The sequence below is a fragment of the Notothenia rossii genome (assembly GCF_949606895.1).
Source record: "Notothenia rossii genome assembly, chromosome: 8".
Lineage (NCBI taxonomy): Eukaryota > Metazoa > Chordata > Actinopteri > Perciformes > Nototheniidae > Notothenia > Notothenia rossii.
In genome coordinates this window covers 4,988,467-5,060,555 of record NC_136906.1, presented here as the reverse complement: position 1 = coordinate 5,060,555, position 72,089 = coordinate 4,988,467, and the positions used below count along the sequence as shown (strand labels likewise).

The following is a 72,089-nucleotide window of genomic DNA, read 5'->3' as shown; positions in this document are numbered from 1 at the left end:
AGAATCTTTGAATCTAATGCTGATCACATTTCAAGTTAATCACCGTGGATTTCTTTGTATTTCCCAGAGAAGGAGCGGCTCCTCTCCCAGTTTGCGGGCTATGGGTCCCGGGACCTCCTGGCCCCTCGTCCCTCCTCTCTGGTGGGGGCCCCTCGTCCCTCTCTGCTGGGCTCAGAGGCCCCTAAGAGGAAGGAGGAAGATGAGGAAGAGGAGGAGGTGCTGAGGAGGAAACTGAAATACTTCTTCATGAGCCCGTGTGACAAATATTACGCCAAGGGACGCAAGCCGTTCAAACTGGGCCTTCAGCTGCTGAAGATCATCATCGTCACCGTGCAGGTCAACACAGACTTAGAACTGATTATTAGTGTTATTACGGGACATCTATTTATTATTATTTCACCCCCTGAGACTTTTTGATCATAGTTTGATCAAAAGCTACACTTTCATTCAAATCTCATATCAGTCATATCACTCGGTCTGCCTATTTCCATCTACGCAACATCAACCGCCTCCGCCCGTCCCTTAACCTTAAGAGCACCGCCATTCTTGTTCACACCCTGGTCACTTCCCGCATCGACTACTGCAACTCCCTTCTCTTCGGTCTCTTTGGCCGTCCGCATCACCACCAGAACCCCCTCCATTAACCACATCACTCCTGTTCTTCAGCAGCTTCACTGGCTCCCCGTCAAATCCCGTATCGTTTTTAAGATTCTGCTCCTCACCTTTAAGGCCATCCATAACCTCCCTCCTCTGCACCTCTCCAACCTCCTGCACATTAACACACCCATCTGCACTCTCAGGTCTTCTACTTCCCTCCACCTCACTGCACCCCCCTTCCATTTAACCACCATGGGGTCTAGAGCCTTCAGCCGCTCTGCACCCCGCCTCTGGAACTCCTCCACCTTAAATCCGCAACACTGACTCTCTCCCCATTTTCAAATCACGTCTCAAAACATATCTCTTCACACTCGCATTACATTTCTTTTAGCTGACGCTCTTATCCAAAGCGACTTACAATAAGTGCATTCGACTAAGAAGATACAAACTTGAAGAAAACAGAATCATATAAGTACATCAGGTTTCATAGAGCCAAACATTTCAATTGCTACTCAACTGGCTTTAGATAAGCCAGCCCTTTATTAGTATATACTGTAAGTGCTTTGTTAGTAATTCTATCGCTCGAAGTGGAGTCTAAAGAGATGAGTTTTCAGTCTGCGCCGGAAGATGTGTAAGCTTTCTGCTGTCCTGATTTCAATGGGGAGCTCATTCCACCATTTTGGAGCCGGGATAGCAAACCCACGTGGCTAAAGACTGATCAGAGCGAGTTTGTGTACAGAGAGAAGAGGAGGGGACCAAGAACAGAGCCCTGAGGGACCCCTGTAGTTAATTGACAAGGGTCGGACTCTGACCTCCAAGTTACCCTGTAGATGCGGTCTTCGAGGTATGAGGTGAGGAGGGAAAGTGCAGAGCCTGAAACTCCAAGTTCTCGGAGAGTGCGAAGGAGGATCTGATGATTCACCTAGTTTATAACATCGGACGGGTTGAGAGTGGGTTTCTTTAGGAGAGGGTTTACTCTTACCTCCTTGAGACTGTTTTGGAAAGTGACCAGAAGTTAGAGGGCATATCCACCCTGATCATTATCCATCACACATCCTCTGTTTTATTTATTTCATTTTTGATATACTGCATTGTCTTGTTTATGTCTCTTATGCTGGTGTTATGTATTGGGTATTTTTTGTGTGTGTGTTTGTACGGCGACCTTGAGAACCTTGAAAGGCGCCTATATAAAATAAATGAATTATTATTATTATTAGTTTGTAATTGTTTCTACATACGTTTTGACCAAAAACGGTGTGATTGGATATCAACAACAAATCTTGTACCTGAACCGTATATATTTACATGGAATAGAAAAACAAAAGGTTTCATCTGTAATTCTGTAGTTGCCTGTTGTTAAAGCTCCTTTTCTTCTCAGCTGGTGCTGTTTGGGCTCAGTAACCAGATGGTGGTGACGTTTAAAGAAGAGAACACGGCGGCGTTCAAACACCTTTTCCTGCAGGGATTTCAGGACGGAGCTGCTCAGAGCGTGCACACACAGAAGGAGCTCTACAGCCGCATTCACTACGCTGTCCAGCAGGTACTCTCATGATTACACAAATACCAATTTATTACACAGTCATTATGTATCAGTCAGTGGTGGAATGTAATGAAACGCCTCCATTGGATTCCTTTGTTTACTTCCGAGAGATAGTGACATCATAAGGTAACACATGCGCAGCTATTGGCTAGTTCTCCATCACATTGTACGTGATATACATGGGACATCTCTAAGCGGTTAACCAATCACAACAGAGCAGGCCAGCTAACCAATCAGAGCAGACTGGCCTTGTTAGGCTATAAAGGAACTACAGCACGGTCACATGACTTCACGTCGCCATCGCTAAGCTAAAGGCGGCTAATGTTGGGCTATAAAGGAACTACAGCACGGTCACAAGAATTGGTGTCACCCCCGCTAAGCTAAAGGCGGCTAATGTTGGGCTATAAAGGAACTACAGCACGGTCACATGACTTCACGTCGCCATCGCTAAACTAAAGGCGGCTAATGTTGGGCTATAAAGGAACTACAGCACGGTCACATGACTTCACGTCGCCACCGCTAAGCTAAAGGCGGCTAATGTTGGGCGTGATGACGTTTAGTCGTCTCATTTAGACACTTGTTAGCAACCGCTGTTTTTAAATTCACCAGTGGGGTATAGAACAAAACGTTAACATCTCTTCAACTTGCACAGACCTTTTTATCGGGCAGCTAACACATTTAAAACACATTTAAAAATACATTGACATAAAGATAAGAGAACAGGACGTGCTGAAATGCCGAATCATTTCCAGGTTTTAGTTCCTGCAGCACTGCCTCATGTTGACTTGTACTCCTCTCCTCTCTCTGCAGTACATGGATCTCCCTCAGATCTCTCTTGGTCAGTATGCCTATGTTCTGGGTGCCGGTGAAAATGGAAGTGCGCTGTCCCTCTGCCAGAGGTTCTACAGGAAGGGAACCATCGACCCCTCCAACGACACCTTCAACATCGATCCGCATGTGGACACCGGTAGGAGGAACTTGATCCTTCTCTCCTTAGTGTTCATTGTATCCACTGAGTGGTGCAGGGATGAGTCATACATTCTGAAAGTGATTCAGCATTTTAGCTTTTCCTTGTTCCCTTGTGTAGTGTTCAATGGTTTTTTGAATGTCTTTTTGTTTGTTAGCCTGAAATAAGTTCTGTGGGTAACATAAGCCAAAGAAATGGTTGTTCTACGACATAAAATATGTCAGTAAATACCCCACTCGTGAATTTAGAAAAGGTGGTTGCTAACAATTGTCTAAATGAGACAATTAAACGTCATCAAGCCCAACATTAGCCACCTTTAGCTTAGCAGTGGTGACGTGAAGTCATGTGACCGTGCTGTAGTTCCCTTATAGCCCAACATTAGCCACCTTTAGCTTAGCGGTGGTGACGTGAAGTCATGTGACCGTGCTGTAGTTCCCTTATAGCCCAACATTAGCCACCTTTAGCTTAGCAGTGGTGACGTGAAGTCATGTGACCGTGCTGTAGTTCCCTTATAGCCCAACATTAGCCACCTTTAGCTTAGCAGTGGTGACGTGAAGTCATGTGACCATGCTGTAGTTCCTTCATAGCCCAACATTAGCCTCCTTTAGCTTAGCGGTGGTGACGTGAAGTCATGTGACCGTGCTGTAGTTCCCTTATAGCCCAACATTAGCCACCTTTAGCTTAGCGGTGGTGACGTGAAGTCATGTGACCGTGCTGTAGTTCCCTTATAGCCCAACATTAGCCACCTTTAGCTTAGCAGTGGTGACGTGAAGTCATGTGACCGTGCTGTAGTTCCCTTATAGCCCAACATAAGCGGTGGTGACGTGAAATCTTGTGACTGTGCTGTAGTTCCTTTACAGCTTTTACTTCAAATATCATGAAGTGTTAATATGTGGAGATTATCCTGCTGAACAAAACACGTAAGTATCATAAACGTTTGCCACAGAGATTATTTTCTGCTATATTCCAAAATCCAATGAAAAAAACCCATTGGCTTTTAATGGAGGGAACCAGGCACATGCTAACTTCAGGGTCAGACTTAAAAATGCGTCATCCCAGCACCACTGTATAAAACAAGTTATTTTTTACTCCAACCAGTATATTCTCGCCCCTTAAGCACATGATGTCAGTGAGTCATTGGTGCTGCTCCACATATGTCAATTGGTCATTCCTACCAAACAATTGCAAAACAACATATTTTCTTTCCATTGACTCTACCACCCAGTTTCCATGCCATGGGAGTGGAGTTATTTGCAAACACCTGCTGATTTGGCACAGATGACTTTTGGCAATGCATGATAGATCTTGTGGAAAAAATAATAATATTAGATAATGATGTCCAAGGGGTCAGTTCTGCGTTTGAATGCTGAGAGGAAGTGTAGAAAAGTGGTTTGTGCTTCACGTGATGAGGACAAATTCCCCTTTAACTTCCTCTGATGCTATTTTCTGATCATTTTTTCCCCCAGAATGCATTGGACTGAATCCACTGACCTACAGTTCTGCTCCAGGAAACAGTGACTACAAGAATTTCACTCTCAAGTTTTACAAGTGAGATAATATTAAGCTTTTTTTTTTACATTAAAATCAAAGAAAGCTGTGTTTAACTGTTGTCATGTTTGTCTCCCTTCAGGCTGATCAATGTCACGATTGATTTCCAGCTGAAGGCCATCAACATTCAGACCATAATAAACAATGAAATCCCCGACTGCTACACCTTTGCTATCATGGTAAACTACCCATCTTTCTGTATTTAAATAAACGATTAAAACATCTACAGTAAAGTCAAAGTTTTGAGTTCCAACTGTTACTTAATTAAAAGTAAAAAAGTGTCATCAGCAAACTTTTAAAAGTACATATTTCGCAGAATGGCCCTTTTTAAAATAGTTGTTTTACTACAACATGTTATAATGTTCAGTTTTTAATTGCTAAATAATATAAATAAGAGGTTTCTTTATGTTGTAATTTGCATACTTTGTGTACAATTGAGTAGATTAGTAGTGCATATACTGTATCATACAAACAGATGTTATATATGTGAGTAGTAAATAGTAACTACAAGTGTATGTACTTTTATGTAGTGGAGTAAACAGTACAATAATTATTTCTGAGATGTATCGGTCTAGAGTTATAATTACTAGTGAAACATGTTTATACTCAACTAAAGTACAAGTACCTCAATGATACGTAAGTACAGGATAGTACTTGAGTAAATGTACTTAGTTACTGTCCACCCATCCTGCAGCTCAGATAGAAATCAGGTCTAATAATTATGTGTGAATTTGCACGTTGTTTGTTTAAATGAACAGACCTTTGAAACAGGAGTTGAACTGATGAAACGTGTTGTTGTTTACTCTCATCAGATCGTCATGGACAACAAGGCTCACAGCGGCAAAGTGAAGATCCATCTGCAGAACCAGGCGTCCATCCAGGAGTGCAGAGACCCCAACGTGTCCGGGCACGGTGAGAGAACTGTCACATGACTCTCTCAGACACACACTTATCTGGTTCTTAATTGACCCGTTTTCTTTATTGTGCGTCTGATCATTTGTCTACAGCGGAGAGTTATGCTCTGGAGTTTTTCGACGTGTGTGTGGCGTTTGTGTGTCTGATGTCTCTGCTGCTGTGCGGACGCTCCGTCCTCAGAGGCGTCCTGCTGCAACACGTAAGACACCAGAACGATTGATGTGTTTATGTTCAGAAGATTCTGCTTTAAACAAACCCCATTCTTACTTTAACTTCTAATGTTTGTATACATTTTATTTTGTATTTTTTATTGAACATGTTTTTATCCTAAAATATAGAAACTGTCACAGACACACTTTCCCCCAGGATAACACATGTACTCTGATTCAGATTGATATGATCCTCTTTCTTACTTCAGTCAGACTGTGCTCGATATAATTGGTTGATTGCACTCGTCCTCCTTCCTCCTCTTCCTCTCCAGGAGTACGTGCAGTTCTTCAAACACAGACTGATCCGCAGGGTGAGCCTTGGAGACCGGATGGAGTTCATCAACGGCTGGTACCTCCTCCTCATCCTCAGCGACACCTTCACCATCATCGGCAGCTTCATCAAGATCAGCATCGAGTCCAAGGTAACGTCCTCTCATTATTATCTCTAATCGTTCAGCTCTGCAGTACAGTGCTCAGTTTCTAAAGCTGTCCCTGTTTCTGCAGAACTCATCCTCGTACGACATGTGTGGGATCCTGCTGGGAACCTCCACCCTGCTGGTGTGGGTCGGAGTCATCCGCTACTTCAGCTTCTTCCAGAAATACAACGTAGGTTAAAGACTTGCTTCAATGCTTTACACCAGGGGTGGGGAACCTTTTTCCTCTCAAGGGCCTTTTCAATTTTTTCAACATCCTCCGAGGGCCGTACAAATGATTGACCTCTGCTTAAAAATACTAAAATCACAGCCCATTCATTTCTTCTTTCTTTCATGCTGTGCAAAGAAACAGCAACCTCTTAATCCAGATATCTCACCATGACTCGCGCATGCATGCACGAGCACGTTGTGGCATGACCACCACAACAGAAAGATAGTAGACACAAGATGTGTGCAAATATATTTAGTTTCCTATCCATGTGGACATCATTTAAGTGGGGGGGAGACCTAATCTCCTCTAGGGGGGTCCGGGGGCATGACAGATTTTTTTTTTACATGTTGATTTTAAAAGCATCAATCTGGTGCACTTAGAGAGCAACATTAGGAGATCCATGGACACATCTCTCAACACCCAGATGAAACAACTGTAAGCATATTATTTTTCTTTATGGATATTTTACAAATCACTTCCCTTTCAAACTGTATTCTTGTTTATTAATAACAACTTTATGTTACTGTCATATAGTATTTTATACCTGTTTACTTTATTCTCTTATTTTTTTATAATAACTATAATGATCATATAAAGATGTGCCTTTACCTCACTGGTTGTAGAAAAAGCTTCTTATATTCGTTAGCATAGCTAGCTAACCAGATGCTAATAAATACAAAGTTATTGACTGTATGATCAGTATGACAGATGAACAGATCGTCACTGGGCTTTCAACTAAAGACACAGCCACGAAAAAGCCGCAGCATGTGTGCGGCTCGTTATGGGTTCTGACATTTTTGGAAGTGCCGGAGCCGCGTTCTGGTGCTCTCACGCGAATTACCTCGAGGGCCGTACCAAATGGTATCGCGGGCCGTCCCCACCCCTGCTTTAGATAGTCCTAAAACCATGAAGTGAGTCAGCATTTTAGCACTTTTCTGTTCCCTCATCTCGAAAGTCAGTTTTTAAATGTGTTTTTGGTAGGATGCATGATATAAGGTCTTTAACGACATCAACTAGGTCAACAAATACCCACCTGGAGAACGTCTGAAGCTTACATGTTTCTTAAAAACAGAGGTTGTCTAAATTAGACGACTAAACTGCATCATAATGGTAAAGTAATACGTTGTGTTATTTATATAGCGCTTAGCCCGGTGCTCAAAGCGCTTTACAAGCAGGTAAAGAAAAAATAACAACAAAAGTTAAAAAGTGGATTAGGAGTTGAAGGCAAGAGTGAAAAGGTGAGTTTTGAGGGATTGTTTGAATGACGTGCTGAACATTAGCCGCCTTTAGCTTAGCAGTGGTGAGGTGAAGGCATGTGTAGTTCCTTTATAGTGTACTTTAGCTTTTTACTTAACTAAAATCATAAAAGTGGTTTTAATATGTGGAGATTATCCTGCTGGACAAAGCGTGTAAGTATCATTAATGTGTGTTTGCCACGGATCTTATTTTCTACAATATTCCAAAATTCAATGGAAAAATCCCATGGATTTTTCTCAAGGGAACCAGTGAGATGCTGCCTTCCAGGTCAGCCTACAGTGCAAATAAAATGTCATCCCTGCTCGACTCTGGCTAAATATATTTCATTCTCTTTCTTTTTTTGTCACAGATCCTGATTGTGACTCTGAGAGCTGCGTTTCCTAACGTCATCCGCTTCTGTTGCTGCGTAGCGGCCATTTATATGGGCTACTGCTTCTGTGGGTGGGTTGTGCTGGGGCCCTATCATGCCAAGGTACACACACACACACACACACACACACACACACACACACACACACACACACACACACACACACACACACACACACACACACACACACACACACACACACACACACACACACACACACACACACACACACACACACACACACACAGAATGAGCAAGCATGAGTCATTCAGACACTCAGGAAGTCACCATGGCTCAATTCCCATAAACTGCCTCCAGCATGTCATTGTTATAGCTCTGTAAGATTAGTGAGCCAAGGAAAGTGACATTTATTCAATCTGAGTCATAATAACATGTGATGGATTTAGCTTGCAACGTGTTGTTCTGGGAGAAAGGGAGCAATCCAGCAACAAGTAGAAAGAATAACACTTGCAATAATTGAAACAATACACACAAACAGTTGTTTTTTAAATACAAAAGCCATCTCAATACTGCATTAATAACGTGTGTTCCTGTGTGTAGTTCCGCTCCCTGTCCATGGTGTCACAGTGCCTCTTCTCTCTGATCAACGGAGACGACATGTTTGTGACGTTTGCTGCGATGGAGCAGAGCAGCCCTCTGGTGTGGATCTTCAGCCAGGTCTACCTCTACACCTTCATCTCGCTCTTCATCTACATGGTGCTGTCGCTGTTCATCGCCCTCATCACCGGAGCCTACGACACCATCATGGTACGATTTCTGTCAGTCATTCTCTCGTCTTCGTGCATTTAAGGCCAGGCCTGTGGGGAAATAAATTAGACTCATACAGAATACATGATGGTAAATCTGAGGTAAAGTAGGAGTATCAGGACAGGAGTGAAATTGAAACAGGGAGAAAGATTTATTTTACATTTTTGTACTTCAAGAATTCAGTTTATATCTAGAGAATGAAATACAACATTTTCATAATAGTGTTGAGTTCATTGAAAAAGAAATATTGAGAATAAAGTGAAAATGTTGTGAAAATAAAGGAGGAAAAACCTTTTTAGGAAGTCAAAAGATTAAGGATAAAGTCAAAATGTGGAGATCAGAGTTGAAAAACATTTTGGCAATAAAGTTTGTCGAGATACAATTCAGGGAATAAAGTGAAAATGTTGAGAAACAAGTCGATTTATTGTTAATAAACTTGAACGAATAAAATCGACATTACCCAAATAAATCAAACAGTCAAAAATATTGTGGATGAAGTTAAAAAATTAAGAATAAAGTCAAAAAATTGCCAAAAAGAATAAAATAACAATATGGTTAAGAATAGCATTTCTAGAATAAACACAAACAATTCAGAGAATACAAAAAGATAGATAGATGTATACTTTATTGATCCCAATTTGGGAAATTAGTTTGTTACTGAAGCAGCAGTGTGTTCAGACAAATACTTAAAAAGTGGAATAGAGAGAAAAAAATCATAAAATGAAAAATATTATATCAAATCAAAATAAAATATGATGTCCAAAACACTACAGGAGCATACTGTATCTACATAGGATAGTATATCATGTGTAGATTAGAAACTTACAGCAGAAATCTTGGGAATGAAGTCAAACCGTCAGGAAAAAAGTAATAATGTAAAAAATGAAAGTTTTTGATTGATTGATTTTATTTCGAACAAGTAAAATTACAAAAAACTAAACAAATGTTGCAGTGCATATTCATGTAAAACAAATCAAAACATAGAAATGACAAAACAAAAAATGACATTTACAACCACAACAACAGCATTATCAACATAAACAGTGGCACATCTAATGTTCGAAAAGGAGTGAGAAGAAGTATAACTTATTTAATCCCACCCCCTTGTCCCTAAATGATTTATTTATAATTTGTAATCTGCAATAATTATCATTTTTATGCATTATTATTGATATTATTAGTATTATTAATCGGCTTTATCTGTTGATTGACATATACACATATACATACACATACATACACTGATATACATATTATGCACACATACATATACACACCTACATACTCACACATATACACATACACATAGTCTCAACAGTTGCTAACTTTTGAGAATAAGTCTAGCTAACTAGCATTAGCGTAACAAGTTGGACTCGAAATAGAAAACAAACAACACATCATCCTCCTCATGTATTTCCCTTATGCTGCAGTCCTCTCTATGACTTATTAGTAAAACAGTTATACTCTCCTGTATGAATACCTCGATGGGTCAGTATGTAGAACATTTGAAATATTGAACCTTCCTCTCGTCTCCTCCTTAGGCTCAGACGAAGGAGCAGGTCCGAGTCAGCGCTCTGCACCAGTTCATCTCCGAGTGCAACGACACACCGAGCTCCGGAAAGTTCAGAGGGCCAGAAGGATCCTCGTGCTCCTTCCTCTGCTGCTGTGAGTGGTGAGGAGGAGGAGGAGGAGGAGGAGGAGGAGGAGGAGGAGGAGGAGGAGGAGGAGGAGGAGGAGGAGGAGGTGTGTGTGTGTGTGTGTGTGTGTGTGTGTGTGTGTGTGTGTATATGTGTGTGTGTAAAGCACTATGTTTCCTGTGACAGCTTCAAACACCCAGCAGGGACTCTGAATGCGTCGATAGAGAGAAGCGACTGACCTTGAACACTCTGTCCTTTGCTTTCTGAAATTGTTGCATTTCGATTTGTCCGGGAACGCCTGAACGCACCGCACACAGGCCCAATTACCTGCTCAGGCTTTTGTATTGTATGAATAATTTATGGTCTCTTTGTGAAATGTCAGTTTGTCAAAGCTTTGATGACTACAAGAATAATGCCAGTAAACATATTCATCGCTGTAGAGTGGACGCACATTTCCACCGGAACACACACAGCGGTTTATCATCATTTCAGTGTCCACACGCCTTTTAGAATATGTAAATATGTGTCTGAATCTTCATAGGGATTATTAACCGCTGTGACTTTAGCTTCTCCAACCATTTCACTTTCAAGGTTGTTCCTCCGCTCATCTTTTTTCTTATTTTTCGCTCTGTTCTCATCCTCCCCTGGCTGGAGGAGGAAGATGATGGTTTCGCGAGGAAGGACCATTCATCATCAATATGTATCAAGTGTTATTGCTGTTAAGAGCCAGGTGCCTAATGCACTGAGAGACTCTGCAGTGCTCTGTGCAAGGCAGCTGTCTTGTCAATTTTAACCAATGAGCTAGAAGTTTAAAGGGAAGCTTAATTCACAAAAATACCTTTTCTATATCAATAGCTCGCAGTGAAAACGTTCTCACATGGCTCCGCAATGAGCGAAGAATCCAAAATACAGAGACATTTCTTAGTTTAATGAAGAAAATGCGTTTAAAACAGTAAAATTATATCAAAACATTCATTTAAAACTCTCACACAATTTGTGGAGTTTAATCCCAGTCCGATGTATCTATTCGTATGCTAATTACTTACCAAATATATACATCTTGTCTAAAATATTACTATTTAAAACACTTTTTAATGAGCAGTGTCACACTTGCTAAGTTGCGCTACGCCTCCCTCTAAAGCAATGCTTCTCAAAGTGTGGTCCGCAGACCACTGGTGGTCCGTGAGCGCCCCCTAGTGGTCCGTGAATATATTGGTAACATTTGAAATAAATTAATTAATTTGAGTTTTCCGCACTCTCGCGGGAATATCTTCGCAATGGAGCTAGCATAAGTTTCACTTTCGATTGCATGATATAGCCCAGCGCAACACCTTCGTCACACATGTTACCAGTTGTTTGTACCATTTTCAGGCGATTTGTAATCTGTTCTAGAAAAACGATGTGATTTTGGATATTTGTGGAGTTAGGTGGTCCGCGAGTGTTTTTTTTATTGGTTAAGTGGTCCTTGGTATGAAAAAGTTTGAGAAACACTAAAGGTTTTAGTCGAAATGAATTTGCTTGTGAAGTAGTCAGCATACAACGTTGACTGTTTTGATAGTTTTGCTGTTAAATCTGCATCCATTTAGATCAATTAAGAGTTTTGGGGATCCTTTGCTCATCTTGGAGGAATTTGAGAAAAAGCTGAATGTTCTTAGGTTTCAAGGTAACACTAGGTAATTCAATGATGAACAATGATCATTTTGTAGGTGAAATATTCCCTTAAGTCAATTTTAACTAAGTATGTATGTGTTTAGGCTTTGTAGGGTAATATGTTAGGAGTTATATAATATATAATGTGTCAGACTTCACTGACCTTGATGCCTGTTTGAAAGCTTAATAGCTCTGTTATATTATCTGTAAATGAAAAAGGGTATTTCTGCAAACCAGCAATTCTTCATTTCACCTTTTTTGAACTTATTATATTCAAAATATCCTATATTAGAAGCGGACTGATTTTTTTTCAGGCTCATTAATGGCGCTGTCTAATGGAAAAGGGACGTTCACTGCACAAAATGTTTCAGGACTAAAGGGTGTATTAAATTATTGTTATGCTAACTTATATGAATGACTTTTGTTTACTATCACAACACGTGTTTACGCTTTATGAATGTTTATTTACTCTTCATTATTTGCACCGTATTTAGACTGATTCACTTGATTTCAATGCGTCGTTACGGTTTTATGTTAACAGTGTTTTTATTTAAAGCTGCTTTCTTACATTTTTTATACTGTCTTGATTATTTTGTATTGATATTATTTGAGTATTCATTTCTGTATAGGAGTACACGTTTTAATGGTCATTTTTATGAATTCTGTTCTGTAGAGCTGCTGCCATCTGAATGAAAACATTTCAAGTCAAATAAACTGGAAAGACTTCAAAATGGTGTATTTATTCTTTATCACAGCAGACACATTGTATGCCCGTTTTAAAAGTCAGATGCTCACTAAAATGTCATGTCACAGTGGTATAGAGATAACGCGCGGCATTCAAGTGCTCTTCAGATTGTCCTCTTTTCTGAATTGAGAAGTCGATCCTGATACTTCTGTGTGTTGGTGAGTAATATGGGAACAACCACAGACTTTATAGGAAAAAACGTGGACGCTACAAACAACACGCTTTTTTTTGCTTCGACAGTTTAAACACATGTTGATAGCTGCTTCCAGTATTTTGGTTGACTTGATACAAGTCTGTTAAAACAGAAAGAAGGTTCTTATCCGAGAGGTTGTCCCAGATGTGTTGCTTTCTCACAAAGGTCTGTCGACGTGGACGACTACTACCTGTTCTGTATCTGATAGCATATTAAAAATGACGTGAGCAAAAAATGCACATTCAATTCAGGAATATTTCAAATGTCCTTACCATCAACAAAACATCAGCTTGCGTAGTTGATCTATAAACTACAGTTTAACATGACTCCATGTCACTTCCGCTAAGCTAAAGGCGGCTAATGTTGGGTCTGAAGACGTTTAGTCGTCTCATTTAAACACTTGTTGGCAACCTCTGTTTTTAAATTCACCAGTGGGTTATTTACTGGCGTATGTTATATCGTAGAAGAAAATTGTAATCTCTTAAACTTGTGTTGACCACAGAGCCTTTTTTCATGCTAACAACCAAAAACATATTAAATAAACCTTTGCCTTCAAGCAAGAGAACATAAAGCGCTAAAATGCTGACTCACGTTCAGGTTTTAGGATTCATTCCTGCACCACTAACGGTACGTCCACACGGCAGCATTGCGTACTTCAACGGAGACGCTTCCCATTCGTCACGCTTTGCCGAACTGCATTGTGGTTCCGTCGCTTTGCCTCCGTTAGTCGCTTCAAAAGTTGAGAAAAGTTCAACTTTTCAAGCGTTGACGGAAGCACCAGCCAATCAAATCATATACCAGTACAAGCTCTAGCCAATCAAACCACGTGCTTGTGTGTCCGGGGCGGGAGATTAATGTGATTGGTTGTTGGTCGAGCGTCAGACATGCCCGCCGGCTAGCTTCAACGCACGCCGCCGTGTGTAGGGAAGTGTCACGGTACGTCCACACGGCAGCGTCGCGTTGAAGCTTGCCGTTGGGCTTGTCTGGCGCGCACGCGGTTTGATTGGCTATTGTACAGGCATATGATTCGATTGGCTGAGGCTACGCTTTGCTCCCACAATGCAGTTCGGTGAAGCGTGACGTCACCCCATTCAAAGTGAATGGGCAGAAACGTTGAAGCTTCAACGCACGCCGCCGTGTGTAGGGGCCGTAGAGCATGAGCCCTTAGTGTGTTGTTAGTCTGTCACCACTAGAGGGAGAAAGCAGCCTCTGTCTGCAGACACCAACCAATCACAGGAAATCAAACCCTGAGCCAAGACTAATACAAGGAAATGCTGCTGTAGAAGCTAAAACCTAATGAGGAGAGAAGTGGCGAGACAATAAGAGAGGGAGCGGTTTGCTGCCTTCATTAAAGATGAATAACGCTGACTAAGTTAAGTGCTTAACCTTCTAGTCTACTATTACCAGAAACTGCTTTTCAAGGTTAACGAGTTAGACAGAGAAAAATATGCAAATGGTCGAAAATGAGAGGTAATTAGAGGGGAGGATGAAGGCAGATGTGCACACTCACTCCTCTCAGTGCGGAGGAGTCCAATCCGGAGCACGGCTGTCCAATATCCTCTGTACCTGCATGAATTATTTACTCCGGGATGCTGCCAGGGGCGAAGCACTCAGAGTCAGACTGACAGGAAGTGGGTAGCCCTTCAGGGTAAAGCTGATTAAAAAGTCCTTTAGAGAAAACCTCCAGTCAGGCAGTTTCCAGTTAACTGCAGTCCCATGCAAATCCTATATGAAGTAGTATAACTGCAGTATTACCACCCGCACAATTAATTGAAGGCATCTGTAATTATTATTTAGTAATGTGATCATATACAGTAGGCCTTTACGTTTCTAAAACTGGTCATTCTGCATAATCAGTCTGTTATGTTTACTTTTGATACTTTACGTGTATTTGAATGCTCATAATGTATGGTGGGTGCAAACGTGCTACAACGACCCAAAACATTTCCATTCGGAAAACGATGCAAATGAAGAAACATTGGTTAAAAATGTGACATGAAATTCTTAGGGGAAATAAAAGTGTTACAGTACATGGACTTCCTGTTTGTTTAAAAAAAAGAGGCGGACCCAACTGTTTTTTTTGTTGCTTATGTTTTGATGAGCTCCTTTTCCTCCTCAGCCTCAGGCACTAAGAATAATGTTACCACGAAACAAGCTGCGTTCAATAACTGCCTCCACACCATTTGGGTACATAACCAGAAAAGATATACAGCAGGTGTTTTATCTGCCTTTTCATTCAGATCATCATATTCCCTGCAGAACAAACATGCATGAGATACCGACAATGGTTCTTTATTTATGAGATTCACTTGTATGTTAAACCGTTCTTCTTCACGTGTTTCCTGCTGGGACTGCTGCTGCAGCTTTCTGCATGTTAACGAAGTGCTGTACTGGCATGTTCTGCTCCTCAGGGAGTCCATAGGCGCTTTCACACCGCAGTACTTTTCCCAAAAAGGTTCATGAGAACTTAGTTCTGATGAACTAAATACAGATCGCGTTCAGACCGGAATAAATCCCTGGGGGTGGATTAGGCAAATGAAGCTGACGTCACTTCTTCTTCTGCTTTGGGTTTATTGGAAGGCCGCAAACAACTTCACGGCGCTGCCACCCATAATCCCCGGCCGGAAGTCCCCGGAGTTGGGGCTGGGACTCCCAGCAGCTTCTACTGAAGCCTTCCGAGTAAATCGCCAGAACGCCGACACCTCCTCATCTCCACCGCTCCACCGCTCCCATGTTTTATTTTGTGTTGCCATAAGTTAGTCTCTCTGCGTTTCTGTGCTGGGCTAATGCTAATGCTAATAATGCTAATGCGAGGATAATAAAATGGTGGCTTCACAACACTTTTTTTGAGTTTTACGGGGTGTGGTTTGCAATCCGCCCGGCCAATCAGAAATATAGCTCTTTTCTCACAAGAGAGCCGCTTGAGAGTCCCTGCTCTCAAGCAGGGACGGAAAAGGGGGAAAAAAGGTTCTCATGAACTCATTTGAGTTCCGGCTCTTTTTGGTGTGAACGCGACATTTCAGAACTATATCGGAACTAAAGTGGGAAAAGTACTCCGGTGTGAACGCGGCTCATGCTGTGCAGAAGCATCACTGCACACAAGCCTGTATCCTCTTCCTTTTTCCATTTACTCACATACACCCTATTTATAATCTAATGGATGTATAATAGTTGTGGTTTTAGAGTGTGAAGTGTTATGCAAAGTCAAATCTTTCATGCATGTTGAGGTCAATTGTGGTTACAGGGTTTCTATAAAGAGGTGCACCCAGAATTTAGCATAAAGCTAATGGTATTTTTCCATAGGAGATTTGTGGCAAACACAAGTTTATAATGCTAACACGTTATGTTCAGCAGGATAATCTCCACATATTAACACCACTTTTATTGGTAAAGCAACATTTTCCAATAAGTAAAAGCTAACATTTGGTTATAAAGGAACTACAGCACGGTCACATGACTTCACGTCACCACCACTAAGCTAATGGCAGCTAATGTTGGATGTGATTACGTTTAGTCGTGTCATTTAGACACTTGTTAGCAACCGCTGTTTTTAAATCCACCAGTGGGGTAGCTTACGTTAACCACAGAAGGTATTTTAGGTAACCGAAACACATTTTAAAAAATCACTGATTTCAAGACGAGGGAACCAAGATGTGCTAAAATGCTGTCTCATTTCTGGGTTTTAGGACTCATTTCTGCACCACCCTCATAATGTAGCATATACCTTCAGTTTCTGATGAGATGGGTGTGTCTGGCATCTGCTTTCTTGTGTGGTTTGGCTCACTAGCAGGAGATAATTCAGCCTCTACATGCTGGAATACATGGAATGAGTGCATGCCTGTAGCTGCCACTTATTAAATAAGTAATGTGTGTGTCAAGAGGTGGCAGACCCCTGACTGGGCGCCATGTTTTTGGGGGCTTCTTGACTGTGTGCCAGCCTTTTTGTGCCATAGCTGCCCCCAGCTGGATTGTATTGGGGGGGGGGGGGGGGGGGGGGGGTACAATGAGATTAATAACAGGGTCTGTGCAGCATCCAGCCCAGCCTCTTCCTGTCTCCGCTGCCGGCTGCACACCACTGCCCGTGTGAAAAACAAACACCTTCCTCTCTTTGTTGCGGCTGGTCGGCCATGCCAATACGTCCATCACCCCCCCTCCGGAGTCCCACCCTCTTCCTGGTCTCCTTCCACATCTTTCACACACTTGAACACACACCTGCATGTGATCACACAATGTAGGGGAAGACACACAGCTTTAATTTTGACTAGATGTTTCTGATCAACTGTTTGAATTACCTTGTATAATCCTGCATATACTTATATTTAAGTATTCAGAAAGAGAGACAAGTGGCTCCAACTCACATTATTTTCATCAAACAATCTGCTCATTATGTTAGCTATTGATCGGTGGGTCTAAAACATGTCATCCCAGTTTCTCAAAGTCCAAGTTGATGATTTGAAATGTCTTCTTTTGTTAGTTCAAAAGCAAATAAATGTACTTTAATGTGATATAAAACTAAGAAAAGCTATAGACTACCTTCCTCTCTTTGTTGTGTCTGGTCGTCCATGCCAATACGTCCATCACCCCCCCTCCGGAGTCCCACCCTCTTCCTGGTCTCCTTCCACATCTTTCACACACTTGAACACACACCTGCACACACTCAGTATCACCATGTGTTCACACAATGAAGGTAATGACACACTCAATCTGGTCTATTCAACTGTTTGCTTGATTAATCCTGCATATATTTATGGTTCAATCTATGAATCAATCAAATGTATTTATATAGTCCAATATTACAGATTACAAATTTGCCTCAGGCACAGCATGAACTTCATTCTGTATTTAGACCCACGCATCACAAAAAACAGAAGTGCATGTTGTGTGAACAGATTTAAAAAGATAATAAAATTGCAATATAGAGGAAAATGACAAAAAACATGTTATGGTTCAAAGGAAGGACGAGGGCTGCCTGCATCTAATAATAATTTCCCAAACAATTTAAACATTTTAAAATAAAATCCAAGTTTTTATTTGCCGAGCATCACAAAAACTTCCTTTTTAAATATGACAGAGAAAGATGAAGAGAGACCAACATGTTTTTATGCAATCGGGTGCTCTGCATGTTTTGGGGTTTTGTACAACACATTTCCCCTTGAAGCTCAACCAAATCTCCCATCTCCAGACAGCAGACAGCAGACAGGCAGACACACACACACACACACACACACACACACACACACACACACACACACACACACACACACACACACACACACACACACACACACACACACACACACACACACACACATATACACACACACACACACACACACACACACACACACAGATACAGAGATACACACACAGACACAGAAACACACACAGCATGCCCACCCAGACTGTCTCTGATGAAAAGCCTGCAGAAACAAAAGCTTGTAAGCCATGAAACAATGCTCCCTTCAATGTCTCACTGTGACTGAGGGAAAACACACAATTCACCCTAAAGAAGCTCACTGTCTGCTGCTCACTGCTGTCTTCATTTCTTGTTGGCGAGCTCAACCCTTTTAATCTGTTTCTCTCAATATCATCTCTGTTTACTCAGCCTGTGCCAATCTGAACGGGCAGCAGGTGCACGTGTTCAACTGCTTTCACTCTTTAAGGTCTGCCGCTGCAGGAAACATGACTTAAACTACATTAGAATAATTTATATTTACTTTATTGATCCCAAATTGGAAAATTGTTTTGGTACAGAAGCATAAAGCATTGCAAATGAGTTAAACATAGACTAATATATAAAATAACACTAACTGTGTACATATCAACATTAGAAACCTGTATATCCATAGAGTATTTATACAATTTGCTATACTATTACAAAATAGGTTCAAATACACTGTAATAGACCAACCGACTGCATATTGTAGTGTATTCATGAGTTTTGCAAGTCTGATAGACACAGAAACAAATGTGTGTATGTCTATAGAATACCTAAAATACACAAAATATATAGAATAAGTTAGAATACACTGTAACAGACCAACATACTACAGAAATAGAAACATATTGTACTGTATACATAAAATATGCAACTGCAAAAGACAGACAATTAGCAAGACGTTACATATTTTGTATGTAATAGTAACATTTTGGAATTAACTCAAAAATCAACACGTTTGAAAATGTGTACACAGATTTTAAATTCCATGATGCAACAGTCAGACTGAAGGCAGACAATGCCTGCAACTTGATGCATGTGGGGCAGCAGTAATGCACCGTTACAGAGTGTGTGTGTGTGTGTGTGTGTGTGTGTGTGTGTGTGTGTGTGTGTGTGTGTGTGTGTGTGTGTGTGGTGTGTGTGTGTGTGTGTGTGTGTGTGTGTGTGTGTGTGTGTGTGTGTGTGTGTGTGTGTGTGTGTGTGTGTGTGTGTGTGTGTGTGTGTGTGTGTGTGTGTGTGTGTGTGTGCAGTGGGGCATGGAGAAAGGAAGAAAAGGTTTTGAAGAGGAGAGAAAAGGGGTACCGGGGCCAATAGGAGGAGGGAGGGAGGACAACAGACAGCCGGGGACAACAGGGGTGAGGGAGCATGGTGACTTGCATGAGGTGACATCATCCTTGATTTGAATAATCCCCCGGGCTGGGAGGTGATTGGCTGCATTTGGAAAGCAGAGTTGCCCTGCTATTCGCTATTCACCCCTTTCAATTTCAGGGTGCCTTCAAGGACCCACAGCAGCCTCCTATTTCTGAGGATGTACTGTAAAAAGAGTTTTCTTGACTTGTGTTTTTATTATTTACAAAGGTATGTGTTGCTGTGTTTATGTCTTGTAATGTTGGTTTAGCATTGTTTGTTTTGATGTGCCAGATGTTGCCACACCAGAGAAAATAAGCAAAGCAAACACTCCACCCTGTATTCATTAACTTCCTTGTCAAAATACTGATGGTGTTGACCAACTCTATGAAAATAATGCGAATAAGAGCAGCGTTTGCCCGTTTGAAGAGACCAAATATTTTGATGTCGTTATTAATTTAGACATTTATTTAGATGTATTATTTCAATATTGTCACACCCAGGACTAACCCACTTGGCAGGGCGGATCCTGACTCTATACAACGACGTCTTTGATGTTAGACATGTCAAACAGGTATGATAACATTGAAAAACCACAGCGTTCCTTTCCTTTGGCCATGGATTCCCAATGACTAACACCCTGTCCTTCCACTGTGCACGTTATCGCATGGCATCTTTAGCATTGAGCTTATTGAGGGCCTATTATGCTTTTTATAGGTTTCCCTTTCCTGTAGTGTGTTCTATAGGTTTGTGTGCATGTAAATAGTCTGCAAAAGACTAACATATATACCAGTATGAGAAAGATAAAGACTTTTTAAAACATGGAAACATGTCACAATTTAGGCACATGACACAAATATTAACCTACACATTTGCATAATAGTGTCCCTACCCCTTCAAGATACTCCTGTCTAGAATGAATAATACTTCACTTGAGTAAATGGTTTTACATATTTCTAAACACATTTGCAATTAAAAGGTTACTGATTAGGGCTGATTCTGTACACTCTGCATGTAATGGTTCAAGCTATAAACAGGCATTACATGTATTTTCTTTATATTCGAAATACAAATGGTTTATTGATTGATAAATGGCTAATAATAATGGAAACTGATGTTTCTTTTCCAGGGCCAGTTACTCCCTTCAGTCAATAGTTGTTGCCTGGCAACTGTTCTAACCCAAGTTATCCTGTCACAAAAACCTTCCTTTAAAAGTTTTATTAAGGATCAAAAAAGATAAATCGTTGCTAATTATCAAACTTAAAAGCTGCTGGTAAGTGGATTTTGTTACCTATATTAGATAGAGAAAGTAATTATTCTAGGCTAAGCTAAATAGCTCTAGTCTAGGGTATAACATTAGCTCATTGTTTAGCTTAATGCTAGTTACCTAACCGTTAATGATATCAATTTCAAACCGGGGGATAACTTTCATGAAGAACGTGATTTGTTATTTACCAAGGATGTGTTGCTAAAACCTTATATTAAGTATGAAATAAATATAAGTATAAAGTAATGATAGGCTTGTTTTAAATATAGGTCAAACAATGATTTAATTTACTCTCAAACTGAGTCAGCCAGATATATTTGTGTGGATGATGACGTCTTAAATAAGTAAACGTTTCATTTTTCCGATGTTCCCTGCTTGCACCTGAAGGCAGCTCTCTCCTCTCCTCCGCCTGTCCATCACCGCTCTACTATCGTAAGTGTGTGTGTGTGTGTGTGTGTGTGTGTGTGTGTGTGTGTGTGTATGTGTGTGTGTGTGTGTGTGGTGTGGTGTGTGTGTGTGTGTGTGTATGTGTGTGTGTGTGTGTGTGGTGTGTGTGTGTGTGTGTGTGCGTGTGTGTGTGTGCGTGTGTGTGTGTGTGTGTGTGTGTGTGTGTGTGTGTGTGTGTGTGTGTGTGTTCATGTGTGTGTGTGATAGAGCGTCATTCTCCTCCTTTCTTCCTTTCACTGAACGCTCATCACTTGTGAGCAGCGGTGCCCTGAAACACCCCGAAGTTTCTACTACTTCTCCGGCTTAATCCAGCTCCACTCTCCGGCTAAATCCCCTTCCCTTTCTCCCGGTTTTTATTCCTCCCTTCATCCTCCACTTTCCGGAGGATTCAGCCGGGGTGTGCTGCCTGCTAACACTGGGCGTAGCTGGGTAGGATTGTGTGCTAGCTCGCCTCTGCACCGACTGGTAAGTAAAGGGCGAGATTTGTTTTAGCATTTTGAGCTAACAAAACGGCTTATTAACGGTTATTTAAAATGAACGCTCTATGTGTCGACCGTTAATGAACGTTGAGCTCTACCAACCGTTAACATGTTATAGCACTTAACAACGCATAGATAAGTGTTGTGTCTTTGTGTGGATGCATATTTATGTTAAAAATGTCTAAAACGTGTTTTTTTGATGTTTTTTGTTGCTCTGATTCCTTCCCCGGTGAAAGGGGTCGATGGGGCGGTGTCTCAACACATCAGCTCTGTTGTCTAACCACAAACCAGGGTTGGAAGGGGTACTTTATAAATGTAATCCATTACAATTCCTAGTAACTTGTAAAAAGAAAAATGTAATCTAAGAATCAAAATATAGTAATATACCTGATTACTTTCTTTTGGATTATCTCAATATGAAATGCAATGCAATTAAATCCAAGAGAAAATAAATATCTATATTTTTACTTGAGTGTATTAGGTAAGACAGAACAATGTAACCTTAGAAAAGAAGAAGATATCTAGGATCAAAAAGGATTTTATTTATAGGAAAACCTGCCTTTCATTAAGCAAAAAAACAGAAATATTCACACCTGATATACATACATACATATTAGCCTACAGAACAGTACAGTTTACAAAGAAGAAATACAATCTGATCCATTTACGACAAACTAAATATGCTCTTTATAGTTTTTTACTAACATTGTAATCCTGCTAGTAATCCCCAATTTTTAAAAATGTAATCTGATTATTTTATGTAACTGTAAGGGGATACCTTTTTTTGTATCCTCATGACGTAATCCGTTACTCCTCAAGCATGCCTAAAACCCACACAATGTTTCCTTTTATGCTTCGTTTTCATATACAGAATCCCTCGTTGTGAACCCATTTTGTCTGCTTTCCCTCCCCTCCCTAAACTTTTTGTTCTTATCTCCCCTCCTTCTCCATCCTCCATCGCGGATGCCCATTGTTCTGAGAAGTGGTGCTGAGAAATGTCTCAGTCGCCTGAGGGGGGCAAGCATGCACATTTAGGGGCTAATCATTTAGCAGATGTCCACTTAGGTTTCATGTCAATTAAACCCAATAAGTGAGGGGGCATTTGTGGCATGATTCCTTGAGACTCTCGGAGGCAAGCTAAAATATCGCAAAGATTTAAGATGGCATGTAATCAGATGCGATTAACGTCACCCCTTAAAAAATGATCATCTATTGTGAAATGAAGTCAGGCGACCCCTTCGCTGCCCCTCTTTTTCTGTGAGTGAGAAGACGGATCACACTCCCCTTTTGTAGAACAATGGCGAGGAGAAGAAACACTGCCAGCTCCCAAAGCCTGGCCAAAAGCATTTCATAAACATGCAAGCTCTGAAAATCTTCAACCACCGTTATTCTCCTCGGCTGCACACAGAAGTCTAAATGGTCTCTCGCTTTGTTGCGGCTCAATAATGTGAAATGTATTGATGTCATCCTCAGTAAAATGGCATCCCGGGGCGACTAATATGAGCACTTTTAAGACTCGTCGGCTTGGAGACACTCCAGGACTCTTAAGTCAGAGGTGGGCTAAGCCATCAACTAGTCCCCCCCCCCCCCCCGTCGGATGAGAGAATGGCTGACTCACAGTGTTAGTAGATGAGGCAGGCAAATGGAGGACAGGCAGTCGGCCTAATGCAATCAAATGAAATTACATTTAGCTGCCATTAAAAACTGCAGTCTGTTTTTATAAAGTTATTTAAGACTGATTTAAAGCGATTAATGCAGGATGTGGATTACTGCCCGAGGCCGATTATTGTGATTGGGAAAAAGCAAAAAATTACAATAATCTCCTTGTCCTTCTGCATTTACATGTTTACTTCCTTGTTGTTGTTAGTGGGTTTTTAAAAAAGGATGCATGACTTTGTCTCCTGTCATTAGCAGATCTGCTCTGTTGGAGACAGAATGACGGCTGAGTGTCTCAGACTCATCGCTATAAAAAGGAGAAGGCATTGTGTCTGGAACAGTCCTACATAAGCACAGGGAGCAGACATTCAAACATGTAGCTGCTTACTCTGAAACTGTGCTTAAGGAAGTCAATGACTGGTTGTAAAACTATAGGGAAGCATCACATTTGATTAGTTTAATAGTAATTGTTAAACAAACCAATGATATCGTAATCATTTTGCTTACAGGTTTGCTTATGCAAAAATATGTTTGTTTATATTGGATTTATGGGTACCACTTTACAATAAGACTACCCTTATAAAGGATTCATAAAGGGTTTATAATTAGGTTGTAAACACTTTATTAATCATTAAGAACCATTTATAAACCAGTTGTAACATAGCTTGCATACATCAACACAGGCTCACTATTTGGCAAGATGACTAAGCCTTATATTGGCTACTTAGCGAGAATCAACTCGGTGAACAACAGATACCAAGGATGCTGGCTGATGAAGGAGACGAAGTAAGCTAGGTAGCCAATATAAGGCTTAGCACTACAGATACATGTGGGCTCACTATTTGGCAAGCAACCGCTCACAGTTGCCCTGTGTATCTCATGTCTTATAAAAGCTTATTCATGATTTATAAAGTGTTCACAACCTAATTAATAAATGAGTTACAAACTATTCGTAAACCCTTATGACCCCGTATTGCACAATACAACTCAGACTGGCTTACCTGTACGTCAATCAAGTGGAAAATGCCATAGTAAGGATGGATGATAGGTAACTTAATAAAAAAGAAAAGAAAATTAAATGTTTTTTATTTATTTAATTCTTTTTTTTCCAATGCCATGCGATCGACCAGTCGGAGGGACGTACTGGCCACCCCTGTGTTAAGACATTGTTTTGGGCTCTGAAACTGTAAATATGAGTGTTTTTCATTATTTGTTGGAATCAAGTATAGTCAGTAATGTATTCATTCAACTGGGGCCAAAACAATTACTCAATGAACCAACTCATCGACCAAAAGAGAAATGATTGGGAAATCATTTGATGATAGACGACTCGTTTACAATGCAATAAATTGCTGTGTTTTTTTGTCATATAAGATAGAAAATAGAATATAATTAAGGTAATATATATTTTTTCTGACCTCTTTTAGGCCGAATAATTGAACTAAATGAGAAAACGTTTGGCAGAATAATTGATGGCGAAAATATGTGTGATACCGAATTGATACATCAAATTGAAATAATGAGTTGCAGTTCACACAGGAGCGTTAGAATTAGAGATAATCTTAAATAAACCATCGACTAGTTTCTTCTGTTGAGATTATTCTTTGCAACACATGCCTAAAAACTGTTTCCGACGCTTATATTTCAGGGCAATTTCAATCCTGATAACCTTCTTTGCCTCCAGCTGGCCTCTTGACCCGTGCCATCGTTTTGAGATTGGAGATGATTGTGGCGTTAATAGCCCTGTTTGTCAGCCTGGCCGTAGCCTCAGGACCGATGTTTTCTGGGTGTGTGACTCAGATTGAGACAAGGGCAAGCCTGTGCCTCTGGTCACCAGGCTTTACTCTCTCTGAACCCGTGACCCTTGCCCTGTTTGCCGTCTTTTTAAATTACCACCATCACTTCAAGCCCCGTTTCAATCCAAGGCAACAATAGCTTCTTGTCTAGGGATTATCAAAAACACCAACAGATCCATGTTTGGCTGAATTTCGTTCTGTTTTCTGGCGGATAAAGGCTTGCAGGAAACCGACAGTCGCCCTGCAGTGTATTTGCAGATAAAGCGGAGATAAACTGCGCTGTCGCCTGTGCTCACAGTCACGGTGGCACGCCTCGGTTGTCACAGTTGTCAGGGCATGAAGTTGGTGTGGTTTTGAGGCTGTATCTGCCAGCAGCTGCAGTCATCTGCTGCGTTTGGACGCTCTGAATTCCTCTGGTGGGAGGATGGATAATAGACGTGGTTCATAGACTTGTTGCTAGGCTTCAAGACTACATTTTCATGGCACTGAATGGGTTAGTGATGCCTGGTTTGAAGTCACTACATTGATGTCAATGAGTTTCTGTTTACATTGACATTGCTGACAATTCCTGCTCTTGCCCAGTGTGAGCTGTGGTTTCAGATTATGTCAGAGGCTACCGTCATCATAGAGTGGTGCAGGGATGACGTATTCCCTAAGGCTGACCTGGAAATGAACATCGCAAGGGCTTCCTCAACAAAAGAGCAATGAGATTTTTATATTGGACGAAAAATATTGTGGGAAACAAAGCAGGATAATATCCACATGTTAACACCCTGAGTCTAAATGCAAGTCAAAAGCTGGGCTTTAAAAGAACTACATCCTGGTCACATGACTTCACGCCACCATCGCTAAGCTAAAGTTGGCTAATGTTTGGCATGGGGACTTTTTGTAGTTTATTTAGTCACTTGTTAGCAATTGCCATTTTTAAGACACATACAAGCCTCAGAAATTCAGCAGGTACAAACTGACATATTTGATGCTGTAGAACAAAACATGACAAATCTTACGCTTGTGTTAACCACAAACCATATATCACGTAGAACGTTGACTGGAGACGAGGGTGCCAGAAGTGGTCAAATGCTGACACGTTTCCAGGTTTTAGGACTCATTCCTGCACCACTCTAAAGCCACGAGTGGAATGATAGGCATTTGTGCCAGACACTGGCGCTGACAGAATGATAGTATCCCCTTACCATAAGCAGCTGTAGGGGCCAAATCATTTTCCTGTCATATCAATTCTCCCAGTGACATTTAAATCTAGCTATGCCCTGCCTCAGTGCATGAATCTGCTGCCATCCTCTCAGTGAAGTGAAATGTATGCTAAAGGTTGTTGTGGATGTGGTAAATGATGATTCTCTGTCGGTTAGTTTGCAGATGATGTGGTGTTTTTGTGGCCAGATGTGGGGAGTATGGTTTGTTCTTAGACAGATGTAGTTAGGAGGTTTTGATCCTGTCAACCGCCCGACCTGTCTGCTCTCCTGCGAGGGATCAGATTCCATCTGGAACGTGCCTTGTTCCACTTCAAACAGAAACACATAATCCTTTTACGGACACGGTCGTTCCACTTGTACTGTGCATGCGAGCGTCCCGGGGCCAAAGCCTCTCGGGCACGTTTCTGCCATCACGTCCAGATGCCCCGGTTCTGCCCTCTTTCTCCATCTCTATATCTGTCCGGTGTCATTGATCCGAGCCACCAGCTGGTCCTGATCTCATTTACCCCCAAAGAGGATCTCGTTTGTGGGCAGACGGCCCATTATGGAGGCCATCCAGAAGCTCTTCAGGTTACAAATTAGCCTCAGTTTCTCTGCTGCCTCTCAGTCGGCTCCTCCTTGTCTTGCTTGCCCACACTCTGTCCCTTTTAATATCCCCCCCCCCCCCCACCTTTTTATATTGTCCTGTCTTTGTCACTGGTATCTCTCTTATCTCCCAGGGGGGAGAGCTAACCGCATCAGAGGAACCTGCCTCGCTAATGCACTTCCTCTGTCCGTCTCTCCCTGTCCATCCCATCTGTGGAGCTACTCCCCATTTTCTCCTGAGCGATCAATATCCGTACAGTGGAGCTTCCCGCTGCCCTGCTGGTCGCCCTGCAGGCGGTGGAGCTCCGCCAGGCTGAAGTCGGGCCCTCGCCGTTCTCAGTTTTTTGTTTAGTGGCCGACGGAGCCTCTTGCCCTGCCTCCCCGCGGTACATTGTCTCGTTTCTGGGACATACTGAGGCCTCTGTTAGCGCTGCTCGTTCTTCCCTTGTCTCCCTTTCCCTGTGTCTGCTGTTATAGGCCGACTGTACAAGATTAGCATCTCTCTTTGTCCAGGGTTAACAAGCTCTGTCATGTGTTAATCTGCCCGTCCCCAGGGGGGCCGAGTTTCTCCGAGCCCCGTCGCACCATGGGAAGAACAGGTCTGGGTGTTTGTGTGTTTTGGTGCGTCAGCTTGTTTGCAGTTTGTGGGATTGAGGGGGGGGGGAGGGTGGTGTGAACTCGCACAATTTACAGCCTATAAGCTGCCATCGCATCGGCATTCACTGCCAATTTGCGTTGGTCATACTCGCCCTTTTCTCCTGATTATTTTATTTTCAGTGCGTCTTGTAATCCCTTAATTGCTGCTGAGTTTTTATTGAAGACATTTTTAAATGTGTGACTCTCCGCAGAATCCTTTAGGATTAGTGCCAGCCTCTCTGGTCACATGTTTCTGTGATCCAGGTGTCTGCCTCACAATCTGCCGCTCCTTCTCACAACAGGAGACACAAAAAGACTCCTTCCTTCCTTCCTCCCAGCGGGGCCTTTCTTCTCTGGCTCAGTTTGTCTTTTGGACTACCCTGCAGCTCATTGACTAGCTGCAAATCGATTCAGAGGATTGACTCTGCTACACCTTTTTAAGGACTTAACAAAAAGCGGGGGAGGTGTGTTTGTTTGTTGTGGCGCTGCTGTATGCCAGAGGTAGGTCTGGATAACTAATGGCAAACAGTGGCCATATTTTTCTTCACAGCTTCATCCTTTTGTCTTTATTCCGGAGTGTTTTGAAAGACATGATTCTCATAAAAGTGTGGTTTGCCCACCGTTTCCCAGATAAGAGAAGATCTGAATTGATCGAAAATATTGATCCTAGTTGGCTCCAATTATCACCGCCTGCTGACGGCAATCTGAGGTTTAGCAGGGAGTGCTTTAGCCCCGGGTTTTGCCTCTCAGGCTACAGGTTGCGCTGCCTTTTATTGATGCAGGTCAATAGTGCTGTTTGGAGCCTGAAGGGAGACTTGCAGACATTACTTGGGGAAGAAAAAAGATACCACGTTGCCCATTTAGCCAGATCGTTTTTCACATTTACTCACACCTTTTGCACAGCATTGGATGGAAGCCTTAGTTCTTTCTCCCCCCTCTCTGTTGTTTCCTCCCTCCCTCTCCCCTGTTGCTCAGCCCTCCCACAGTCCGTAGGGAATGCCGTCAGAGCGGCGGCTTTGTTTGGAGTTTATTTGTGTGCAGGACAGAGGCGTCTCCTGACCTCAGGTCGGGGGTGTTTGGAGAATGTGAGGGCTGCGATTAGCATGAAGGCAGCACTTGTTGCCCCCAGCTGGATATACCTGGGTGTCATGTACCTTCTGTACCCTTAGAAACATTTACATATTTAGACTTTTGCTAAATATTTAGATTTTTCACTACTGCAGATTGCAATTCTCAATTTGTGCAGACCCAATCCAATTTCATATAGGGTATAAACATTTTTATTTTTTTGGGATTTTCTCACGTTTTTTTTGTTGTTGAAGGAATCTTTATCTCCGAAACACCAAAATACTGGTATATAAAAAATATAATACTACCTACATAATGCACATTCTCATGTGTTTGATTATAATAAGCATCGTGTCATGGTCTGCTGTGAGAGGCTTCCATGACCTCGGAGATCTGCAGCGATCCGTAATGATGTGTGCAGAGGCTGAGGAAGAGGAGTGACATGCAGAGAAACCATCCCACTGAGTAGAGTAGGGTAGAAGTGGCTTTGAAAGCTTTTCCTGTGATCCTGCGCTGCTGTTGCATAACACTGACGAGTCCCGCAGAGAACTCAGAAAGAATGGCTTTATCTGACACTTTACAGTCTCATATAAATGGCTTCAGATAACTCTTTATATCTTCTGCCTGTTCAAACAGTGTCTGTGACTAACGTTAGTCTGTAGCTGGTGATCTGCCAAGTCTCAGCCCGGAGTAAATGAAAGATTTAGCAGCTGGGCGTCTTTGCTGCAAATCTTTGATGCAGTTCTCTAAGAAATGTAGATGGATCTCTCTACCCTGTCCACTGCAGCAGTGCAGTTAGCCATCTTGTTCAACACTGTTAATTAGTAGTATTACCCTGGCCCCTAATCCCCTTCTAGTTGCTGATATTGTGTCTTATTCTTACAGTCAGGCAATTTTTCATTATTTGAAGTCCTACCTCATCAACTTGAGGTATTGATTCTTACTTTAAGCATTGAATGCGTCACTTAACAATGAAATAAAACAAGGAAGGGTGGTGATGGCGAAGTCGATAGGGACTTGGCTTGGCAACTGGAAGGTCACCAGTTCAAGTCCCGGCAAGACCAACTGCTACCGAGGTGTCCTTGAGCAAGGCACACTGCTCCCCGGGCGCCGTTCAAAATGGCAGCACACTGCTCCTAATGCAGAGAAACAATTTCCCCACGGGGATTAATGAAGTATATAAAAATAAAAAAAATAAAGAGAGGCGACAAACTCTGAAATAAGAACCGTAGGTGAAAAGTGACAGAAACTTTTTTATAAATGAAAAAACATCCTTTTTGATTGGACACAATTGTACTATTTATTTATATTTTAAAGAATATTTTGGACCGGTTTAGCAAGCGATGAAACACAATAAGGGAAAACTGTTTTTTTTCTATAAATAATGATTGCATTCAAATGTATAGATTAATTGATGCTATAGAACCGGGGATCAAGTTCCCTAAATGGAGATGTTGACTGAGAATACTGTTGTGATTTTTGAGGAGGTTGAATGGACAATGTCAGGCCCCATGCCAACATGTGGCGTCTTGAATCTGACATTCTCCTCCTTGAAAAGAGGAGGAGTGACCCACACGCACATGAACACACACACACACACACACACACACACACACACACACACACACACACACACACACACACACACACACACACACACACACACACACACACACACATGAACACACACACACACACACACACACACACACACACACACACATGAACACACACACACACACACACACACAAACATGAACACACACGAACACACACACACACACACACACACACACACACACACACACACACACACACACACATGAACACACACACACACACACACACACACACACACACACACACACACACACACACACACACACACAAACATGAACACACACGAACACACACACACACACACACACACACACACACACACACACACACACACACACACACACACATGAACACACACACACACACACACACACACACACACACACACACACACACACACACACACATTCCAGCTCTATTTTGTTATGTTTGGACACAGTCACAAGTAACACTGCATCAAATCTGAGGCCACTTGCATAAGCCCATGTGCAGCGGTGCCGTGAGCAAGAGAGCCCTACAGTATTGAAGCAGCGCTGCTTAAATGTATCAGAGCTGAGGAGTGGTGATCAAGAGAGGAAGAACTACAGGGTTACACAGGTGTCCAGATTATGGATTATATTAATAACATACATTTGGATTTATTTAAACAGAAAATGAATATCTAGGCGAAGACGTATTTCTGTAAACTGACCCTGAAGTCAGCATCGCAGGTGTTACCACAACAAAAAGCAAATGGGATTTTTACATTGGATTTAGAACATTGCAGGAAATCAGTTCTGTGGCAAACACACATTCATCATACTAACACATTCAGTTCAGTGTTGGGCGTGATGACGTTTAGTTGTCTCATTTAGACACTTCAACTTTTTTTCAAGCAGTATATTATTATATACTGTACGTATGTTCGTTCCTCCGACCCCGCCTGTGTCAGAGGGAGGAGGACGGTTTATTAGCGGTGTCAAAGTGCAAACACCACAGATCACTAGCTTGTGTTTGCTGCATGTCGAGATAAAAGCATCTCAATTACAGGGTCAGAGGCCGCCGGCTGCTCGTTAAAAATGCCTTCCAAAGCCAAGCCCTCACCTCCGCCATCCTCTCCCCTCACCTCCACCATCCTCTCCCCTCAACTCCGCCATCCTCTCCCCTCAACTCCGCCATCCTCTCCCCTCAACTCCGCCATCCTCTCCCCTCAACTCCGCCATCCTCTCCCCTCAACTCCGCCATCCTCTCCCCTCAACTCCGCCATCCTCTCCCCTCACCTCCGCCGTCCTCTCCCCTCACCTCCGCCATCCTCTCCCCTCAACTCCATCCTCTCCCCTCACCTCCGCCGTCCTCTCCCCTCACCTCCGCCATCCTCTCCCCTCACCTCCGTCCTCTCCCCTCACCTCCGCCATCCTCTCCCCTCACCTCCGCCATCCTCTCCCCTCACCTCCGTCCTCTCCCCTCACCTCCGCCGTCCTCTCCCCTCACCTCCGCCGTCCTCTCCCCTCACCTCCGTCCTCTCCCCTCACCTCCGCCATCCTCTCCCCTCACCTCCGTCCTCTCCCCTCACCTCCGCCATCCTCTCCCCTCACCTCCGCCATCCTCTCCCCTCACCTCCGTCCTCTCCCCTCACCTCCGCCATCCTCTCCCCTCACCTCCGTCCTCTCCCCTCACCTCCGCCATCCTCTCCCCTCACCTCCGTCCTCTCCCCTCACCTCCGTCCTCTCCCCTCACCTCCGCCATCCTCTCCCCTCACCTCCGTCCTCTCCCCTCACCTCCGTCCTCTCCCCTCACCTCCGCCGTCCTCTCCCCTCACCTCCGCCGTACTCTCTCCTCACCTCCACCGTCCTCTCCCCTCACCGCCGTCCTCTAACCTCACCTCCTTCCTCTCCCCTCACCTCCGCCGTCCTTTCCCCTCACCTCCGCTGTCCTCTCCCCTCACCTCCGCTGTCCTCTCCCCTCACCTCCGCCATCCTCTCCCCTCACCTCCGCCATCCTCTCCCCTCACCCCCGCCATCCTCTCCCCTCACCGCCATCCTCTCCCCTCACCGCCGTCCTCTCCCCTCACCGCCATCCTCTCCCCTCACCTCCGCCGTCCTCTCCCCTCACCGCCGTCCTCCCTCAATCCTCTTACGGAGGCCTTAGTTACGCCCTGAATGATTCCATCAAGCTCCCTTTGGTTCGTTAGCGGAGTGTGACATGGGCCACAAAAGCTCACTTTCTTTTTTGCATCTTTTCTCCCGCCACCCCACCCCCACGGCCGCTGCCTCCTTCCCCCACAATCCCTCTCTTTCAGTACTATTTAGAGTAGGCCCCGAGGATAGAAGGGAGCTCACAGAATGCACATGTGTGTACACAGTTGTTTACTCTGAAAGCACTGCAGACTTTCTACCAGCGATTCATACACGGACGGGGCCGAGCGTTTTGATACTCGGCCCTGTTGTGCGAGAACAGTCTCTTGTTTCCCATGATGTGATTAGATGTGAAGAACCACAGCCCAAGAGCAGATTTGACATTAACGTAACATTTAGCTCAATCACACGCGCTGCAGCTTCTTAATTGTAATCTTCTTAATGAACCGCAGCTACCCGCAGCACCATTCTTCTTCTTCTTAAATATTCAGAGATATGCTTACTGCATTAATGTCACCTCCTGCTGTATTCTAAACAGGCATGCTAATTGCCCCCCTGCACATACACTAGTAGATTGTACTTGATGCAAAACAACAGGGTCAAAGTAGCAGTTTTCTGTTTAAATATGCTGATGACCTGATTATTCACAGCATTTCTTTGTCTAGACAGTCAGAGAAGCTTGGATCCCTCCGCGGAGCTGGATGCCTTCCAGTTATTGACAGTATGGGCTGTTGTGGGTCAGATATACACACACAAGTGAGAACACACACATTTGGTTTGTTTCCCGGTGTGGGGATTAGGACGGGATGATGCCTGGGAGGATGATCTCACCTTGCAGAGCTGGCTTGCCCATCATAGGCTTACAGCTTGAGGCAATTAAATGTAATAATGACAACAAGAGAATCCAGAATGCTTCTCACTCAGCGCCAAGGCCAAATGCCTCTCGCAATGTAACAGAAGTGTGAGATCATTTGTGTGTCTGCCCCATGATTTGATTACGCTTTGTGTTCTTCCTTGGGCCATGCACCACCCTTCTACCAAATGACATGAACATCAGGCCAGTATTTTTCCACAAACCTGCTCGCAATGAAACAAACTGAAACATATATCTTTTACAGACTTTTCCCTTCAATGTCATACAAAGGTCTTAAAATACAAAATCCTTGTTGGTAAATAAAATGAGAGGAGATCAGAGACAAACATGAAAACTCCATGCTATTATTACAGGACTCAAAAAGGATTTCTAAGGATTTAGACTAGGCTTTATTTGTAATGTTCACAATAGCTACAGAGTAATTCTCCAACAATACAACATTTCAACTTCTTAACATGAATACAAGAAGCCGTAGAATAGTGGCCAAATGGTGCAAGTAAGTTGCAGAAATGAGAAACATATCAAATACATATAGAATGAGATGAATCACACATCCACTGCGCGCACATCCACACAGCAGATAGACACACTGAAGTCACATGAGAAGCACAACAGCAGTAAAGCAGTGGAGACAGACTGTTACGTCAGAGCAAGCCTAAGAAAGTGCACAAGAACATGGAGCAGACATAGTTGATGATCAGACCGAGTGTGTGAATGATTCATTATCATACAAAGAATGTAAACAGTGTGTGAGGAGGAGGAGGAGGAGGAGGAGGGAGGGGGGGGGAAGGAATACTTTACTTTCCTGATCCGGTGCTCTGAGCGCTGTTGTTTGTGCGGCTTCCCTTTTGTTCTCAGCTTCTGTGTCATCACCGCTGAGGCTTGCGGGGAATTTGGAGTGGGAGGCTTCTTGGAACCACACGATTTGGACACATTGCGAAGGCCAACAAACACATTGTTGCAAAGTCAATTACATTCAGACATTTAAAGTAAGAAAGACCTACGCCACTTTCAAACTACTTTGTTCTATATCCAGGCATACAGTGGTGCAGGAAGGAGTCCAACAACCAGGAAGTTGGCTTTTTGGCACATCCATGTTCCCTCTTCTCAAAGGCAATGGCTTTTTTTGAACATATCTTTGGTTGAAAGCATTAAAAAAGTTGCTTACAAGTGTCTAAAGGATTCCACTAAACGTCATCACGCCCAACATTAGCTGCCTTTAGCTTAGCGGTGGAGACGTGAAGTCATGTGACCGATGTTGTTTCTTTATAGCCTAAAGTTGCATTTATTGCCTAAAAACAGCATGATAAAACATCTTTACTGCAATATTCAAAAATCCAATGGAAAAGTCCCAATGGATTGGAGTAACCTTGCGATGCTTACTGACGAGTTTGCCTACACATATACGTCGTCGAAGCACCACTCTGTTGTTTTTATCTGAATTCTGAGGACAGCTACTGCAGCCTGTGGAAGTGGTTATTTGACTTCCGATCCTTTGTTTGCCTCAGGCCACATGAGGTCAGGACAGCTGACCGGCTGTTTGGTTTGGAGTAGCTTGACCAGCAATTCTCTTCAGATTAAACCATTTTACGTCCTTAAAGTTTCACACACTGTTCCTAAATGTTTTGAAATGGACCTAATGTAGCTGACATAGCCATCTGTCTGGAATTAGCTGCTGGGAACGTGCACAAGCCATGATGTGTCAGGTCATTAAATCCATGCTGCCCCTTGTGGGACAATGCCAGCTTGTGTGCTGTAGCCTAGGTTGTAGCGTTGGTGGGAGCTAAAATGTTGCAAGAGAGGATTCTGGGAGATAATCTGAGTGTCGGAGTGTATTTGTTTGTAAGGTGAACTGGGCTCCAGGTGACAGGCATTGACCCTAAGACTGAATTGGTCCCCCTCTCATCATCTTAGATTTTGTTATTGGAGAAAAGACTTTAGTAAGGTAAAAACAATTCAATGTCATCCACACACAGTGAAAACATACATACATATCGACGTCATTGATGGTTTTTACTACAAAAAATTAATCTGTTTCTTATAAATATCTGCAAGAGCCCAGTAAAACAATCAGGTTCATGTTACTACTTTTTTAAAATATATATATTACCCTATTTTAGGACATAAATAGGTTTAAGATTTTGTTTCATTTTGATTGCAGGCCCCTGAGACAAATAAGAATGGTTGCTTAGCAGACTTTGTAATATTAGCCAAAATTGTATCATTGTTTAAAGAATACATATCATATTTTATTGTGTTGAAACTTGTGATTTACACCACAATTAATCCCATTGTAAGTCCTTGAGGAATTCAACCCACACACAGCAGCTTTAGTAAAGGTGCCAATAACCTGTAAAACATCAAATCCCCAGCTGCAGTCGTTAATAGAGGAAATTAGAGTCCTGCCGCAAAGCACCGTGGGTCAAATGTGTGGGATTGTATGAATTTGGGGGGGGGGGTAGTAAAATGAGGATTTCTCAGCTAAATCCTATTAAGTATAATAACATGATTTTTGAGAAATTCAACTTGTGAATGTATCTGCTGTAGCCATTTGTTGGAAAACACGGTGCAGCTGCACATTGTTAGCTGACATACCATAGCAAGCAAATAGTATACAGCTTCTGAATCGAGCTAAACGGAGAGCCTCCGGAATGAAATAGTCTCAAAAGGAAGATTTGATATGATATACTGTATATCAGGGCTGCACGATATTGGAAAAACTGATATTGCGATATATATATTTTTTCCCCTGGGATATATATTGCGATACAGGAATTGAAGAAAAGACAAACCATCCTTTCTTGAACTTTAATGCTATACAATTGGTCTTTTTCAAACTATATTTAACCAGATAAAAGATTTTAGTCACGGACGTCTGGATCTGAAGTTATCAGAGCAACAAGCGGAGCTAGCTCGGTTAGCAGCGCCGAACTGCCCTGGAGAAACACATGAAACTACTTCATTCAGTGTTTTTACCTTTAATCACGGGGTCCGTTTGCTTTGGAGATCTGATTGTGATTGGTGGTTTGCTGTCACTCACTCAAGTACCCCTGACAGGAGAGCCGCGCGAGTTTTCCTTTTTTTTTAGCAAGCAGCAAAATAATTGTAACATGATGTATTTGAGTTAATTTACCTACTTAATATCGCATGTCGTAAAACATTTTATTTATTTTTGAATCGCACGTCCTGCGATGTGATAGGGTTAGGCATGCGCATATCGCGATTATCGTCACGACACGATATATCATGCAGCCCTACTGTATATCATGAATTCTAATGTTGTAAGGTAGACTCACTATAACCTATGAAATTGTGAAACTATAATGATGCTATTGTAGAAGCCACAAGTCAACTTTTTAAAAGAAAACATGTATTATTTGTGATGGATTTAGATCCACACCAAAAACGTTTTTTGAAGGGAGTTGTTGGTGTTGTTCCCTTCACCCTCCCAATCAAACGTTTTATCGTCAAGATTCATCTTAGAGTTGGATGGCTTAATTCAACAATTGGAAGGGATATTCACTTCTCAAAGCTGAGACTAGTCGCTCACTGTTGAACTCTATGATCTAACTTATATATCTCAACTCGATGTGTTCCAGCAGCTCTCTCATGCTGTTTGCAGGGAAATGACTCTCTCCAATCTAATTAGGTTTAATGAAAACCTGTAATAGCTTTAGCGGGCTGGATGTTTCAGTAGGGAGGGCCACGGTAATTAAGGATCCAATTCAAGATCATATAAAGCTGTTGAGGAAACAATTATACGATACTCAAATACTCCCAGATGGAACAATACACATTGTAGCTTAGACATTTTTAATATATCATTAAGGTGGTCCCAATTATTGAAGCACAAATGTGAAATGAAAAGGAATTTGGGAAGAAGATGCCATGGGGTATGCACCAGGATGGAAATCGTTTTTGGCAGCAAACAAACGTTGCAAAACCAGGGTCTTCAATCCCCATCTACCTGCACTTCATATGAAGAGTAGATGAAATGTGTTCCTTAGCATGCTCCTGCCCTGGTTGCTAGCCTGTTTATGCTAACCGCTGACTGATGGCCCTAATGCCGTTATGCCGGATGAGTGAGCAATAGAGCCAGAAAGAGAAGTTCAATATCACAGCTGTCTGGAGAGTCGCAGGAGGAAGAGAAATGTTCCTCTGGCTGAGGCCGTGCAATCAGGATTTATCACACTCTCACTCTCACACACTCTCACACACACACACAACACAGAAGCAGTGACATGACAGCCCAGGCCAGATGCTTTCCTGTGGGAAGAGTCTGAAATAGAGAGGAGGTGACTGGACGGTCTCATTTCCTGGTTCACTGCTTGGTCGAATTATGTCACAGTGTTGGTGATTGGATTGTAGACTGTGGAACGGTGGGAGTTTGATGTGTTAACTTTAGGGATGTAACGATACCAAAAACTCACGGTACGATAATATCGCGATAACAAGTCCACGGTACGATATTTATCGCGATATTGGAAAAAAAAGAAGGAAAAAAAAGTTGTTTTTAAAAGACTTTTTTTTTTAACATTTTATCTTGCCTTTTTTTTTTTTTCTTGATTAAATAATAAATCTGATTTGTGCAGCATTTTAGTAGGATAGTCGTATTTTAAAGTGTCAAAAATATAATAATCAGACCCTGCAATAGAATAAATCAAGTTTCACTTTAGTTTTTCAAGTAACTCAACTCTAACTCACTCACTCAGCATCATCAAGGTTATCTTTTAGGAATATGAGCATGTCCACATTTCCAGGTAGAAGCTGGGATGTTTCGGCATTTACAATATCCCCTGCTGTGGAAAAAACTCTCTTGCTTGGTACTGATGTTGCTGGGACAGAGAGATATGCTTTGGCCATGGGTGGCAGCAGTGGGTCAAACTGTGCATTGTCTCTCCACCACTTCAAAAACAATACAGTTTTCGCCAAGAAGGTGAGACTTACTGACAGGGCGAGATATAAATATACTGTTGGTACTTGTCAATGTCTCTAGGCGTGTACATGTAGCACTGTAAATACCATGTCCTTTTGTGTTATCTGTTGTTTTATGTTCTGGTTAAATAAAGTTTTTTTGGTTTTTTTTATGAATAAATCGCGGTAGATTTTGTCAGTCTCACGACGGTATTGAGACATTTATTTATCGCGATATTCGATATATCGTTACATCCCTAGTTAACATTGGTAAGATCTATGTTGTTACTCAAGTGATGACATACCTTTCCCTGAAAAGCACCTAATTGTTCCAAGGTTCTCTACTTGCATTTTAAAGATGCCCAATGATGCTTTCTGTGCAGCTTTCTGTGCATGTAAACGGTCTGCAAAGGCTGAATCCCTGCGTGCCCTCCAGAGGGAGTTTCTCTCCCACACACTCATAATCTCCATCTTACTTTCTCTTGTCCACTCTCTCCTCTGAAAGTGACTGGTTGTGGTTGGTAACATAATTAAGCTAATTGTCCACAATTTATAGCCTCACTGGCTATAAAACCCCCTGTGGCCGCTCCTCGCTGCTACCCGCCTCTCCCTCTCCGCCTCTCGGTCCCTTTGGGTGGCGGCCTGTTGCACTAACCGTGTGTGTCTGTGGATCTGCTCTTATGTGTTTTCGGGGATACACCACAGATATTTGTTCCTCTGTTTCTCCCCCTCCGGCTCTGCTCAGCTGCTCCGGCCATCTGTGCAAAGGCAAACAGAGAACAGAGGGATGAAGGAGCGGTGGTGGGGGAGGAAAAGATATCGAGGAGGGGAAATGTTTTGGAGAAAGAGAATGAAAGAAAGCTTTTTTGATTTAGTAAGGAGGACGAGTAAAAGATGACGGAAGAGGGGAAAGAAAGATGAGGTTCGGGAATTGTTTCCAGGAGGCCGGCCGCAGAAAGATGATGTCTGTCTTCTGGAAATGGGGCAGCGAGTGTGTTTATGTCAGTGGAAAGTAAGATGACTAGTGTTGTCTGGGTTTAAGCAGCAAAGATCAGCCAATAATGAGCTCATTTGACATCTAGTTAGGCCCCACCTCCTCTGTCGGCCTGTTCCCATGCTTCCTCTGGGCTGGCCTCTGAGTTTATCCCAGCACTTAGCCTCCCCCCTGCCCTTGTTTTGTAAACTTGGACAAGCCTGTTTCCTGCTACCCCCCCCCCCCCCCTTACTCCCCCCTCTGCTTCTCTTAAACTACCAAATCTGTTTCCTCTCATGCTTACCTCAACTAGCCGAGGAAATAAAACAAGACACATTTGTCTCATTGACGCAGACAATGCATGACAGCTCGTGTTACAGATGGTTGCCCTTTTATCCGGCCTCATATGCTTCACGGTCTCCTCTCCCTCATGTCTGTGACTGCTCCGTTTGTGGCCCATGAGTCAAACTGTCCTCCTATATTTGGGTTTCTTGTACTCGCCTTGACCCACTTAGTGGATACACATACAAGTCTTTTTCATCCCACCTCAACATACTGTTCTTCTTAGCCTAATAGTAAGAAGCAGGCTAGCTTTTGTCATGCATGTGCACATTCAAAAGTTGCATGATTCGACATTATTACTGTGTGTTTTCACAGTTTGCGTGCTAAAGCTTTTTGCTCTCCCTAAAGTGTACGATCTCAGATGAAAGCTAGTCTTCCACACGAGTGAGTCCAATACCATTTTGCACAGAGGAAGCTGGCAGCCAAGTGTGTCACTGAGCTTTCTACCATCACAGAGGGGCCGCTGGCCGCTGCACTGCAGTTGGCGTTGAAATGAATGAACGGCTATTTGTAGAGTGTGTTGTCTGTGCTGTCCCTCCTCCTGTGGTCCCTCAGACAGAAAACATAACATGATATCCTGCTCAGGCTTCAGGCCTCTCCTGGGTCTCTGCAGCAGTTTCATCTGCAGTATTCTGGCGCATCCTGTTCCAATTCTGTCCTACAATCCATTTGCCTGCTGATATTTGGACGCTTGCAAAGCAATGTGTCTGTGTGTCAGGGATCCTAAAAGGCATTGAATTCATACATTAAAACTCAATTGGTACTAAATTGCTGTTAAAAAGTCTTAAAGGGGGCATATTAGGCTTTTTGGGTTGTTATATAGCTTTGAGTGAATGGTTTGCAGGTCTGCAAAGGCTAGAATCCCAAAGTCCCCTCCCTTGTGCAGAAACGTTGCACTACTGGAAACAAAGCAGTGCCAGTATTCTTTCCGCAACTTTGGTTACGGTCAAATTGGTCTTGAAATGATTCCATAAAAAATTCCAAACTTGCCTAGAGCAAATAAACCCTGTGTGTGTGAGTGATGCTGAAGCTGTAAGCAGATCCCAGCCATCCCGTTATCTGATTCCCGGCGTTATCAACATTCCTGCCGCTCTGCTCGTCATGTCTGCTCACGCTGCTGACTCACTTTGTTTCATTATCTTCTCTCTGCAGACCAGACCTCGCTGTCTCCAGAAATCCTGCAGACCCGTGGCCATCCTGCGAGATTTACGTCGGCCCTGCCTTGCAGAGACGGACCACCGACAACAGAGGGGAGATGAAGCCGGATGGGGTTGCCACGGCAACGCAAGAGCCAATGGAAACACTGGAATCCAACCCGGTGAATGAGGCAGATGGACTGGAGGGCAACCAGGCCGCCAGCCCGGTGACGGAGGAGGTGTCACAGCCCACCATAGAAGAGACGGGGGACGCAAAGCCAAATCAGGCTAAGGAGACCCCCGCTAAGACTAACAACAAGACTACAGGAGAGCCCAAAGCCAAGACTACCAACAAGGCCCCGTCCAACAAGACAAAACCCGGCACCACGGCCCCAAGTAAGACCTCAACCGGGTCCAAGACCAACACAACCCAGAGCCGCCTCTCAAACGGCACGACTAAGCCCCAGACTAACGGCGTGGCGAAGAAACCCGCCCCCGCCGCAGTTAAAAAGAACACCCCCACAACAGCCGCTGTCAAAAAACCAACAGGCACGACCCCGTCCCCGGCCCTGAAGAGCAAAGTGGGTGAGAAGAAACCCACGGGGGCGTCTCCCGCCACCAACGGAGTGAAGTCGATGACCGGAACAACCGCGGCCAAGAAGCCAGCGCCCGCTCCCGCTAACGGTGTCAAAACCAGCAGCACCACCGCGGCCCCCGCTAAGAAGCCTCTAGGTTGGTTGGAAATGTCACCATAACACAAAAAGTTGTGGGGGGGATATACACATCCAGAGTTAGCGTAGTAACATGACGTGTTTTCACAGCTCTAATGAGGGGTGTTCAATGTAATGTGATGACATGGATCAGCACAGATTACACATGCCCCAGTGGCTGCTGGGTATCTGCAGAGGCGTTTGCCCTACTTCCCCATAGCACGACCTATTTCTGTGATATACTGTATGTTACTGTATATGTTACTATACTGTAGTGTGACGCTGTTCTCCTCTGTCTCCTCCTTTCCTCACTTGTCTCCTCTCCTTTAAACATTTATGTTTCTCTTCTCTCTTGTTCTCATGTCTCCTCTTTTCCTCACTTGTCTCCTTTCCTTTAAACCTTTCTGTTTCTCTTCTCTCTTGTTCTCCTCTGTCTCCTCCTTTCCTCACTTGTCTCCTTTCCTTTAAACCTTTCTGTTTCTCTTCTCTCTTGTTCTCATGTCTCCTCCTTTCTGATCTAACCTCTCCTCCTCTTGTCATGTCTCATCATGTCTCCTCATGTCTCCTCTCCATTTTTTTCTACATGTCATCTACTCGTATCCTTTTTTCTCGCCTGCTTTTAACCCTTTTTCTGCTCCTCTCATCTTGTGTCCTCTCATCTTGTGTCCTCTCATCTCGTGTCCTCTCGTCTCACCTAACCTCTTCTCGTCTCCTCTCATCCCCTCTTCTCTAACTTCTCCTACTTTCTTCTCGTGTCCTCTCATCTCAACTTCACTCGTCTTCTCTGGCATCCTCTACTCCTCATTTCATCTCCTTCAACCTCTCCTTTTCTCATCTCCTCTTGACTTCTCTCCTCTCCACTTCTCGTCTGTCCTCTTTTCTCGTCTACTTTTAACCTTTTATTTTCCTCCTCTTCTCTTGTCTCCTCTAACCTTTCCTTCTCTTATCTCCTCTCCTTTAATCTCTCCTCTTGTTTTTTCTCGTATCCTCTCATCTCGACTCCACTCATCTGCTTTAACGTATCCTCGTCTATTCTTCTCTTGTCTCCTCTCCCTTTCTCTTCTGTCATCTTCTCATGTCCTTTTTTCTCGTTTGCTTTTAACCTTCTCCTCCTCTTCTCTTACGTCCTCTCATCTTGCCTCCACTCGTCTCCTCTAAGCTCTCCTCCTTTTCTTCTCCTTTAACCTCTCCTCTTTTCTCCTCTCCTCCAGCTCCTAAGACTGCCTGTGCAACTCCCACCAAGCCCCCTGTTTCCAAGACAACAAGGTAGGTGTGACACGTAGACATGAGTGTGTGTCTGCGCATATGAACAGTCACACACACCCATGAAAGAGCCTTTCTGTGTGTGTGCAGATAACACAGGCAGCTGCGAACGTCTATAAGTCTATAAGTCACCTCCTTTCCAATTTACTCACACGTTTCCTTCAAACCAGCATCACAACTGAATAAACTGCCCATTTTGAAGTTGAGCATTACAAAGCTCCTCGGTGTGAAGCGAGAAGCAGCCGGTTCAAAAGGCTTCGCTTGGCTCCAGGTTCAAAGAACACCGCGGAGGAGCGAGGGACAATGATCCCCCACATACAGGCTCAGAGGGCCGGGTGTAAAGTAGGCCAGCGAGGAGCTAATGCCAGAACAAGCCTGAGAGGAACGCCTCGCAGGGTTTCACCAGAGCTGCCATTATACAGCAGCATTATTAATTAAACTAGTTTTGGGAAAGAGAGGGGGGAGGGGGGCGTTGGAGGATTACACTGAGATGTGCAATGGGGTCAGCATGTGTTCCTCACCTGAGTCACACTGTGCATGTTGTCGGGTCCGGAGGTGGCTCGGCACTGAAGGAGCCTTTGTGTGAGACTGATGATCCGATCACTGTGTTGGTATGTTTCTGTGTAGAAACATTGTTTAGTCAGGAACTCTTGCGTCAAACCAACTCTGTTGCAAACTTGTTATAACACATAGAAACAGGAAGTACAACCGCACACTGCAGGCAACCCGAGGAAGGCCTAAAGCAGGGGTTCTCAAATACAAATCTTAAAGGTTCAAAGAAAATGTTCAATAAGACAAAGGTCCGTTTATTACGGTCGTTCAAACCTTTAATAATTGCAAAAAGATTCTTAACACGAGGTTGCAAAAACAAAAAGTATCTGTATGCAGCACTTTTCATTGTTATTGTGTCTGTGCTTGATCCCTCAGAGTCGCAGCTGCAGTCTCTTTCATTCAGCATTCCCATTATTGCTTTATAAATGTCTTGCCCCCTTGTGTGTCCACTGAGGTTCGTCAGGCCCAACACATCTTCAACAAACAGTCAATGGTGTCAGTGAACTCATCCACAGCTAAGGAAATGCACTGTGCATTTTGTATTCCATCACAAAGCTGATTCATTAAATCACCAGCCACAGTATTTCTGTTCTTCTGGTTGCTGTGGAATCTGAGAGGGGGATTTGCTTGATTTGACCTGTTATTTCCTCTTTTTGTTTGCCTTCAAACATGGCCTCTATCACTTCATGCATTCTTTTATTATTTCTGTATCAGAGAATGGCTTCAACACCCATTCCACTCTGAGTGAGGACTCAGTTACCTTTTCTCGTTGTGACATAAATAACAAGGATCCTGCTTGCAGCTTGATATGATGATTTCATTCCATTTATTTGTTTGGTTCTTACCGCTGAATTTTAAGGAAAGGTCGCTTCAAAAATAATTTTGTTTTGTTTCATAATTCCATTTCAAATGGCCACTCTTCACAAGAGCTACCGTTTCTTGGCATATTAAGCACATTGGTTTGGTGCTCACTGGAGGGAGGATGAACGCATATTTTTCAGTCCATTCTTCTTTGAATTGCCGATTTTCACTGTCAACTTTTCTTTTACTGGTCATCTTTGATCATGCTTCTACTAGCTGCCTGCTGGTGAAACTAGGCTACTAGCTACAGTACAGGTCAAACTAGGTGAAACTAGGCTACTAGCTACAGTACAGGTGAAACTAGGCTACTAGCTACAGTACAGGTGAAACTAGGCTACTAGCTAACAGTACAGGTGAAACTAGGCTACTAGCTACAGTACAGGTGCAACTAGGCTACTAGCTAACAGTACAGGTGAAACTAGGCTACTAGCTACAGTACAGGTGAAACTAGGCTACTAGCTACAGTACAGGTGAAACTAGGCTACTAGCTAACAGTACAGGTGAAACTAGGCTACTAGCTACAGTACAGGTGAAACTAGGCTACTGGCTACAGTACAGGTGAAACTAGGCTACTAGCTACAGTACAGGTGAAACTAGGCTACTAGCTAACAGTACAGGTGAAACTAGGCTACTAGCTACAGTACAGGTGAAACTAGGCTACTAACTAACAGTACAGGTGAAACTAGGCTGCTAGCTAACAGTACAGGTGAGGCTACTAGCTACAGTACAGGTGAAACTAGGTTACTAGCTACAGTACAGGTGAAACTAGGTTACTAGCTACAGTACAGGTGAAACTAGGCTACTAGCTACAGTACAGGTGAAACTAAGCTACTAGCTACAGTACAGGTGAAACTAGGTTACTAGCTACAGTACAGGTGAAACTAGGCTACTAGCTACAGTACAGGTGAAACTAGGCTACTAGCTACAGTACAGGTGAAACTAAGCTACTAGCTACAGTACAGGTGAAACTAGGCTACTAGCTACAGTACAGGTGAAACTAGGCTACTAGCTACAGTACAGGTGAAACTAGGTTACTAGCTACAGTACAGGTGAAACTAGGTTACTAGCTACAGTACAGGCGAAACTAGGCTACTAGCTACAGTACAGGTGAAACTAAGCTACTAGCTACAGTACAGGTGAAACTAGGTTACTAGCTACAGTACAGGTGAAACTAAGCTACTAGCTACAGTACAGGTGAAACTAAGCTACTAGCTACAGTACAGGTGAAACTAGGCTACTAGCTACAGTACAGGTGCAACTAGGCTACTAGCTACAGTACAGGTGAAACTAAGCTACTAGCTACAGTACAGGTGAAACTAAGCTACTAGCTACAGTACAGGTGAAACTAGGCTACTAGCTACAGTACAGGTGAAACTAAGCTACTAGCTACAGTACAGGTGAAACTAAGCTACTAGCTACAGTACAGGCGAAACTAGGCTACTAGCTACAGTATAGGTGAAACTAAGCTACTAGCTACAGTACAGGTGAAACTAGGCTACTAGCTACAGTACAGGTGAAACTAAGCTACTAGCTACAGTACAGGTGAAACTAGGTTACTAGCTACAGTACAGGCGAAACTAGGCTACTAGCTACAGTACAGGTGAAACTAAGCTACTAGCTACAGTACAGGTGAAACTAGGCTACTAGCTACAGTACAGGTGAAACTAAGCTACTAGCTACAGTACAGGTGAAACTAGGTTACTAGCTACAGTACAGGTGAAACTAGGCTACTAGCTACAGTACAGGTGAAACTAGGCTACTAGCTACAGTACAGGTGAAACTAGATGAGCTGTCAACTCTCGCTCTGACTTTTTTTTTTTTAAACTCTCGCTCTGAATCAGACCGGTTGAAAGAGACGACACACAGATTTTTCCCACCCGCATTCTGCGAAGAACCGCCCTACTGTACCTCTGATTCGCAGACTGTTGGTGGGGGGGAAAAACGCTGACGGGATGCTGAATGTGATTGGACCAAAGCGTTGAAAGACACACACAGACAGTGGAACAGTCTGACATGCAGAGCGCTGTTTGCAGTGGACATAGCGGAGAATTTTGACTCGTTGCGTTGTGGAGATGTCTCGCAGATAATACAGATAATACATACATATAAAAAAGTATATATGAAAAGTATAATTTGCTCAGAGTCCAGAGACAGTTGTGGTTCGGTCCGGAGTCCGGAGTTTGAGGAGGCCTGGCCTAAAGGGATAGTTTGACATTTTGGGGATGTTTGTATTTTTAAATAGTAAGTCCACCTCATATTTCTAAAAAGCAATATACCATATTTTAGGGATCTTTATCAGAAATCTATATATTTATATAATTTGTTTCGTAGAGTTTTATACTGTGGCCGACTGTGCTAAATTCTAAAACTGCCTAAAACATATCCATTAGGAGAGACGCGCTGCAGTTTCAAAAACGATGCAAGTACGGAAACACAAATGTGCCAAAACACATGCAAATGAAGAAACATCTTCACCACCTTGGCAACACATGCGCACCGTTGACTCAAAGCGTAGTATAAACGAAACACAAAACGCTGTAATTACAAAAGCACTGCAAGGAGCTCAAAACACAACGGAAACCAGTGGACACTAAAAAGTGACGCACACAGCTGGGACCGGAGCGCTTTTTGACATTCAGGATTATATAAAGTTGGCCAACTCTCACTGTCAGAGAGTTAGTCTGTTTTACAGTTGTAGGTGTTTTGGCTGTATATTTGAAATGACTCTCGTTAGCTACGTTGGCTAGCTAACTTACAGCAGATCTGCATTAATATCGGAAGGAATCATGCAATCACTTAAGCGCTGTTACTTCAAGTTGATGAATATTTGTTCTAAATGCTGCATGTGCTGTCAACTTTGCAACCCGTTTGCTATCATTATCATTTCTTAACAGTGAATAACCCTAACCCTAAACCCCGGCTCTCATGTTTAATTAATTAATTAACAACATTTCATCAGTTATTATCACACTATCAGAAGATAGATTTTAGTAAAAAAAAAGTAAAAATCACAATTTATGTCGGAAATCGTAAACAGTGACGTCGCGACTTGGCTCCTTTTGGGCTCTAATTGAGAGAAGCAAACTGGTTCTTAAGTTGTTCGCAAGTCGAACCAACTGTTAACTAAACTAAACCCAGCACGGACTATAACTCAACTCAACTCAGTGGAAAAGGGTTATGCTGTGTCTGTGCTTTTTACATTTGTCAGGTTTGTCAAAACACGCGGCGGAAATCAAGCCGAAGCTAATATTGTAATCAGGTTAATATTGGATTATTAGTGCGTCTAAGTGCACTTTATATGCAGCGTTTCAGTGAGTCAGGGAAATGTGTTGGTGGATGTCTGGCCCAGAGAAGGATTTATCTGCATCTGAACCCCCAGGAGAGAGCTATAACCATTACTGACGATAGACTCCTCTGACAGTACCCTCATAGGCATACTTTGTGTGTGTGTGTGTGTGTGTGTGTGTGTGTGTGTGTGTGTGTGTGTGTGTGTGTGTGTGTGTGTGTGTGTGTGTGTGTGTGTGTGTGTGTGTGTGTGTGTGTGTGTGTGTGTGTGTGTGTGTGTGTGTGTGTGTGTGTGTGTGTGTGTGTGTGTGTGTGTGTGTGTGTGTGTGTGTGTGTGTGTTCATGTAAGTCAGCATTTGTATATGTGATGTGTTTTGACAGGGCCATACATTTCCACTTTAATTAGATTTTGCCCTTTTCCAACCTCACTCATCCCTTAATTCAGGTTCCTATCAGCGGTGTGTTGGAGATGGAAACACATTAACTGCCACGTAAAACACACACCCTGCTTCCCCTGTCGCTGTCACACACACACACGCGCGCGTGCACACCCGCAGAGGCCCTCTCAATTTACTCAGTGTTACTCTTAAGGCTCAATCGATTTAATTCCATCAGCTGCAGGCCGACAAATAAAAGTGCAGAGCAAATGCAGGTTCACTTAGCGACATCAATCTAATTTAAGTGTCTCGTTCCAACTATTAAGCTGGAGGTTTTAGTGGAATTAAATTAGGTTTTTTAGTTGTTGATGCCAGGAACTATTTATTATGGCTCGTTCATTCGCTGGCGTTCTTTTTCTGACATAATGCACAGCCAACGTTTTGAGAACAGACTTTTGACTAGTTTGAAATCTCTTGTGTATATAAAAAAACGTTTTAGTTGTATAGGAAAGGTAACCTCTTCTGTATATGAATCTTATTGTCACATCTTTGAACTAGCTTAGGTGCTAGCTACTACTCACACAGTACAGTTTCCGGGTCAGTAAGGGTACAGAAGCTGAGTCGATGGTAATTCATTGTTTATGCCCCATACGTTATGACTGTAATGAACCGCAGGACAGTAAACAGTTCAAATGTCCATCCCAGTTTATTGAAGTCCAAGATGGTGTCTTGTTGCAAATACTTTAGAACATGGTGAAGAAAAGAAGGCAATCTTCATATTTGAGAGGCTTAAAATGAAAGCGTATCAACTTAACTGAAAAAGTTGGTGTGTAGTGTGTGTGTGTGTGTGTGTGTGTGTGTGTGTGTGTGTGTGTGTGTGTGTGTGTGTGTGTGTGTGTGTGTGTGTGTGTGTGTGTGTGTGCGCGCGCGCGCCTGCTGTTTGAAGCAGATTGCCCACAGCATGCCACTTGCAACATGAACCATTTCAGCCTTATTAATGAGCAAATGGAGAGAGTAGAAATCATTATTGGTTGTTCGAACATTAGAGCGGTGCAGGCGGTGACGTACTTGTGTAGGCTAAACAGGAAGTTACCTTGCAAGGGCTCCTTCCCAAGCCCCCAGGAAGTGCGCCGGACTCTTTGCCAATATTCGTTGTGTCCAAACAGCGGTACTGCAACTTCCGTATCATTCCGTGACGTCACCCGGCCCAAAACAACTTTTTCCCATTGACTAACATGGGGAAAGAGACGTCTATAAATCGGTGGATAATTTTTTTTGACTAAATAAAGTACCCATGATGAACTATCTTATAGACCTTATTAGAATCATTTGGTCCTTAAAGTTGTAAAATGCACTAAAAGCTGAATCTAGATTTATTTTCTCTCTCCATTCATTCTAGTGAGCCGAGAGTGGGAGCTCGGGGGGCGGGGCTTAAGGGGCGCATGCTCTGTGAGCGCACATACAGGTTCTTCTGCTCTGACAGCCAGGCATGATGGGTAATCTGTGACGTTTCGCTCTCTCAAAAGTTGGGCCATTTTGTCTTCATGCGCCAATGAGCAGCTCTCATAGGAAAGAACGAGACCCCGCCTCCCACGCTGTATCCAGTTCTTATTATACATCCATGCTCCTTCCACAAAAAGCCAATGGGATTTTTCCATTGGATTTTTGAATATTGCAGAAAATGAAATATATTGCAAACACAAGTTTTATGATACTTACACGTTTTGTAAGCACGGTCACATGACTTCACATCACCACCGCTAAGCTAAAGGCGGCTAATGTTGGGCGTGATGATGTTGAGTCGTCTCATTTAGACACTTGTAAGCAACCACCATTTACTGACGTATGTTATGTCGTGGAAGAAGCTTGTGTTAACCACAGACCTTATTTAAGGCATCTAACCAAAAAGCCTTTTCAGAAAACCACTGACTTCCTGCACCGTTCTATCAAGTGTCAGCTTGTGTCTGTACCTGCCTTTTTTCTCGCCTGATATGTCGCATGTACTGTAAACGCCATGGAGCACATTCCCTTTATATGTGTTTGTTCAGTGTGTGCTTGTTTGATATGGACCCTGCATGGTGGCAGCAGCATGTCATTAAAATGCAGAACATGTGTTCATTTGCCGGTGTATTACTCAGTGTGATGTGGAGGTAAGGGGGTGCGGGCTGGTAGAGCACGTGCCGAGCCGCAGAGGAGCTTTCTCATGCCGATGCACTGAGTGAAGTGAAACAAAAATGGTGGAGTGGAGTGTGGAAGCTACACGGCTGAATAAGTCATGCGTCCCCACTGAGCAACCATCACTGCTGCCAGAAGATACAGAGTGTGAGGGCTGTGCACGCAGAGAGCGAGAGGTGTGTGGGTGTGTGTGTGTGGGTGTATGTGGGAGTGGGAGGCAGAGGTAAAAAAAAGAAAAGGAAACGACCAGAGGGTTTCTCTGTGTGAAGCAGAGGGTGATATGGCCTATAGATTAGAGGACATAGGAAGGGTATTCAGCTCTTATTGTACAGACTCAGACAGGAAATGGGACACGCTCGCCGTCATGTGATCAGGTGCTTTTCCATTTTCACTGTCCCTTCCGTGCCAACCTCTGTTCCCACATTAGTCACGCTGTTCTCCCTGCCGAGGGTCCCCAAGGGATGATACGTTTTTACTGCCGTGGATTGAATGCAACCCTCCTCATGATCTCACAAATTACTGCCATGCTAATGGTCCAGCAGGGGACGTGTTGCTCAGGCTGTAAATCCTCCGTCCTTTTCTGGGTGTGGCAGATGACTCCGTGAGGCAGTGGTCAGCTGCCATGATGTTATAAGAGGGGGGGGGAGCCGCAGAGCCAATTAACAAATGGATAGAGAGGGAAGGAAATAGGAGAGAGGGAAGGAAATAGGAGAGAGAAGGAGGTGTGAGACAAAGGTCTGGGGTGTGTTCACTCATGCTGCAGACATGTGATGGATGTAGAATAATTAAGAGCCGACATATCATCTTTTCTATTTTCATGTTTACATTAACAACATGCGTTATGGTTCCTTTGGAACTTTACATGTTTGAATTGGCACATATCTGCCCATCGATATTTAATTAAACATTGGAACAGAGCTGCATGATCTCACTTGTCTGTCTTTTGTACATTTTGTACAGTCTGTTCAAATGGTAATACTGTGAGCTGATTTCTCTTTTGTTTTACATAGACTTGAATATCAAACAACATCTGACGACAATTTCTGAGTGCTGTAAAGTTTCTATTAACACTTTATGCTGTTGACGTGTTCTTAGATTTATGTATTTTCTTTAACTTCCATGACAGAGAGAAAAATGAGAAAAAAAAGAGAGGTATGGACTCAGCATCTCACGTTTACAGCCTCACTATACAGGAGAGCTGCATCAGTAAAACTTAATCTAATCTAAATGATCAGAATACTTTTGTGAAAGATTCTACATTTTGTATGAAATTCAATTAAAGAAGAGAATGAAAATATGTTTATAAACATGGACATTTAAAATAAGTATAAAAAGATACAATTAAATAAAAAATATATGAACAGAGGAAGGTACAGTAAAAAGGATAACAAAATTGTTTTTATACAAATATTTTTTTATAAACTTAAGAAGTACAAATGTTCACATTGTTCTACTACAGCATATAAAATGTATGGGGTATTACACAAAGGAGTTTTCCTGCTTTTTCCCTTTTCTATAGGTGAACGTCTTTGAAAAATTGAGAAACAAATGTGCCGATGTTATCCTGTTTGAGTTTGTTGCCATACAGCACATGAGATGCTCTTAAATTTCAGATGAGATGTTGCGTACTTTATAAATTAGCCGAGGGCTGCACTTCCTGCTTCGCTGCTGCAGAGCTCAGGGCTCCAAAGTGAGCTCTTATTGTCCCACAAAGATACATCAGCACATAGACCAGGGGCGTCAAACTCAATTTCATCGTGGGCCACATCAGCATCATGGTTGCACTCAAAGGGCCGGTTGTAACTTTAAGAGTATATAAAAATACATACACAAATATTTTATATATATATAAAATAATGTATTATATGACATTATTGCCTCTGCATTGGATTATTATGGGATAGGCTAATAACTTCATAATTAACTACGTCGGAAAGCAGAAGTCTAGTGCAAATATGTGCAAGTCTCTTCAAGTGAGAATGTCACAAAATGATTTAAAAAAGAGAAGCCACATTCTGTAAAAAAAAAAAAGACGTGACATTTTGAAAAAAAAGTAACATTTTGAAGGAAAAGTCAAATTCTGAGAAAAATTCTTCATGTTTGAGATGCATTGTGGGACATGTAGTTTATGTAACCTTATAATAAACATATTATATTCTTTGCAAGCTCATGTGGGGCCACAGAAAATGAAGTCACGGGCCGGATTTGGCCCCCGGGCCTTGAGTTTGACACCCCTGACATGGATAATCACATTAAGAGAGGAGAGCTCTAATCAGGTTCAAGTGCCGCCTCAGTCCCATCCTCACTGAGAGGACCTGCCTCCATACTCCTGCTGCTTCATTAACGCAGCATCATCTTTAATTTGCTGCTCGTTAAAGGAAGGGGGGGGGGGGGGGGTTCCACCACAGTGCTGCGGGGAAGAAGTCTGCCTGCATGCTCTCTTCCTGCTTACTCGTTCGCCTCCTTCATGGTGCGTCTCATTAATTAAATCTCACCCGACTCTTGTTGCAACAAAAGCGGCACCAGCAGGCAGCCATTGCTCTCACACACAGATCTCCTGCCTCTTTACCGCCATGATTGAGGGAACGTGTAGCAGCAATAAACCTAGATTGTAATTCATGGTCCTCAGGCACACAGTGCACACTTTAAGGATTTCTCTGTGTGCCTGTAGCAACTAGCAGTCATCAGATTCTTCAGCTTCAGTGCATTTCTGGGCTTTCTGTTCAGCATTCGCTCCAACCCCGATTTGTAGTCTTGTTTCTCTTGGCAGTGCCTGCGGTGAAATGTGAACAATGAGCACAGCCTCCTGCTAAGACGAGTTAAAGATCATCGTTTAGAAACCACAATGACACACAGGCTCCTCCGTCACTCAGCTCAGCGTGGTCACACAAGGGAAGGAGGCTACAAATATCAGAAGCCTCAATAGAGTGGTGCAGGAATGAGTCCTGAACCCGGAAATGAGTCGGCGTCTTACAGGGTTCTTACGGTCATTAAAAACCTGGAAAAGTCATGCTAATTCCAGGCCCTGGAAAAGTTTTGGAAAACAATATTTTTCCCAAAGTTTTGGAAAACAATATTTTTCCCAAAGTTTTGGAAAAGTCATGGAAATGTAACTAAAGTTGTATCAAATATAATTAATATGTTATCCATCTAATAAATACTGTATCGTATAGCAATGAAACGTAAAATGACATTTAACTGTCGAGGTGTTTTGCTGGTGAGAGATTTGAGTTGCTTTAGCGTGTAGAAGCTAGTAAGCCTACTATTGGATTTGTTTTAGATCGGCACAACATGTTAAATATGCAGACCTTATTTTCCTGTTCCATGTTCAAATAAACCATTTTCAGTGGTATGCTGAGAAAGAGTAATGTTTTTGGTCATGGAAAATTAGGTAACGGTCCTGGAGAAGTCATTGAAAATCATTGGGTAAAAAGTGTATGAACCCTGAGCTCTCCATGGTTCATTCCTCTCAAAGACAAGGTTTTTTAGATTTTTGGTTAGATGCCAGAATGAGCAGGGATGAGTTAGCATTTCTACCAGTTCCTACAAAAATACGACATCCCTGCACCTCTCTATGCATCATTGTGTTCAGGCATTGTCATCATGGCCAAGTGTTGCTGAACAGCTTTTAATCTCACAACACAAGATCTCATTTAGCTCTGGCCGGGTCTCCTAAGTATTATAATAGGCTTTCCTGTCTGTGCACACTGCCTCCTCGGATAAGCCACAAGAACACTTGATATAAGATAATATGTAATCGGATGAATATTATCTGCCACCTCTGCCCCATCTCCTGGTCTCTATCTCCCTTTCCCCCTTTCTTTCTCTGTGACCGGGTTTATTTCCAGCGCTCCCTAAAGTAGTCCTGCCATTTGGATGATCCATTTCCCCGTTATCAGACAGATTATTGTGAATGCTCTCTCTGAGTATCCCCCTCCTCAGCATATTCCATCTCTAATGTTGCTATCTTATAAGTCTCCCATTCTCCTTCCCCTGTAATTCCTCTCCTATCTTTTACTCTCTACTTCAGGCGCCACACAGACTCAAAGAGCTTAGTCTCATTTCACCTTTTAACATCTTGTTCTGTAAAACAGTTTTTTTAGTCTCTATGAACGCTTCCCATTTTAACTTCAGGAATTTGCAGGAGATCATGTTATAGTGAATATATCTCTACAATAGTTTGAATGTCCATAATGAATCATAAGCAAACATACAATGTGTCATAATTAGCTTAAAGCACTGTATATTCCTTGTTCATAATTCCTAATAGCAATGATCATTATGAAACATTGTTTTATTTATAACTTATGCGTTTAAGTTTATCATAATACTTCATTTCATTGATGGTCACTTACTGACCTTTTTTGCAAGCGCTACAATGCATTGTGCAAACACTTACATTATATGATTGTACTTCATATAGTATCCTAAATAATGCATTATATGAAACAATTATAATTTGACAACTGTAATACACAATGATCACCATTAAATAGTCATTATTATGATACCTGACCCAGAGTTCCCGTTAGAATATTTTTTCGCCGGTCAACATGTCCGTTAAAGTTTAAATCTTCCAGACAAAATTAGAAAAGTGCCGGTCAAAGGTCTTCTTTGTTATTTATTGAGCTTTAAAACAAATTGATATGATTCAATATTAAACAAACTAATTATATTAGATTACCGGTAACTATTCAAAAGTGTACAGTAATTTACAATAACACGGGAATAATAAACGGAGCGCTCTCTCCCTCTCCTGACAGCCCGCCAGTATCATGCAGCTCGCAGATCAGTAATGAGTGACCCGACAGTAAAACTAAACATATCTATAACTAGTTTAGGTAGTTTGAGAGGTAATTAAAATAGCTACGTGTGATATTCTAACCTGAAGTTAGACCTGCTGGTGATCATGCAGAGCTGCGTGTCGACTCGTCAGCAGCAGCTGATCTCTCTCTCCCGTCAGATTAGACTTCACTCGCGTTTATGTCCATATCGATCAGATCCAGCTAGTTCTAGCTAATGATAGAACTACCTTCTTATTAAAAGACACCTAAACAATAAGCGTCGCTATGCAACCGGGTGAGGCCGCAAAGTATAGCGCTATGCATTTGTTTACATGCCCACCGGAACCCCGAGGCATTACCAACAGATCAACGCACAATCAACCCATACAGGACATCTCTTTCTCCACAATAAGTGTTAGACATTAGAATTGGGTGGATGGATGGATGGATGGATGGACATTAGAATTGACTATTCTTGTCTTTCACATAAGTGGCGCAACTGATGCGGTATTTTGCTAAGGGGGAATTATTTTTGACTGGAGAGATTTAGATTTGCCGGTCTTCAGCATATTTTACTGGTCATAGTCCGGTAATTACCGGCTAACGGGAACTCTGACCTGACCTTTATTAGTCATCATCAAATGCTTTATTATTTGTTATAAAGCAATGTGAATGTGCTTAGAATTGAAATGATATAGTGGTATAAGCAGATATAAGACAATAGTTAATTTAAACAGCATTATAGACGATGGAATTAATACAGAGAAGATTAGCATGGCCCATACATAAAGATGAAACACATTTGTGTCATAGAAATTGTTACTGAAATATAACATGAAGTGCATTCGCTCAGACTAAAGTTTCTTAATGTAGACATTCATTAAAAACTATTTCCCCATACCCAGCAATGTACATTTTTCCAGCTCATAGTCATGATCATATTCAGGGTCTCAATATAACAAAATAAAAAAGGCCTTTGTTTTGCTACAAGAACATTTAACATGTTTCCTCCCATCAGCCTTTCCAGTAAACACAGTCAGCTCCTCGTACTAAATCAATGCGTCACCTATGAGTCTGTTAGTTGTTTCCATACCCAGATTTGTACGGCTTTTAGATGAGATAATCTGCATCAACATGCTCCAACAACACCAGCGTGAGTAACACCTTTCACTACCCTGCAGCCAACTCTGGATCAGCTGTAAAAGCCTGTTTGAACCTCCGACGTGACCGCACCCCATTTGCGTTTGCTCCCTGGCTGTAATCTCATTTCATGTTACCGAGGCGTACTCCCCTTCATCTGCCAGGCTGCTGATGGCACGCACTTCCTCCTCTGCCTTACACAATGCTTTTAAAAACGGCACCCCGGTTCCAGCGAGGAGGGATTTGGAGAAAGTTATTTTTGTTCTCCTTTCAGTATAAAAGATTTAACATGGTCCCATCTTCACTCGCTGTTCTCTTTTCTTTCTTTCTAGCTGCGTTCTTTATTTAGAAACAGGCCGTTAGGATGGATGATGGATGTAGGTTACCTCACTCAGATGTGACGTAGGAGCCGGATTCTGGGCCAGGCTGATGCATACCGCCTGGAGTTTAGACAGGAGATCAGGGACAGGGTCCACTGGGGCTGTGAGGCCTCTGGGATCCGTTGTGACTCAACTCCCAGACTGCGTCACTTCGTAGATCCTCAGGGGGGTTTGTCATGGGGCCGAGGGAGCTTGGTCTGGGGCTCAGATGTGATTTTTGTAATCTTTAATAATGTCATCTTTTGTAATTTTGTAATGTAGGAAATGCATATCAAACTATTTAAAGCAAAGCCTTCCTTACAGGTCAATGAGTTTCAAACAAGGGCTGCACAATCAACAAATAATGGACTAGTGCAATATCCAAATCACAGACAAGGCTAAACGTGTCTAAACATCATAATTACGTTTTGCTGAGCGGAAAAAAATTCCCAAATTAAGAAAAAGGGATTAAAAGAAACATTTTAATACATGAATACATGCTGACTTACTAAGCTCTTCTGTGCTGCACTTACAAAAAAACGTCAAGGCTCAAGCAAGAAAACGAGGGAGTGTCCTGGGTCATAACATTGCAAGCATGCCAGACAAATAGGCAGGTGCTTTGACCATATTGAGTTTCAAATCAATCCACAAACTGACAGGGAACCGATGTAAGGACTTTAAACTAGCTCTTATGTGTTCTCTCCTTCTGGTCTGAGTTTCAAATCAATAGTAATTAAAGGGGTCAGTCAGCGCTCTTGTCTTTGACGTTGTAATCTTCAGTGGTGTTTTCCTCCTGTTCAGAAGTATTGGATCTGGGCTGATGCCAAATCTGTCAACGGCTATCTAGGTCAGCCCCTATTAAGAGCAGCCTCTCCTTATCCCTACACGTATTGTTTTTTTAACGTCTACACGAGCAGTCTTGCTCATGTTAGCGCTGCCTCTGAGGGCTTCCTCTGGCACTCTGAGTGACTAACGGGTGACACGACAGAGTCCTGCTCCCTGTCACATCAGTTCTGGGCCTCTGTAGGACAGGTCTGACCGCCTCGTGGACCTGATGTTGACCCTGAGCCGTAGCGTGACAACTCTTAGCTTCAGTCACTTTCAATTACTCCTAATCCTCTCCAATTGTAAATGAGGAAATCACCATATGTTTAAGCTCATTAAAGACGTCTGTCTCGTGGGGATGTTGACTGAAAGTAAGCCCAGATTACACCAGTAGAGATATTAATGATGAAGAGATACCATCATTGTTTCCCCAGATCTCTTTTCAGTATTTCTTCATTCTTTGTTTTTGTTTCTTCAGGACTCCAACCGGCACGCCTGCATCATCTCGCCCTGCCACAGGCCCCACCCGGACCCCCACCTCCAGCACAGCCAAGAGCTCCCCAGCTACTCCCAAAACTACCACCCCGAAAACCTCCTCCATCACCACCGCCAAGCCTGCGGCCTCCAGACTAACCTCCACTACCCCCTCTGGTGGCAAGCCTCCGGCATCACAGACATCCAGAACCACAACCCCTGTGAAGAAAGGTAAATAATGGACATTCCCTTTTTCCTGGATCTCAATATGCCGTAGTTCTGTTCAATTCTGTCATTCTTAACCATTCCTTGTGCTGTGTTTCCCCCCAGATGTTACCAAACCTGCTGCTTCAGCATCCAAAAAGCCATCAGACTCCCCCCTCACCCGCCCCCCCATCACAAAGTCGGCCAAACCCGAGGCCCCCAAATCCGCCTCGAAATCAGACGTCCCAGCCAAAAAGCCTGCAGCCAGTAAGGACACAAAGACGCCCACCCGGCCTAAAACTGAGAGTAAGCCAACTCCTTCCAAGGCTCCTGGCTTGAAAACATCCAAGACCCCCGCCCCCAAGAAAACAGTGGGCAGCAGCACCCCGACTCCAGTGAAGCGCGGCCCCAAAGCGGTGTCTGAAGCAGCGCCGGAGAAAGAGATAGCTGCTGCGGTAGCCGCCGCCGCAGCTATTGCCACTGCTGCTGCTGTCATAGCCGGGCCAGAGGGACCAGAACCAGCTGCTGCTGAGGAACCACAGCTGATGTCCAGCCAGGCCGAAGCGGTACAAGAAAAAACTCCAGAACCTACAACAGAGCCTGTGAGGGAACCCACACCAGAGCCTATGAGGGAACCCACACCAGAGCCTATGAGGGAACCCGCACCAGAGCCTATGAGGGAACCTACACCAGAGCCTATGAGGGAACCCGCACCAGAGCCTATGAGGGAACCCACACCAGAGCCTATGAGGGAACCTACACCAGAGTCTTTGAGGGAACCCACACCAGAGCCTTTGAGGGAACCTACACCAGAGCCTTTGAGGGAACCTACACCAGAGCCTATGAGGGAACCTACACCAGAGCCTTTGAGGGAACCTACACCAGAGCCTATGAGGGAACCTACACCAGAGCCTATGAGGGAACCTACACCAGAGCCTATGAGGGAACCTACACCAGAGCCTATGAGGGAACCTACACCAGAGCCTGTGAGGGAACCTAAACCAGAACCTGAACCAGAATCATTCCAAGTGCGAGAAACATCTCCAGAGCCCCTCCCAGAACCACTGTCAGACGCAGAACTTGGAGCCGCCTCTGTCGATCAGATGTCGGATGATCTAGACCGCTTTAAATTCTCCGAGTCTGCTAAAGACACCTCCCTGGGAACCACCGTCATGTCTCCTCCTTCCTCTCCTCTGTGCCCGGCCTCCTCTCTGCTGGACATGCAGGTCCAGGCTGATCCCTGGGATCGGAACCAGGACATGGCTGCGTCTCACTTTGCTCCCCAGAGCCTCGTCTACACAGATGAGGAAAAAGAGAATAAGGACCAGTTTGAGACACAACAGACAAGGGATGAGGAGGATGAGGAGGAAGAGGAAGAGGAGAAGGAGAACCTGTTCATGCCTTCCTCCAAAGCTCCATCTGCGGGGGCCTTCAACCTGATGGCAGAGCCTCGGATGGATGACCTGCCCTCCCCCCATGAGAAGGAGGAGGCGGTTGAAAAGGCTGACGAGGAGATAAACGAGGATGATGATGAGGAGGATGACGAAGACGAGGAGCAGAGGCGACTGGGCCACCTGCCTTCCCCCCCGGGCACCGACATGAGCACGTCTCAGCCCTCCGAGGAGTTTGCTGTGCGTCCCTCTGCCTTCGGGGGGTCTGCGGGTTGGCACGGCGACGACCTGCTGTCCGGGCTTGACTCGGAGGATGTGAGCAGCTGCAGCCGGCCGGCCGGCGATTCGGACCTGAGCAGCACGCAGCACACGGCCCTGCTGGAGGGCACGCAGAGCTCCGACGCCCTGGTGGACTCCAGCCTACGAGGGTCAGAGGGAGACGGGAACCTCATGGGATCCCCCAACGTGGAGACCCTCGCCAACGAGGAGGAGGAAGACGAGGAAGACGAGGAGCGGGTGGACGACATGGACCTGAGCTCTGAGAGAGTGGAGGAGCATCACAAAGGGTTCCAGCAGCAGCAGCAGCAGCAGCAGCAGGAGGAAGAGGAGGATGACGAAGATGTGGAGATGCACAGTGAAGGAGTGACGGAGAGCGGAGGGAACGTAGACGAAGACGACTTCAACGAGGAGGAGCGCTTAGACAACCTGAACCGCTCTGCTGCTCCTCCCTGCGCCCCCCCCACCTCCTCCTGGGGTCAGACCAACCCTTTCTGTGACACCTGGGCTCAGTCGGCCACCGTCCCCTCCCCCAGCCCCCTCTCTGACCTCGGGGCAGCTGAATCAGTGACCCCTGTCCTGTCTCCGGCTCACATGGCCAGCAGCGCCGCGTCCTTTGCTCCTGGGTCAGTGCAGGAGGAGATGATGAAGGACTCAGAAGGTGACGAGGCTCATGGATTGTTTGGCGCCGCAGCAGGAGGCGCTGACCCCGTCGCCCGGAGCAACAGCGAGACGAGCACGCCCGAGGAGCTCCGTGACTACGACAGCAGCTCGGGGGTGGAGTCCCGCTCCGACAAGCAGCAGACCCCGGTGCCTCCTCACCACGCCGACATGGAGCAGGACCTGGGCATCCACCTGGAGAAAGGAGACGGGGAGGAGGAGGAGGCCGAGACCCTCCCCGCCGACGAAGTCCTAGGAACGGGACCCCCGACCGCCCCTGCTTCCGCCCCCTCCTCCCCCTCCACCTCAGGAGACGAGGCCAGCGACACAGAAGGCGAGATGCAGATCAACGACCCCGACGCACCGCTGATGATGGATGAGGGCGCCCGGTTCGAGAGCCCCCCCCCCACCTGCAGCCTGTCCGCTCTGACGGAGGACGAGGAGGCTCGCGGCGGAGAGGGCGAGGAGGACGGAGGCGGCACCACCCCGCAGTCGGCCAACTCGGTGGCGTCTTACGGCTTCGACTGCACCACGTCCAACTCCAACGCCCACTCCATGGCTGAGAGCTGCGGGAAGAGCCCCGGCATCTTCAGCCTGGAGAACGAGGAGCAGCTGTCGGAGGAGGCCAAGGACCCCTCCCTCATCAAGGAGCTCACGCTGCCCTCCACCACCGCTGCCCCCGTGGACCTGACGCCTTTCGGCTTCCCGGGAGACGTCCAGCACGGAAGTCTAGACGAGTACATGCTGGGGGGGAAGATGGCGGCGGAGCACCTGGAGGAGGTCAACCCGCTGGAGCCCCTTCACCACCTCGGGGGGGCCGTGGAGTCCGGAGACCCCGGAGACAACCAGCCGCCGTACTACTCTACCATTTGTGATAAGACTGATAGTTTTCTGGCAGGTAACGTATAAGTCCCTCCTCTAACCCCTGAATGCACCTTTTCCCCGCAACCCCCCCCCCCCCAAACCCACACCCAGTTACCTGTTGTTTGTTTTCTCTCCAGTTGGGTTAGAAGGCTTAGAAAAAAAGATTGTAGGAAAAGATTAAAAAAAAAAAATGAACAAAGGAGATGGAGTAAAAAAATGACTGTAGCAATTTTTAAATGAAGCCTCCCTCTTTCATATCGTCATGGTTATGAGTGTACGGCTTACTATGTACAATAGCTACTACCATTTTCTAGTAGAATGTTCTTTTTAAGTAACACTGCATACCCCGAAGCCCCTGGTGGGGACTGACTGACTGATCGGTCCGCTGGGACTGAACTTTTAAAACCGAGAAAAAAGGAAAAAAAAACTGACGGAAAGAAATGGACTCATTGTGTATTTATCCTGCTGTTTTTACCGAACAAATGTCGATGATTTCTTTTTGTTTTGTATTTGCTTATTTGTGTTATTATTTTTCTGTTGAAACCTGGTCCTCCCCACCCCGTGTACACGCTTCATGTTCGACCGCACCATAGCGATAGTCACATGCTCCTTCTTTGTGTTTAAAGACTTTTTAGCTATTAAAATAAAGGCTAGATATTAACACGGCAGACTTGTTTGAGGTAGGTGTGGGAGTGTTAGATTGCAGTTGGTGAAGTTTTAAATGTGTGCTTTACGAGGCTCTTCGCATTGGTTGTTACGGTATATAACGTGCAGTCACGTACAGTATGTGTTTCAGGCGTTTGGTTAGCTGATCATATGTGTTCCAGAAGAGACCACGGCTAGCCTTTTATTTGTGATGAGACCCTCCATTGTCGTCCATCGCTATCACAGCCAAGCTTTACACTCATAGCGAGCGTTTGGTTTACTATTTCAACAGTATATTGCATGTTTAACTAACATAAAGACTGTACTACCTTGACTTTGAAACAATTCTACACTAGCCATGTTCATAAATGAATGGTTCACACTAGGTTATCTTTCAAAATTCCATTAAAACATCATTACAAGGCATTCTGTTCCTGTTTCTTATTTTCCCGATGGATCCAGCATGCTGAACTTTCTGTCCTCGTGTCCGAGTCGCTGTGTCTCTGTATGTCTACACAACCTGTTCCCATGGCAACTCCTACTCTCCACCATGGGAATAACCGGTAAACAGGAAGTGATGCAACATTGTACAATGGTGTTGTATATATCAAATGGAATTTTGGTCAAATCAAAGAGGTAATGGTGTCCCTGCTCCATGTTTATGACCTCATGACATTTTCAGATAATACAGGTGTTGCTCACCTAAAGGTACCCTGTGTAGGTTTGAGTTTAAGCGTCAACAAACTCGCTGAATGTGTCTCATATAACAATTTATAAGATGAATATACAACTTGAATCCTTTGGTTTTCTACATCCATGTCCACCAGATTGAAGTCTTCTTTGCCTTTGTTGGTGCAATACTTATTTTGTTGGGAGTTTTATCATCGCCAACAGTCGATCAATGGTAGGACAGCTACCAATTCTTTTTTTACGTTCAACGTTTATTTTGACGTCTTTAAAAAGATCCTAAGTGATATACTCAGATTTAATGAGATAGCCCTTTTATTCTTATTATATCAACTTTCTTAACCCATTATACAATAATCAACTAATTGTAAATATTTTATCATTCTAAAATGGAAAAAATATATAAATACGAAGATTCATACTCGTACAACAAGACAAGGCTTCAACTTGGTCTATGTCAAACTAGGATGGACCATTTTTTAATCAACCATTTTGATTAAGGAATCCATTGTCAGCTTATGAATGAAGCTTAAAGTGGACCTATCATGCTATATTTGAATCATATAGTGTAGGACCATACCTATATAAGGCATATTTATACTTTTCATTTTTCAAAATACCAAACAGATCATGCATTTTAGCCATTCCTCATTTCTCTCAATTTAACACTGTCTTTGCATGGGCTGATTCTGTGAGAACAGCACCATCTACAGGCCTGGCATATGTACTACAGCGTCTCCAGCGCTTTCCAACGGCAATGTCCGTGGCTGTCTCCTCTTGATTGGTGGAGTTGGCCCAATAGCCGTAGCGCCACTTCTGTGACGTCATAGAAGTGTTCAAATCTGGATCAGTCTGTATCAGATCCGTTGCAGCCCCTTTTTAAGAGATTTGGGTATGGAGGAAAATAGAGAGGGTTGTGTTTTCTGACACTTGGTGAGTTCCCTGGAACACCGGGGACACATATTCATGTAGAAAAGACGTACAAAAGTGCATTTTGCATGATAGGTCCCCTTTAAAACAGATGATTATAGTCCTAAAGAGACGAATCACATGACACCAGTTACTCGCGAAAAGAAAAACAGACTTCGGGTAACACTACTACTTAACTTCACAGGGTACCTTTAAAAGCAATTACGCAGGATATAAAAACATAAACAAGGTGACAGTTACTAAGATCTGTCTTTATCATCCTGAATGTCACACAACACACACACACACACACACACACACACACACACACACACACACACACACACACACACACACACACACACACACACACACACACACACACACACACACACACACACACACACACTGAACCAGCCCTTCTACCCTTGAATGCATCCGAATGTTGAAGCTCCAGAAGAACTTCTAAACCCTTTCGTGCCTTTCTCCTGCTCGCTCCTCTTCATCAAAACCCTGATATGGAGAAAGACCCCTTTGTCTGAAAACGTCACACGTTTTCTAAAGTCCTGATCAAGGTTTGTGTTTTGGGACACCACTGCTTTTATTTTGAAAATGTACATCGCTAAGGGCCTCTGAAATAAGTCAAATCATCCGCCTTTAGCAGCATCTACGTGACTTGGTGAATACAAACATGACCTTTCTGTGATGTTTTGTGTCGGTGAAGTCCTCCATGTTGTCATCTGTCCTTTTAAATGTCTATATGTACCGTGTGTAGATGAATGCTGTCCTGCATGATAACCTACGACTTCATCGGAGAAAAGGCAGCAGATATGAGTGTGCTATACCTGTGCAAGATAGCTAACAATATTAAAGCAATCCCACGAAAATATCTTCATATCAAAGAAAATGCAACTTTAGAGAGAAAACATCATGCGGTAACTAGCTTATGATTTGATTTGTACAAACTGTGTATTTACTCCTGTACTTACTTTCTTTTTGAGAGCCCCGTATATTTTCTGTTTTGGTTGCACCTCCGCCCTCGTGTCGACTCTCTCTCCTGAACCCTGTTCCTCCCGGTCCCTGTTGTCGTGCCACCCGTTCTGTTTGCTGCATGCATCTCTAACGGATGCACCAAGTGATCTTGACTGTCTCACAGGAGACGAGAAGACGGACCAACACGTGGACGAACATCTGCAAACGCTCTCGCAGGAAGACAACTGGAACCAGAACCACAGCGATGACGACGATGATCCCGTAGGAAACGGACACTACTTGGCTCTGGTGCCCGGCAACAGGAGGCCCATCGACCCGACTGTCGCGGCTCATTTCGCTGACATGGCCCCCCGTTCTCCTCTGATAGAAGCTGCCGCCGCCGGAGGAGAGCAGCTGAGAAAGCTGGAGCAGCACCAGGAGAAGCTGAAGGAGATGCAGCACCGTCAGGAGCAGGAGCGGCAGAAGAGGCAGTGGCTGGAGGAGGAGCGTCTGAGGCTGGATCAGCAGAAGCAGCTGGAGCAGCAGCGCAGGGACCTGCTCCAGCTGCAGCTCCAGCAGCAGCAGCAGCACCGGCAGCGCAGGCAGGTCCTCCAGTGGCAGCTGGAGCTGGAGCAGCAGTACCGCATGCAGCAGAAACACCTCCAGCAGCAGCAGCAGCTCAGGAGGAGCCCCACTGGAGTCATGCTGTCTCCGTCCTCCGGGCTCTGCACCATCTACGAGGCCATGGAGACGAGCGACGAGGAGGACGGGGAGCAGAACAGGAAGCCCTCCGCTCAGGGAGCCAATCAGGACTTCCATCTGCGCCCGGTGCCTCCTCAGGACCTGGAGTGGAACAGGAAGGTGGACATGGTGCAGCAGCTCATCAACCAGACCCTGATGCTGTCCGGAGACGGAGGCCTCCCCCCTCTGCTGCTCCTCCCCGTGGGCACTGGAGGCACCTTGAGCCCCCTGGAGAGCAGCCTGTGGCCCGACCTGCAGCTCAGCGCTCCCCCGCCCGCTGCCACCGTCACCTCCGTCAGCAGCTTCTCCCCCGACAGCAGGGGCAGCTCCCCCCCCGGAGACTGGACCGTGGTGGAGGTGGAGACCCAGCACTGAAGAAAACTGATCCATTAAAGAACGCATACATCAACTGAAGGACGAGTTTAAGGAAATACTCCTACAGTAGTTGCTTTCTGGCAGAGAAACAGCAAGGAAGCTAAATCATACACTTTGCTTAGCTTAGCATAGAGGTGCTCTGACAAAGGTGGCAAAATCAATCAACCAGCACCTCTCAAGATTACTAATTGAATAACTCCAGGAAGTCACTGCCCCCAGCCAAAATAAGGGTCGTGTCTACGTACATGGTAAACCTTGATCTGCAATCACAAGAAGGTTAAGCATTTATCCCGAATGACCAACCTTAGAAAACATAATTGGCTGGATGTTAAACCTCAATTTGTGAAAACGCTTGTTAATAGTTGGGCATTGACTTTGAAGGCCTGATTTTAGAAAGATTGCAGCTAAACGGAAACCCTCGATTTAAAAAAAAAGAAATTACTAGATAGTTATGTTTAGGCTTATGTTTTATGTTTAGGCATTTACCTCAAACAGTTTGGACAAAGCTGTCTGCTAGACTGGATTTGAAATTAGCAAGATGTCAAGGCGTTGATTTGATAAATTGATGTTTGGTATATTGCTAGGTAGCGAATCCTGCTAACATTCTAGCAAAGTGTGCAAATTCAGGATTTTCGATCCACACACGAGCAACTAAAGTTCGGCCTTTCAGACTACTTCTTGTAAAATCCGTTTTGACCTTCTTACAGTCTCTGTGAATGTGTTATTTTGGACAGGGCAGAGCTAGCTGTTTCCCCCGTTTCCAGCTACGCTAAACAGTTACGGCCCGTCCACACTACAGCTTCGACAGCTTCAAAAACGGTTTCCAACGCGTCTGCCCATTCACTTTGAACGGGGTCACGTCACGTTGCCTCGCTTTTCGCCGAACTGAATCGTGGGTAGCAGAGCGGAGCTTTCCTGGCGTTTCAGGCTGCAAAAGTTGAGCAATGTTCAACTTTTGAAGCTTCTGAAGCTTTCGGTGGAAGCGTCAGCCAATCAAATCATATGCCAGTACAAGCTCTAGCCAATCAAACCGCTGCTTGTGTGTCAGGGGCGGGAGATTCATGTGATTGGTTGTTGGTCGAGCTTCAGACACGCCCGCCGGCAAGCTTTTTTTGAAGCTGTAGTGTGGACGGGCCGTTAGCTTGCAGTAGCTTGGGAGTGGCATCAATTATTTTCTAACTCTTCCAGAAAGAAAACGATCATATTTTTCAAATGTTAAATTATGACTTTAATCATTTAGATGTGTACATCCTTAGACTGAAATTAAATTATGTTTTTGTTGTAAGAAAATAACATTCTTACATCGGATTTCAAACAATAAGAATTGTTTTAATCCCATCACAGATCATCACATGACCCCATAAAACCGATTTCATATCAACACACATATTATTATCAGATGATCAAATACCCTGTAGACGCACCGTGTCATTGATTCTAACCTCGCATTAGAGCATGTTTCCGTTCCAGAAGCACTGATTCTCACTCCTCTGTCCTCTTACTCTGAAACACTATTTTATATTCACTCAGTCATGTGGTGTGTATAGTCTCTTTTATACGTGTCACAAATGACCAGATGTCGGTCACCCTCTCTGATGAGAGACTGAGCTATGACGAATTGCACTTCTTTTTACTTCTATTAATTGTGTAGGCCAAAGTATACAGGTAAGTAGCAGTACTGTTAATAGATGTATGTGGAATTAACGAACTGAAGAATCCTCAAAGTGAACTGTATAAAATATTTTAAACAACCTTTTGTGTGCGCCGAAATACAGTGGTGCAGTGATGAAGTATTTTGGTAGGCTCCAAAAGTTAGCATCACAAGCTAATGTGATTTCCCCATTGGATTTCAGTATCTTGCAAGAAGAATAAGGTTTGTGGCTAACACACGTTTATGATACTTACATGTTTACTTCAGCAGGATTATCTCCACATATTAACACCACTTTATGATTTCTGAAGTAAAAAAGCTAATGTTGGGCTATAGGAACTACAGCACGGTCACATGACTTCACGTCACCACCGCTAAGCTAAAGGTGGCTAATGTTGGGCTATAAAGGAACTACATCAAGGTCACATGACTTGACGTCACCACCGCTAAGCTAAAGGCGGCTAATGTTGGGCGTGATGACGTTTAGTCGTCTCATTTAGACGCTTGTTAGCAACTGCTGTTTTTAAATTCACCAGTGGGGTATTTACTGACGTATTTTAAGTAGTAGAACAAAACTTAACAATCTTCTGTTAACCACAGACCTTATTTCAGGCTAACAACCAAAACCCCATTCAGAAAACTGTGACTTTGAGTATTCCCAAGAGACCTCCAGGTTTGAGGACTCATTCCTGCACCACCCTATAGTAGTGATGATGTCATCCAGCCCCCTCTCCCCTCACCAGTCTTCCAGTCAGTAAAGGTTACGATGACTTCACTGGACAACCACGTTTTCATGGACTTAATAGAGTCGTCAGTCATGGAGGAAGAGGAGGCGAAAGAGAAGAAGGGCGTCCTTGTGCTGCTGAGGGAGGGGAGGTTGGGAGGGTGCTGCTCTGAGGGTGAGGGTGAGGGTGCTGGTGATGGGTGAGGGCGGTGTAGTTGTTGTGCTCACATTCCAATGTTGGTACCTCACTTCCTGGGTCCAGTAGTATTCAAGGAGTCTGAGGGTACGGATGATGTCATGATGAGAGAGAAAGGGGGATGTCTGGGGGAGACAATGAACTAATCTGGCAATCAATGAGTGAGGGGGAGATGGGCTTTATAACCATTGCTTACTATGTGTCCAATTTATAACATAAAACTGTTATTTTTCCTGAACATTCTCCAAATGTTTTGCTCTGTTTTGTGATGTGTGCAGTTGGATAGGTACCTGATGCTATACTACATATTTCTATTTTACTGCAATTTGGAATCAAATAATGTACGTTTTACTTCATATTATAAATAGAAAATACTTATCAAATAATGAATTATGATGTAATATTACGGAAAAAGTTACATAAAAGTGCATACAAAGTTAGCTTAAAAATACAATTAAGTTCACATTAGTTAATCACAAATTATTGTCCAGTGATATAATAAATATTAATCTGAAAATAGCCGTTATGCATAATGATCAATTGTAGTTTGGATACATTAAAGAGGCCCTATTCTGCTTTTTGGGGCTATGATTTCAGACAGAGGGTGAGAAGAGGTGCTGCAGCTCAGGCAGAATGAGAAGAATAAAGAGCTTTTTGAACATTAAAGCATGGAGACATGTCCCAGTAGAGACACTACATACTGATATACACCTGAACATCAGCAGGAGAGGACTCTTTAAAGTAGAGACACTACATACTGATATACACCTGAACATCAGCAGGAGAGGACTCTTTAAAGTAGAGACACTACATACTGATATACACCTGAACATCAGCAGGAGAGGACTCTTTAAAGTAGAGACACTACATACTGATATACACCTGAACATCAGCAGGAGAGGACTCTTTAAAGTAGAGACACTACATACTGATATACACCTGAACATCAGCAGGAGAGGACTCTTTAAAGTAGAGACACTACATACTGATATACACCTCAACATCAGCAGGAGAGGACTCTTTAAAGTAGAGACACTACATACTGATATACACCTGAACATCAGCAGGAGAGGACTCTTTAAAGTAGAGACACTACATACTGATATACACCTGAACATCAGCAGGAGAGGACTCTTTAAAGTAGAGACACTACATACTGATATACACCTGAACATCAGCAGGAGAGGACTCTTTAAAGTAGAGACACTACATACTGATATACACCTGAACATCAGCAGGAGAGGACTCTTTAAAGTAGAGACACTACATACTGATATACACCTGAAAATCATCAGGAGAGGACTCTTTAAAGTAGAGACACTACATACTGATATACACCTGAAAATCATCAGGAGAGGACTCTTTAAAGTAGAGACACTACATACTGATATACACCTGCACATCAGCAGGAGAGGACTCTTTAAAGTAGAGACACTACATACTGATATACACCTGAACATCAGCAGGAGAGTACTCTTTAAAGTAGAGACACTACATACTGATATACACCTGAGCATCAGCAGGAGAGGACTCTTTAAAGTAGAGACACTACATACTGATATACACCTGAACATCAACAGGAGAGGACTCTTTAAAGTAGAGATACTACATACTGATATACACCTGAGCATCAGCAGGAGAGGACTCTTTAAAGTAGAGACACTACATACTGATATACACCTGAACATCAGCAGGAGAGGACTCTTTAAAGTAGAGACACTACATACTGATATACACCTGAACATCAGCAGGAGAGGACTCTTTAAAGTAGAGACACTACATACTGATATACACCTGAACATCAGCAGGAGAGGACTCTTTAAAGTAGAGACACTACATACTGATATACACCTGAACATCAGCAGGAGAGGACTCTTTAAAGTAGAGACACTACATACTGATATACACCTGAACATCAGCAGGAGAGGACTCTTGAAAGTAGAGACACTACATACTGATATGAACCTGAAAATTAGCAGAATATGACCTCTTTAAATAAAGTATACAAGTAATACTTCCACTCATGGATTTGTGCAATATATCCGACACACGCTTCATATTTATAATGGGAAAAATTACTATCTATCAACATATTTTATTAAAAGAACATCTGATTTTGATGTGTTGTGTGCAGACAAAAAGCACATGTCTGAGTCTTTGTGTCTGTAGAAGAAGGTGGGGCCATTTATAGAAATATAACACGACACTGCCCCCTGCTGGTGACAACAAATCATTACATCTGTGTTTTATATTAAGATGGAACACCGCTGCTACTATAATGAAATGCACAATTTTATATGAAACTAGTAATCAAATTAATATTTAGGAAAGCAGCATGTACATAATATAGTTTTCTAAATTATATAACTATTTATACCGCAGTCACTTTGCATGTTGTGTCTAATTATGAAGCCACTGCTGCTCCATGCTGCTATATATTATCATATCGGAGAGTTTTTACGACTTTATCACAATGTATATCCTTATTCACCATAGGCATGCATGCATTTACAACCTGTTTGTGCATCTTCATCGTTTAATAATAGAGTCTACAGTGCCTCAAGCTCCTATACATTGATATTTCTGTGCCAAGTTTCATATAGCATACCAATTATATGTTTACATTTTGAATAAGTTGAATATCTGTTTTGTGAATATTTGTGAAATTCTCTTTTGTATTGAAGAAACTGTTTGTGGTGTTTTTGTGCCAAATCTATTTCAGTGTGAGATGTGGGGAAATCACCGCTTCTGAATATGAAATAAAATCACTTACAATCTGTCGTCAATGTTTCTGTTGTTGTTTATTTTACTTGAAAAAATGTATTTAGCATTTCAAATATAAACAAGTGCTGTGTAGCACTTTACAAAACAGTGCTCATAAAGTACTCAATTAATTAATTAATTAATTGACCTGTACTTATTACTTATTTCCATGTAAACAGACATTGAGAAGATTATTAATAATTATTAACAAAACATAAAACAGCTGAACAATTATTAAAAAATTATAAAAAATAATCTCAAAGGATAAAACATGTCTCGGGGGAAATTAGGTTTCTTGGCGGTTTTACAAAATAATAATAATAATAATTCAAACAATAATAATTATAAAAGACGTTTAAAAACATGAAATATTTGTATAAATCATGAATAAGCTTTTAAAAGACATGAGATAAACAGGGCAACTGTGACCGGTTGCTTGCCAAATAGTGAGCCCACATGTATCTGTACTGCTAAGTCTAATGGTGCATTTCCACTGCAGTGGGTAGCCCCGTTTAAGCGTCCTTAATCGTCCTCAAGCGGCCAGGCCAGTTTTTGGTGGCCTTTCCATACAGCGTAGCACCGGCTAGCGGGTACTTTTTCCCTCTTTTTCCGGCCCCATAAAATCGTGGTTCTATCAGGCCAGGGCCAGGGCTGAACTAGTGACGTCAACACTCTCGACTGCTGATTGGTCAGAGAGAATCGTCACAAGATCGCGCGCGAGATCATCCCTAGCGTCGCATTTATATCTAGAAGCAAGCTTGCAGCATTTTTATACACAGCATTTTTGTAAACGGAGGAGCTACAAAAATGGCAACGTCAAAGAAAAGCACACCGTGGTCGACCGAGGAGGTGACGACGTTCCTACATCTCATTGGCTAAAAAAAAAGCCGATCGCCCCGCCCACAATGCGTTGCTACGAGGCAGCCCGAGACCTGAGCGAGGACGCTTAGGGATACTTAAACGGGGCTACCCCGCTGCAGTGGAAATGTGCCAGTATATTGGCTACCTAGCTTACTTCGTCTTCTTCATCAGCAAGCATCCTTGGTATCTGTTGAGTTTATTCTCGCTAAGTAGCCAATATAAGGCTTAGTCATCTTGCCAAATAGTGAGCCTGTGTTGATATGTGAAAACTATGTTAGAAATGGTTTATAAATGGTTCTTAATGATTAATAAAGTGTTTACAACCTAATTAATAACCTAATTATGAACTATTTAGGAATCCTTTATAAGGTAGTCTTATTGTAAAGTGGTACCCATTATATTTCTTGTTTCAAAGATAAACAAGTAATAAATAAATATGTAAATAACATAAGAAGTCAGGTAAAATGTGCACATAGTACTCACATATCAAACAAAAGATATTAAGAAATGTGTATATTCAAATAAATACAGTGGTGTGTAGTAATAATAATAATAATAATAATAATAATAAATTAAGTAAAAAAGTGAATGATGAAATCCAGATGATTGCACAGTTAAAAGCTGGTGAGTTTTAAGAAGTG

General features: G+C 43.4%; 2 protein-coding genes across 2 annotated transcripts in view; both read left to right on the top strand.

Moving 5' to 3' along the window:
- mcoln1b (mucolipin TRP cation channel 1b) overlaps positions 1-10,512 on the top strand; it is a 13,012-nt gene extending 2,500 nt beyond the window's left edge. Inside the window, exons 4-15 of the mRNA XM_079644370.1 lie at positions 68-336; positions 1,976-2,137; positions 2,948-3,104; positions 4,571-4,652; positions 4,735-4,831; positions 5,465-5,564; positions 5,660-5,766; positions 6,049-6,198; positions 6,281-6,382; positions 8,028-8,150; positions 8,610-8,816; positions 10,358-10,512. Of these exons, the coding sequence (XP_079500496.1) occupies positions 68-336; positions 1,976-2,137; positions 2,948-3,104; positions 4,571-4,652; positions 4,735-4,831; positions 5,465-5,564; positions 5,660-5,766; positions 6,049-6,198; positions 6,281-6,382; positions 8,028-8,150; positions 8,610-8,816; positions 10,358-10,492 (1,691 nt within the window). The 3' untranslated portion in view covers positions 10,493-10,512. The remainder of the gene's footprint in view (positions 1-67; positions 337-1,975; positions 2,138-2,947; positions 3,105-4,570; positions 4,653-4,734; positions 4,832-5,464; positions 5,565-5,659; positions 5,767-6,048; positions 6,199-6,280; positions 6,383-8,027; positions 8,151-8,609; positions 8,817-10,357) is intronic.
- A 10,937-nt stretch (positions 10,513-21,449) lies between these two features.
- On the top strand, positions 21,450-61,995 carry prr36b (proline rich 36b). Its single transcript, XM_079644358.1, has 5 exons — positions 21,450-21,785; positions 40,741-41,456; positions 42,646-42,700; positions 57,534-57,760; positions 57,860-61,995. Exons 2-5 carry the CDS (start codon positions 40,844-40,846, stop codon positions 60,967-60,969), a joined length of 4,005 nt encoding a protein of 1,334 aa, XP_079500484.1. The 5' UTR covers positions 21,450-21,785; positions 40,741-40,843; the 3' UTR covers positions 60,970-61,995.
- The last annotated feature ends 10,094 nt before the right edge of the window (positions 61,996-72,089 follow it).

What these genes read in the sequence shown, in the direction of transcription:
- prr36b (XM_079644358.1), top strand. Translation starts at nt 40,844, where the DNA reads ATGAAGCCGGATGGGGTTGCCACGGCAACGCAAGAGCCAATGGAAACA. An exon ending in CCTGTTTCCAAGACAACAAG is followed by an intron (nt 42,701 to 57,533) that starts GTAGGTGTGACA and finishes TTGTTTCTTCAG; the next exon opens with GACTCCAACCGGCACGCCTG. An exon ending in CACAACCCCTGTGAAGAAAG is followed by an intron (nt 57,761 to 57,859) that starts GTAAATAATGGA and finishes GTTTCCCCCCAG; the next exon opens with ATGTTACCAAACCTGCTGCT.